The following is a 69,126-nucleotide window of genomic DNA, read 5'->3' on the forward strand; positions in this document are numbered from 1 at the left end:
TTTGCTTCCCAGCCCCACCTGCCACCTTATGCCAGAAAGGACTTGGAGCAACCTGCAAGATGCACACGGTACACCAGGGCGAGACGAGTCACAGCCAGGAACAGGCTGGGGGGCAGAGAAGGCAGGGAGGGGAGGGGACGTGGAGCGTAGTGGGGTGCAAGCTGCGGCGGGCAACCGGTGACGTCCAGCACGCGGCCGGGGAGCTGCAGACGTGGCGGTCGTCGGGAAAGGACAACGCGATCTGTCACGGCGGTTGAGAGGAGAAAAAGACACAGAGATAAACCAAAGTGTTATTTCTAACACTAACACCAAAGAGAAATTCTCGCCCAAAGTCCTCACGGAGAGCACGTGGTGTAGGCCGTGGACACCCTCCCCGGGGTCTTACTGTGGCCACAGCCTGCTGCTCCCTCTTGCCAAGGTGGGCGGGGGCTGGGCAGGAGAGAAGGAGCCGCTGCGAGTGGTCCATGTGTCGGGCTCTCTGCTGTCTGCAGGGCAGATCAGACGTGGTGGAGAGCTGGAGGTTTTGCACAGCTCCCGGCAGTCCTCAACCCCCGCCCCGTCCCCCCGTGCTGTCAGTGGCATTCTGCCAGGTGTACCTAGTCCCGAGGCAGGTCCCCTGACACCTCCCCTTGCTGACACCTCAGTCTGTACTCGTAGGTGAAACTCATCTGGCCTTAAACGCATCAGCTGTGAAGAGAAGTGACAGGTGCTTTTCTGGCAGGAACCAGGGGAAGACGACTCTTGAGGGCCTCCAACGCCATGTCCCCAGACGCCAAGCAGCCATTGACTGGTTGGGGCAGATCTGTGTGTCACACCCCAGGTACAGCCGCAGGGGCAAAGCACGGGTCCCAAACACTGAGCCATGTCACTTTAGAGGGACTCTGTCTAGCACATTCTCCAGTTTGGGACCACGGTACCTTTGCATTTGCTGCCGGGGCCACTCCCCTGGTTACCCCCGAGACCTCAGGGATGCGCTGGGCCAGTTCCCGGCAGCCCCTCCCCCACACAATCAGGGGCAGTGCACCAGAGCTCCCTATTATGGTGAACTCTGTATTTTATTTTCTCTGAGTTCCTACTTGGCTAGAGTGAAAGAAATGAGTTTTCTTGACAGCCCAGATTCATGAGGTTTCATTTTTCTTCGCAGAAAAGCCACCATTCGTAGTGTCCTGGAACAGATAAAGAAGAGTTGGATAGAGACCCTAAACGTGGCTTATCCGACAGGTGAATTTCCCGGGGACAAACCCTGTCATAGCTGCGTTTGCCAGCAGAGGGCGAAACATGGCCACCTGGAGGGACAGAGCTGGCGCCGCCTCCAGGGTTCTTTCCTCGGACCAGCCGGTGACAGTCCCAGCTCCCAGCTCAACTGGCTTTCCCTAATGTACCCGCAACCCCTGAAGACACGGCCCTACCTGAGGAGGCAGGAAAGGCTGTTCTGGGGGCCTCAGACATGGAGTGTCCCCATCCCCTGGAGAGCCAGCCCAGCCTGCAGGTGTCCCCTGGAAGACTCCAGAAAATATGCTCCAGAGAAACTCCAGGGAATGAGACAGAGCCAGGAAGACACCCCTACCCGCCTCCCACCCTGTCCCAACATCCCGAAGGCCTCCCTGCAGCATTCCGGACCCTCCACGGGGTCTTGCAGTAGAGTTGCCAGAGGAAATACAAGATGCCCAACTACATTTGGATTTGAGATAAAGAACTTTCTTTTTTGAGCATGTCTGCACCAAATATTGCATGCTTATATTTTTAAAAAGCATTTTTGTTTATTTGAAAATTCAAATTTAACTGGATATCTTGTATTTTTTATTTACTAAGTCTGTACCATCCAGTTCTAGAATATTCGAGCCCAGTGCAGACCGAAAGCAGGGTTCCTTCTCCCTTCCCCCAGCCCCTTCTCCCCAGGCGTGGGGTGTGGCGGCCATGGGAGGCCTGCTCCAAGCTGAATCCCTCCCTTCAGAAAGGGCGAGAAATCGCGGCTGCTCTGGGCCTCTGCCACCCAGCGGCCCTAACGCGCTCCCTGTCGTCTGGAAGGGCGGTCCACAGAACATTTTCCTTTCCTCCTCTACGGTCCTTTCGGTAAAGCAGGCAGCCTGTGCTTAGCAGAGAAGGAACAGACATGGAGGTTCCACCTGGGGCAGGGCTCCCACCAACGGACAGACCCGGAGGCATGGCGGGCACCTCCCGATGTCACAGCTGGAAAGTGGGGGGCCTGGGCCCAGAGTTTCCTGCCCCCACCCAAGCACTGAGACCAGGATACCCTCAGAGAGCACGGCCGTGTGCGGGTACTCCACCAGCCCTCAAAGGAGACGGCCGGACAGGCCTGCAGAGCAGCCCCCGCCGGCGGGACACCTGGGCCGGTCGGCGCAGCCCGGGCGACAGCCTCAGCGGCAGCCTCGCTTTCCTGTGCAGCCGCTGCAGCGTGTAGGATGCTGATAACGGGAACAATGCGGCAGAGGAAAAGTGGCAGGAGCGGGACAATGAGCCGGTGGCGGGGACTCTCCCAGGCCGGCGGGGGTGAGGAAGGATCTGCAGGTCCCAAGGGCCAGGCTGGAGCCGCGCTGCAGAGGGTGGTTGGGGGCCCCGTGCTCCACTCCCTGCCCCTCCTCGGGCGGCGTCCTCTCTGCGGGGGGGGGGGGGCAGGTGCAGACGGGGAGCCGTGCACCCAAGAAGGGCCCTTCCAGCCTCCCGTGCACGGGAGGGCAAGGGTCACATGTCAGAGCAAGGAGCCTGCAGCTCCAGGACAGCCAAGCCCTGAGCCCAGGGGGCCGAGGGACGTCGACCTCTGCCGCCCCCCTGTCCCGCCAACGCCCCCAGGAGGATTCTTCACCCCCAGCCTGTGAGAACAGCTGTGTCGCCGCCCAACACCCAGGTGGGCTTAGCAGTCACTCAAGTAGGCTGGCCGTTGCAGGAAGCAGGGTACAAAATACCTCAGGGTGTGGCCCAACGCTAGACCAAGTTGTCCCAAGGGCTGAGTGCCCTGCAGGCGCCACCAAAGTGGCCCCCTAGAGACTCTGCCTCTGCCCCAGCCGGCCGCTGGCTTAGCTGGTGGGAGTGCTGGGCCATTTCCTCTCCGGCTCACAGCAGCAGCAGGGATGGCATAGACGTGTGGGCACAGACACAGAGGGGCAGCCCGGGGCAGGACCACGAGCCTGGAGGGAAGATTCGCCTCCTTCGTCTGTGACACGCAAATCGCCGGCGCTGAGACGACGTCTGTCGATTTGCTTCCCAGCCCCACCTGCCACCTTATGCCAGAAAGGACTTGGAGCAACCTGCAAGATGCACACGGTACACAGGGTGAGACGAGTCACAGCCAGGAACAGGCTGGGGGGCAGAGAAGGCAGGGAGGGGAGGGGACGTGGAGCGGAGTGGGGTGCAAGCTGCGGCGGGCAACCGGTGACGTCCAGCATGCGGCCGGGGAGCTGCAGACGTGGCGGTCGTCGGGAAAGGACAACGCGATCTGTCACGGCGGTTGAGAGGAGAAAAAGACACAGAGATAAACCAAAGTGTTATTTCTAACACTAACACCAAAGAGAAATTCTCGCCCAAAGTCCTCACGGAGAGCACGTGGTGTAGGCCGTGGACACCCTCCCCGGGGTCTTACTGTGGCCACAGCCTGCTGCTCCCTCTTGCCAAGGTGGGCGGGGGCTGGGCAGGAGAGAAGGAGCCGCTGCGAGTGGTCCATGTGTCGGGCTCTCTGCTGTCTGCAGGGCAGATCAGACGTGGTGGAGAGCTGGAGGTTTTGCACAGCTCCCGGCAGTCCTCAACCCCCGCCCCGTCCCCCCGTGCTGTCAGTGGCATTCTGCCAGGTGTACCTAGTCCCGAGGCAGGTCCCCTGACACCTCCCCTTGCTGACACCTCAGTCTGTACTCGTAGGTGAAACTCATCTGGCCTTAAACGCATCAGCTGTGAAGAGAAGTGACAGGTGCTTTTCTGGCAGGAACCAGGGGAAGACGACTCTTGAGGGCCTCCAACGCCATGTCCCCAGACGCCAAGCAGCCATTGACTGGTTGGGGCAGATCTGTGTGTCACACCCCAGGTACAGCCGCAGGGGCAAAGCACGGGTCCCAAACACTGAGCCATGTCACTTTAGAGGGACTCTGTCTAGCACATTCTCCAGTTTGGGACCACGGTACCTTTGCATTTGCTGCCGGGGCCACTCCCCTGGTTACCCCCGAGACCTCAGGGATGCGCTGGGCCAGTTCCCAGCAGCCCCTCCCCCACACAATCAGGGGCAGTGCACCAGAGCTCCCTATTATGGGCTGTTTTGTCAGCACTTGGCAAGCAATCAACAGAGGTGACACCAATTACTTGTGTCACAGCTTCTGGCGAAGACGGAGATGTATGAAGTCCAGCTTGGGAGCCATCCATCAGGGCCCGAGAGGGGGTCGAGGGTCCGTCGCGGTGACGGGGAATTGAGGGAAGCTGGAGTATCTCGGGACAGCGGGCTGGCCAAGTGTTTTGTACCATCAGAACTGACGCTGCAGCAGGGCTGTGGCCCAGCGTGGGGCAGCCGGGCACAGGCCACAGTGCTAGCCCGGCCACCACGCCTGGGCGCCGGGACCCTTCTGGTCTCCCAGACCTCTGTGCCGCGGACAAGCTGCTCCCCACCCCGGAATCCCCCAGCCCGGCTCCCACCTCCTCCTGCCAAAGCCCTCCTGGTTCTTCGAGGTCTCGAGCACACCTCATCTCTTCCCAAAACGCTCCACCCGACCGAATGCGAATCCTCACCCCACCCCCGGCTGAACTCCAGCAGCAGCTGATACCTCTGAAGCCAAGTAATCTTCAACTGTCACAATAACTAACTTATTGCATATTTACGATGCCGTGTACCCATCACACCATCGAATTCCCACGACCACTTAGGTGGGTGGGGGCCCAATGGGCGCACTGTGAACTGAGTGGCAGAGACATTGGTATCTCGCCCAGACCACACTGCTGGGCAGCAGAGCGTGGCAGGAGGCACTGTAGGTACAGAAGGGGGCATGGCAGCGGGGCCACCAGCTGGGCCGTCAAGACTGCTGATGTGCCGTTGGGGACCCTGGTCCAGATAGAGGCTCGCTGCAGGAAATGGAGTGCCTGGATGATCCATCCGGTCCTGGAAGTGCCACCAGCCTCAGGAGGATGCTGGGCTTTCAGGGGCACCTGCTGGGGAGAGAGACGCTCTCAGAACCGCCCGTCCCGCCTCTGCTGTTGGCTCTCATGACACGGTCCTCCTCAGCTTCTCTCTGCAAGGGGCCTTTCCCTGCAGGATTTCCCCACTCCTCCCTCCATCCTTCCATTCCAGTCTCCTCGTCCAACACATGGGCACGGCAGGCCTGTCTTGCCTCCTCCCTGGTCACTGAGGGCCGCAGGAGACCAGGCTGGGCTTTGTGAAACGTGCGGAAGCTCACACGTGAGGTGCGGTCCGGTGGACGCGTGACCCGTCTTTGCGGAGTCGGAGACGGGGAGGGGAACAGAGCCCTGAGCCGTGGGGAGGTCCATGCCTTAGCCAAGGCTGGAAAAGGCCGGGGCTGAGGGATTCCAGGCTCCAAGCCAAGACTGCCCGGGGGGCGTCCCAGACCCCCAGCCCGCGGCTCTGGCTCTGCTCCGGCGAGTACAGTGGGAACTTCAGGGGTGACTCAGCCCCACATTTCAGAGGCGGAGGGACTTTAGGAATGTCGTAGATAAGGAAACAGGCCCAGAAGAGTGAAGGAGCTGGTTGCAGGCCATCCAGCTTATTGCAAAAGAGCCGACACGAGAACCCCCCTCCCCAGGCAGCCGGGAGAGCCTCCCTAGAGTGGTCCCCTAAGGGGTCTCCGCGGAAGGCAAGGATTAGCGAGCACAGAATTCTTATTCTGCCTTCGCCTGGATCCCTCACCCAAGAACCCTCTTATTGCAGCGATGTTAGAAGCGGTTCAAAGCGCACGTGCTTTAAAGAGTTAGTTCATGAAGCACGGCGTGGGACCGCTGCAAAGGGCCGCAGAGGGTTGCAAAGGACTGTGCTTCGCAGCTGAGAAAGTCACGGCCAAGTGGGTGTGACTCGGTCAAAGTCTCACCCCCTGTGCTGGAGAGGAGACTCCTGTGCAACCCGCTGGTTCTCCTCTTGCCTTGTCACTGTGTCCTCATGCTGCCCCCGTCACAGGCCGAGTCACCTGCACACAGGTCTGCCGGCCAGCCCGGCCCATGCTCTGACAGCCGTCTCCCCGATTCTCCCTCCTCTTCCTCCGGCCCTTCATTCGCCTGACACCGCAGGTTCCCTCACTGCTAAAGCACACCCGGTGCCCCCAGATCTGGGGAGCCAGGCCCCGGGCTCCTGCTGGCACCTGCTGTCCCCCGGACTGAGGGCGCGCCAGGTGGGGATTGGAAAACGCAGCAATCAGCACTTATCTTATTTAATGTGACCCTGTTGCGTTAATTAATTAAACCTCCTTGGTCACAGAGAGAGAGGCCACAGAGTTATTCCTCCTTAGAGCCGGGGCAAGGGGACGTGGCTGTCAGCTCCATCCCATCCGTGGGAAGGAAAAGTGGAAGCAGAGCCGGAGTCCCAGGAAAGGGAGCGGGCGCCTCCCCTCCCCGTCCCTCGGCTGCCGCCACCACCTGGACAAGCCCCGCCGGGAAACCTGAAAGGGCTTCCGTCCCCATCCTCCCCAGCTCAGCACCTGCGGGGAGGGGCTTCGGAGCTGCAGCAGAACACTCTAGAAAGGGGGAGAAGAAAGAGCAGCTGAGAAAATGCGAACAGCTCAGGCAGCGGCGTAACGGGAAGATTTCAGCGTGATGTATGGTGCCGGGAACGTTATTAATGGTTTGCTGATTTTTACCTTTAAAACCTCTGGGCAGATTATTTATTATGTCGTTGGCGTGCCTATGATCTATGGAGGGGCACTAATCTCCGAGCACAGCCCCCCCACACCCGTGTCCCTGCGCCGCGACAGCGTCTAATTAGGCCGGGACGCTGCCCTCCCTGCCCAGGCTCCATGTCCACCCCCGAGCGGGGACGCGGCCGGGATCTGAGGCTTGTGCGCTCCGACCCGTGGAGCCTGTGAATCAGGGAACCCATTCCTAGGCCTGGCTCTGCGTGGACTGCTGTGTGACCGTGGGCAGGGACACAACCTCTCTGGGCCTCTGCCCTCTTATCTCTCAAATAAGGGTGCTGGACTACATAAGCTCCAATAACTCAGAGATAAAACAGGCTAGAGCTAAGGTGTAGCAGGTGTGTGGCCCTCCTGGTGTGACAGTCCTGTGCGCCTGTGACACGGAGAATCAGGATATGGCAGCAGGGCCCAGGGGCTCACTGTTACCAGCCCTAGAAGCCGAGTGTTTGGTGTGAGGGAGGATGTCCTCCTTTCTCACCTGGTTCCTGTGTCATGCCTGCCAGGCACAGGGTGGGCCTCTCGAGTCCCTGGCCCCAGAGCCGGGGAGGGGAGGCTGAGTCCTCCAAGGACGTGGGCTCCCTGGGTCACTGCGGAGAAGCCAGGTATAGTGAGGAAGGCCATCCTAGCTGGCAGCTACAAGGCCTCAGGCAGAAACCTCTGGAAGAAAGAAGCCCACACCCCTCGTGGTGGCCTGGACTCCCTCCCCCAGAACCCAGTGACCCCGACAGTCCTGCTCCCTGCCTCCCATGGCCACTTCCCTGCAAGAAACAAGCCCGGCCCTGCCGCACCCCCACCTCTCCCAGGTTCTCAGCTTCCTCTTTCTGGGTCTGTGTTTTGGGGACCCTGGTCTTCAAGCCAGGGACAAGCCTTGAGCTGCTGCTGGGCTGGCTGGAGCCCCGTCCTCCCCGAGGACACAGGCAGGACTCTCGCAGGCCTGCCCCCTCGTCAGCCAAAGCTCTTGCCTTCCAAAGAGCGCGTCTCTCGGGTCTCCAGCCTAAGGGGTGTCGAAACCCTTCCTCAACCAGGCAGCACTGCTGCGACTCTCAGCTCCCCATGGAGCCACCTGTCCCCCATGCATGCAGACACGCATGCATACACGGACACACACATGTGCACACACGTGCTTGCCGTATGACCTGTCCGCAGTTTCCCCAAATTGGGGTCACCCCATCCTACCCCAGCCTCCGCTCGTGACCCAGCCTGGCTCTAGCCCGCAGCTCCTGGAGACGCCACACACCACCACTGCCACTGCTCCAAAGACCCACAAGCCCCGTCCCTTTTGTGGTTGGGGGTTGCTGTGGAGGCCACTTCCACTGCACCTCTCTGTTTTCTCGGCCACCACCTGGTTTTCTGCTCTCACCGTTGCAGAAATGGTGCCCAGAGCAGGACCTCTGTTCCTTTTTTATTCTACTTTTCTGTCGGAGGGTTGCACCTCTGACCACTGAGCCCTGAAGGAGTGGAGGCCACACACAAGCATATGTACAGGGGACCTCAGGGACAGTGTTTTTCTCTGTATCCCCAGCTGTGGCACATGGCCAGGCACAGAACAGCTGCTCAGACCAGGATGAACTGGACACGTCTAGCTTCATAGTGGGGGAGAGTGTTTGACCCAGGAGGGAATAGACTCATTTATCCCAGTTTTCTCTCCTCACCCTCAGCCCTTAAATTCGGAACTTCTAGTGGGTTTGACTCTGACGTGCATTTGGGGAGCTCAGGTGTGTTTTGGAGTACGAAAGGGGAGACGGCTCATTGCTACATTTTTTTTTTTTTTTTTTTGAGACAGAGTCTCACTCTGTTGCCTGGGCTAGCGTGCCATGACGTCAGCCTAGCTCACGGAAACCTCAAATTCTCAGGCTCAAGCGATCCTCCTGCCTCAGCCTCCCAAGTAGCTAGGACTATAGGCGTGCACCACCGTGCCCGTCTAATTTTTAAATTTTTTGTAGAGATGGGAGGCTGGTCTTGAACTCCTGAGCTCAAGTTATCCTCCTGCCTCAGCCTCCCAGAGTGCTAGGATTACAGGTGTGAGCCACCAGGACAGGCCGCCTAATTGCTACTTAATGGCAGAACACAAGAGTTGCAAAGCACTCTCTTTACCCTGGGTCCCCCAAATCTTTCTCAGCTGCCCGTCCTGCTGTGGCCTGCCTCTCACAGAGAGAGGACGCACTCCCGTGCTGGGCAGAACGAGATGGAATGCGGGGCTCAGCCTTTTCCAAGAAAATTAGTCACTTCCAACTCTCACCCCTCCCACCTTTGCACTGGTTATACCCGCGGGCGTCCGTCCCTGGGTCTGCCCTTTCCCGAAACTGCCAGGATCGAGAGAGCCGGGAGAAGTCACCCAGCTCATCCCTTCGCCTCGAGGCAGGGTGCTCCCAAGCCAGCCTGGAATGTCGGGAAGCGACCCTGTTCTTTCTGAGACACAGCTGGAAGTCAGAGGTCAGGAGAGGGGCCCCGCATCAGACGGGGCTTCTGGAGACAGAACCTGGGCCTCGGGGGGAGACTCAGAGGCAGGGCGGTGGGTGACGAGCTAGGGGCGTGCGGGAGACCTGGCCGGGATGACGGGGGCAGATTCGCGGCGTGCTGCATTTGTCTGCGGGGCCTCTCCTAGCCCTGGGGCGGGGTATTGAGTGGGTATAGAAAAAGGCCCCTTACACGGCTGTGGGATTTAGGCGGGTGACCTTTTCAGGAGGCTGTGAGACTAAATCGGTGATCTGCCACCTCGACTGAACGTGACATGCGCCGGGAGCGCAGGGTGGGAGCCCTCGCCCAGACCAGTGAGGTCGGGGTCTCTGGACACGGGCCTTTGGTTCTCAGCCACTAACAGGTGCTCCTTTTCCGCTGGAATCTCTGATCCCCTCCAGCTGGACGGCAGGGAGAGGCGAGAAGGGATTGGTTCGTTTTCCCCACCATTCGAGGAGAATCCCCATGGGTTTCAGTGCTTTTGCATCACTGCTGACACCATGAGCTCTTTGGCTGCCTTCTGAGCAATGGCGGCTCAGTGTGGATTCCAAGACAGGAGGAGGCTCCGGCAGGGCCAGAGATGCTGCACGATGGCCGCAGAGAAAAGAGCGGGGAGGAGGCAGAAAATCCCCACCTTAGCGGCTGGCCCTGAAAGACTTCATCTCCAAGTCAGAAGAAAACATAGAGTTGTCCATCAACAGCAAAGTTTTTTCAACATAAGCAGCAGGACGATTTGGGGGCTGAAAGCAGGTGAGTTTGTAACTAGGAGGAGAATCCCGTGGACAGAGAACTTTCAGCTGAGCCCTTGGCTTTACAAACCCAGCTGGTCTCCCACTCCTGATGTCTGCACAGAAGTAGAACGTTGCTAGGGCAGAATGGAATCAGCTGGGCAAAAAATCTCATCTAAGTCACTTTCCTAAGTCTTGACTCTTCTGTAGTAAATTCATTCCACAAGGTGTTACCCACCTTTAGCTAAGTTATTTATTTGCAGGGCCTGAATCAAAATGAAAAAAAATCTGGACGTAGACTTTAGGGTCTGAAATATCCGCGTTTATATCCTGGCTTTGCCTCCCTGGCTGTGTGCGCCTGGGCAGGTTTGTTTGTGTCTCTCTTCTAAGCCTCATTTGTGGAAATAACGACACCTGCTTGCTCACTTCACAGACATGCGGGGAACGTGGAACAGGATGATTTACGTAAAGAATCTGGCATGGTACCCGATTCATTGCAGACGTTGAACACATAGCGGTTATGATTAAAATATCGAGATAGCCCCAGCAAATGCGTAAAGAAGTTTCAGATGTTCTCTGTTTCTCAACAATACAGTGAGGAAAACATTATTAGCCCGTTTCTCAGATGCTGAAACCGAGGTGCTATCCCTGGGACTTGGGCCCAGGTCCCCCAGCTCCAGGCCCTGTGCTCTTTCCATTGCAAGCTCTGGGCTAGAGAGACGATGCCATTTTGCAGTAACAAGGTGTCAGCTCAGCAGGTGGCGGGGAGGCAGCAGGGAGTGAAACAAAGGGGTTGCGGCATATCTGAGGGGTGACTGGGGACCTGCAATCACAGAACAGGTGCCTACAGGATGCTTCGTGTCAACCAGTGGGGACAAGTGCTGTTCAACCCTGCACGTCACCATATCCAGGCCAGCCCACAGTGCGGTCTGTGCCACTGGGGGCTTCCGGCTAAGATGCCAGACCTTCACTCTACTAATGGGGCTACGCGTGGACAGCCTCCACCAGCCCTTCAGCCAACACCAGCAACACTCATCCCCCCAAATATTAATATGTAAAAGTTTATATATGTATATTTATGCTTTTATTATAAAAACTTTGAAGAATCACCTCTGCAGACATTTTACAAACATGTCAAATTTTATTAAGAACATCTCCTCCCTCTGTAGAATGGATTCCTGTAGATACCAGACACAGCATACGCCCAACTTTTGCTTCGTGCAAACAGTGAACAACACCTGTTCTTGTAGCATAGACTTCCATTTCAATAAATCTGGATACCACGAAATACCCCTGAACGAACAGGAAATCGGTGAGAACCTGTCCAAGACATCCTGCCCCATCCAGGAGCTCCTATCTGAACAGAGCCCAGTCCAAGTACTGCTTTAGAACAAGGTAGAGAGAGGGCATTTTTAAAATCTCACAAATGGTACGTAGAAATTTTTTAATTATAAAGGGTGCATGCAAATCAATTCATTAAACAAAAAAGCTGAAATCTCAGTAGAAAAATGTGTAAAAGGCATACACACATAATTCACATGCAAATAGTTTTTTAAAACTCTAGACAAAACTTTAATCTCTTTAATAATCAAATAGACCTGAAATAGCACCACATTAAAATGTGGTACTGTTTTTTGCCCATCCAATTAGCAAATGATTTCTCAGTTTTAATGACAATACCAAACACTGATGACCAGGTGGTAGGCCAGTGATGTAAATCTGTACAGACCTTTGTAAAAACAATTTGGATATCAAAAGCCTTAAAAAGGTGGATATCCTTGAACCCAGTAATTCCATGCCTGGGAATCTATCCTAAGGAAATAATTAGACGTTCAGGGAAAAATGTTTTAAGAACAAATTAATGGAAATCATCTAACTGGTCAAGAGTAGGAAAACAGTAAAATATCTTATATTCTCATAATGGAACATTATTCAGATATTAAAAGATAGGTTTATGATGATTTTGAGATAAGTGGGGAAAATTCTTACATTGTTAACTTTAAAAAAATATGTAAAGAGGAATCTCAACTATAAAATGGTTAAAAGTGATGGGAAGGAAATACATCAAACTAACAGAAGTTATCTCTGAGTGATGGGATTGTGGATGACTTCTTTTCCTTCTTGCTGCTTTTTTACATTTTCCAATTTTTCCCTTACAAAAAAAAATATGAATGAAGGAAAAACATTTGGACTTTGGGGCTGAGAACAAACTTTATCAAATGACCCTGAAGTTATCTGCTTTTCCCAAGGATTCACCTCTGCAGAGTCACCAGATATGTTCAGAACAAAAGCACCTCAAAGTCAAACGAGGTGAGGACTAAGAGAGGCCAAGGAGAAAAACAGCAGGAGATCAATAGGGAAGAGTAGGAGAGGAACACTCGCTAGCAGAAAACAAACACACAAACAAAAACCCTCCTGGAACCGCTCCAATCAGTTCCATCATCTTGAGCTCCGCAGACCAACGCACGGGAGCTGCTGAGCTGATACAGGTTGTATCTGTAGATCACCTTCCTCACCCCTCTCATATGGGACGGGCCCTGGGGCTCTCGGAAGCTTCTGGATTTAGGACCCAGGGACAGCATGGTTGGGCCATGTCGTTGGCAAGTCCTTGGTCTTTTTCCACGTGCTTTGCATGTCTGCGGTGGACTGAGCCTCACTCAGGTTCGTAGACAGATGTTAATAAACACAGAGCGCCTAGGCAGCCTTGCAGCCTGGTCATGTCTAGAAATCTAAGTCGTCTTGGCCGAAGCCATCCGCCCTGCCCGCCGCCCCAGTGGAGGGGCGGCTTGTAGCGGCCTTCTCATCTTGTAGGTGAGAACCTTTGCCTGCCCCCTGCTCTGGAGTCCGTGGGCGGGAAGGGGCCTCTTCTTGCTCAGAAGTAGAACTTTCTGGATACATCCTGGTGACTTTTCTCTCTGCACAACGGACCCCCTCGGACTCAGCTTCAGTGTTTCTCATGTCTCCACTGCCACCGTCTTCTGAGCCTTTCTGAGAGCAGCTGCCCGGGCAGAGTGGGCTGGAGCAGGAAGGGCCCGTTTGGGGGTCTGGGCTTTGGCGGGGGGTGTCCTCACCTGGGGCGGGAGGTGACGCGGGCCTGCCCTCTTGGTCCGGGCTGCCGTTTTCAGAAGCGTCCTCTGACTGGCCCTGCTGTGGGCTGACCAGAGGGCTCCCTCCTCTCTCCCCTTGAGTCCCCCCTCCTGACCCAGGCCGCCCCTCCCCGTCAGCTTCCTGGGCCCCCACACCTTCCGCGCCTTCACTCTGTCCTCCTGGATCTTGGTCACCTACTGCTGAGGGTTCACGCTCCAAACTGTCCGAACCCCCGGAGCCCTGGTCCCTGGCTTCCTCCCCCTGCACCCCAGGCCCCAGCCCCAGCCCATCATCAGCCCCCCAGGAGGGCCGGGGGCTTGAGGGGTCCTCCTGAAGCTGCTCTGCCCCTGTCTTCTCAGGGGCCCCCTCGGCTGCGTCCCCGCTGGAACACCCTCCTCTCCTCTTCTGCAGGATTTGCTGCAGGTCGAAGGCCTCTTTGATAGGTGCCCTGCTTGTCCCCACGGTGTCCTTTGGGGACACAGGGCTCACTTTCTTCCTCACGCAGGCCTCACAGGGACAGAACTCCTCCCCCTCGGCCACCCCATCCTGCTGGGTCCCCAGGGCTGCGCTGTCCTCCAGGGAGAGGGACCCCAGGCCTCCGGTACGCTCCGAGAAGGCCGAGAGGTTGCGCAGGCCCCGGAGGCAGCGCCTGCGCTGCTCCGTCTGCGAGGACGGCTCCCGGCTGAGGGCCTCCCCGGGCGGCCCCGGGGCCCTGCGCCCCGCCCGGCTCAGCATCTTCTGGAGCTCTCTCTGGGTGCTGTCTTGCAGCCGCCGGCCCACGTCCTGCTGCAGCTCGGCCGCCATCTGGTCCAGCAGAGGGTGGTCCTGCAGGCTCCAGTGGGCCCGGAGCTGTGCCACGGCGCCGGCAAGGTGGGCCATGAAGGCCTTCTCCATCTTCTTCAGCATCGTGGACGCCCAGACAGGGTCCGGATCCAGAGACACTCTGCCAGCCGCGGGCGCGCTCTCCTCGCCAGCCCCCCGCAGGGGCGAGGCTGCTCCAGGCAGATCTTCCAAACCAGGCTCGAATTGGGGGCCGCTTTGATCCTCACCGGCATGTGGGTCCCCCTCGCCGAGCTGACCGGGGGGCTCCGTGGGTTCCTCTCTCCTTGCTGCTGGGGCAGAGGCTCTTCCCGCTCCCTCCTCCTGCCCGCCCTCATCCCCACCCGGACAGCCCACCCTGCCCTCTTCTGAAAGCCTTTCCTCTTCCGCAGACTCTTGCAGTTCTTCTCTTTCCATTCCCTCTCTGGTCTCCTCTAACTGGGCCCCTTCTTCCTGCATTGCTTGTCCAACCGCGTGCCCCGGGGGGCTGCCCAGCCCCAGCTCTCCGCCGTCTCCCCCTGCCCGGCCCTCACCGGGGGCTTGCGAGTGGGGGGAGGCCGGGCAACAGCTTGGCCGTGGGTTTCCCAGATCCTCCGCGTTCTCTGAGCCTCTGGAATCAGGCCTCTGGTGGGAGGTTTTCTGGGGCAGCTCCACCCTCTCCGGGCCCAGGGCACAGTCCGCGGCACAGGGCACGCTGCCCTCCCCCGAGCCCCCCGAGCCACTGCTGAGGTCCACGCCAGAGGAGGACGTTGGCGTGAGGTCCTCGGTCATGGCGTGGGACCCGAGGCCTGGCAGAGCCTGGCTCCACGTGAGCTCCTGGAGGCTGGAGTCTGGCTGGCCTTGGCCAAGGTCACAGCCTGGCCACAGGGCCCGGGAGAGGCTGAGCAGCTCCTGGTACCGAGGGGAGTCTGCGAAGCTTGCTTTGCCATTAGGAGACCCCAGATCTTCATCGAAGAAGTGCAGCCGGGCCAGGCAGGTGATGAGCGCCCCGGCTGAGCGGCTGAGCCTCCGGGCCGCCGGGCCGGACACTTCGGGCAGGCTGCTGGGCCGGCCCTGCCTGAAGCCCGCCAGTGCCTTCATGATCTGCGCGGAGGCCCACACCCTGGCGGGAAGCACCCCCTGGGGCACCCCACAGCCCACGGCCGCCTCTCCGCCCACTCTGGCCTCCGCAAAGGCTTTGGGATTTCCGCCCGGAGCTGCCCCTTGGGGAGGACCCTCTCCAGGTGAGGGACCGGCACTGCCAGTCCCCGGGAGGGCCCTGTCTGGCTCTAGGTTCTCGCTGGCGTCCCCTTCAGGGGGCCGTGGCCTGGCCTGAGCTAGCCCCCCTGGGCCTTCTGGAGAACGGCCGTCCTCAGGGTCCTCCTTGGGGCTTTCTGGGCCGTCCCCGGCCGCATTTGCGGCCTCATCCACCATCTCGTATTTCAAGAGCACAGGCTCCTCTGGGATGTTGCCCAGCCATTCTCGGACCACGGCGTCTGGCGAGGCGTGGGGCAGAGCGCCTGGGGACACGCCGCCACGCTCCTCCTGCTCCTCGGGGCCTTCCCTGCCTGCAGCGGTCTTCCCCTGGGATCCCCCCGTGGGGTCTGGGGACAGCACGCACCCCACGGCAGGCGATTCCCCCCACTGCCGGCTCCCACCTGGCCCCCGGGCAGCACCATGGCAGCGGCCACTGCTCCCACAGCTGGAAGGGCGCCTCTCGGCACAGGGCCGCCGCCTGGGCGGGGTGGGGCAGTACCTGCTGCACACCCAGGCGGCCTCAGAGGATGGTACCCACAGCGCCTGTGCATTGCCACCAGGGCCTCCTTGGACTGGGGATGCTCCGATCTGCAAGCCGCAGTGGCCTCGGTGGCCTCCTGCCTCCCCTGGGTCAGGCCGTCCCACCTGCAGGGCCAAGGGCGAGGAAGGCTCGGGGATGCCCCCCGCCTCTGGGCCCTGGCCACCAGCCCTAGCCTGAGAGCAGAAGTGGGGTGTGTGGGGAGGAGCAGGAGCCGGGGAGCCCGCCCTGGACCCCACGTCCCCTGCCCACCCGGCAGAGGGAGCTTCGCAGTGGAAGGAACCAGAAGCGCAGTCCAAGTTGCCTGCAGGAGAGATGGTGGCACTGCTGGCCGCGGGCAGGTCCTGGGAATGCAGCGAGCCCGAGGAGGGGGCTCTCCGGTCCCCGGAGGCCTGTGTCTGGGTGCTCGAGGAGCTTTCGGAAAGTCGTGCAGCTGGGCCCTCCGGGCAGGCCCCTCCTCGGTCGGGAGGCCTTGGCGCTGGCTGGGCTGCAGGTAAGTCCGGCAGGCAGTGGGTGTCCCTGCAGTGGTGACACTCCCCAGCATGGCCTCTCCGAGCCACTCGGCCAAGGCCAGGAGAGCTGGGTGGGGACACGGCACTAGTGCGGGTCCTCTGCTTCCTTGTCCCCCTCTGGGCTGAGGCACAGGCGGGAGGTGGGGGAGAACCTCCATCTGTGTCCCAGGAGCCAGAATGGCCTGGGGCCAGGGGCAGCCTCGTCACAGACCCCCACCTGGCCTGGTGGCACCCAGTGCCCTGCCCACATGTCTCTGCCTGCAGGTCCTCGTTCCTTAAAGCTGAGGGACTCAGGGTGGGAGAACTGGGGTCACCTCCCTGGGTGACCTCCTGCTGGGAAGTCTCAGGCCTTGCCTCGTCCAAGCAGCCCCAGTGCTGCCCACCCCACTCGCCGGCCGACGTGTCAAAAGGAGCCCCTTTGGCACCCTGGCTGCCTGGCCCCGCTGTCTCTGGGCATGGGCCAGCTTCCCGCTTGGCTCTGCTCTGGGCAGAGAGGCCACCACTGCCTGCACCGCCCTCTGGGGTCCTGGGGCAGCAGGAGGAGTCTGGCTCCGAGCCCTCGGGGTGGCTGGAGCTGGAGGCTGAGCTGATACTGTCCCAGCGTCTCTCCCTGAGGGTGGCCCCTTGGCCCCGGGGGCCCCGGCCGTGGGGGTGCTGGGCCAGCCCCGACCTCCTCCGAGAAGTCAGCCCCTCTCCCCGGGCTGCGTGCAGGGGGTTCGTCCAGATCTCGTATCTGGGTCCTGACGGCCCGCCTCGGCCACAGGCGTCCTCGCGCTCCACCCCGCAGGACCTCGGCCCCCACGCCCCCGCCACCGAGCCGCCCCCAGGGTGGCCCTCCCACACGCAGCAGAGGGGGTCCACCTCCCCGAGGTCGGGGCCCTCCCCGCAGGCCCTCCCCATCCTCCGGGACCACAGGAGCGTGTCCTCGCCGAGCAGGTGGAAGCGGACCTTCATCTCCACGTCCAGGCTGCCGTCCTCGTTCACGCGCACCTTCTTCTTCACGCCGTCGCTGGCCACCAAGGGGCCAGGCCGGGCCGGCGTGTCCAGAGGGTGCCCGTCGGGGGCACAGCCCACCCAGGCTCGTTGCAGGGACTCTGGGGGGTCACTGAGCCCAGACCTCTCTGACAGCAAGGAAGACCGCCGCGGCCTGCTGCCCGACCTGGGCCTCGCGTGGATCACGCTCTGCTTGGCCTTGGGCCCCCAGCTCCCTGGCACCGGGGAAGGGCGAGAGAAAAGAGGGGAAGGTAGTGAGGGCAGAAGAGCAAAGAGGCCGTGAGCCTTCCACCCCGGGACAGCGCCGCTGCCTCCCAACTGCGCGGCAAGGGCGGAGCCGGTCCAGAACGACCGTCTGCGCACCTGCGTAGCAGGATGAACTTGAGTCTGAATTCCATCTCGCCCGCCACATGCCGGCCAGGTGGCTTTGGGCAGAGCCTGTTTTCTAAGCCGTAAAGTAAATGTAATCATACAGATTTGGTAGGTTTGTACTGATGCACGGCCATGTCTATGACGTCCTGCGTAGTTGCTGGCACAGAGAAGGTTCTCGAGAGACGGCAGAGCCGGCGGGCAGAGCGGCAGTGCCCAGAGCTCACCCCGGCCCTTCTCATGCCCACTCCAGCATGGGAGGCGAGACCAGCAGGCTGCCGCCTACAAACCTGACTGTAAACTGCGACGTGCGTGGCGATTATCAGTGGTGATTTATCACCCCAACGCTCACCATGCTCTTGGGCTGATAAATGATCGCAAGGAAGGACCCGGAGCTCAGTATCAGGCCCTGCTAGTGGCACCTCCCCCAGCCGTGAAGGAGAGAAAAAAAGGCCAGTAGGGACAGAAAGACGGGGCCGTAAGTGCTTTCGAATTTCATCTCCTGAACTAACGTGTGCAAGAGGCAGGGCCAGGGAAGGCTGAGCCCGTGGAGCACATCTGGGCAGAAGGTGGCTTTGCCGTGTCCTGCCCTCCACGAGCACCAGAGGAGACTGGGGCTCCCCCAGGGAGGGGGCTCAGGCTGAGACATCTCCATACATCGGCACCTGGCACGCAGCCATCTCCAGACCGTTGTTGGTGTTCTCTTAGCTTTTCACAAGGGACAGTACTTTGTTTACTCCCCAGATTTCCCAACTGTTCTTCCAATAATTTTGCTTAAACTTTTATTCTGCATTTTATTAATTCTGCTTCTTAAAATAATGCTGTTGTTTTTTTTTAAAGCAATCATAGCCTAAACTGATGCAGTGTAGGCATTTGGGCTGGACACATGGGTGGATGGTGGATGATCAAGGGTCACGGTTAGTTCTTGTCCTTCTGACCCCTCTGTGGGGCACCACTGTTGCCTAAGATAGTTGTGACCCTCAAAAGAGGCAAATGCCACATGGGTGTGGCCATGGCCTCTATGCTGTCATGCCCACTGTGGTTCTTAATAGCAGTTATTGTAGAGCCTAGAGACTTTGGATTCAAGATCTCCTGCTCCCTGCTCCCTTTAAATACCAGACTCCGCTGTCTCATGCCCCTGTCAAATGTTCGGTCCAGTTAAGGCTGATGGTGTTGAGAAGGGAAGGAAAGGGCAAGAGAGACCCCAAAATGACTGGGATCCCTGGGAATTGGGGCCGAATGCAGATTTCCTGAATATTCTGGAAGGGCTACCTGCTCAGCCCCTGCTGAACCACCATCCAGCCAGTGCAAGTCGGATTGGGGAGACCCAAAAACCAACTCACCGTTTTTGTTCCTTGAAGCCAGCCCAGCTGAAGTTTCAGTCCTGTTTCTTCTGGCATCTTCCATGGCCAGAGGTCTGAAGGCCTCGTGGCCGGCACACACCAGCACGGGCGGCAGGCTCTGCAGGGAGTCCAGCTGCAGGAGAAGGGCCCCGCGTCAGCCCCGGCTGCAGAGAGCCCTCTGCCTGAAGGCCCAGGGGAGGAGGAGCCTGTCTCTCCAGCCCTCTCCTGACTTCTGCACATCTCACCCCAGATTCCTGATCCCAGGATCCCACCCACTCCCCACAGCCGGGGGCTGAGGTCCTGCCACAGCCATCTCCCTCTCTCCCGGCACCCCCCGCACCAGGACATCTCGGGTGGAAAAGACTTCAGAGCCTTCAGGCTGTTTCTCTGCCTGCCCGTCCACCCTCTGCAAAATGTGTTCCCTAAAGCAGCCAGAGCAGAAAGCCCTCCAGCGCCCATGCGGGGACCCGATTCACGTCCCACCCTTTTCCCAAACGGAGGGTCCTCTCTGGCCTCTGCTCCGTGTTTTGCAGTAGGATCTGGGCCCATCGCCTCTGCCTCGCCCGAGGGCCACTCGGGGCAGTGGGGAAGGAAGGCCCAGGGGACAGTGTAATTTGGCTGTGTATTTTTCATGGAAGGAGCAGTGGCGAGAGGTTCTATAGCAATTTGTGGGCAGCGGAGAGCAGTTCAACCCGACAGCCAGGGACTCGGCAGGACAGGACGGGGCCGGGCCCTGGTGTCAGGCACGTCTGGAGGTTCTGGGAATGGGTCTCTCAGAATTGGCCCAGCGGGTGAGAGCATTTGTGTCTCGTGTGAACGTGCACCAAGGTGATACCCGTGTGCGCAAACTGGCCTGCTCCCTGGGCGACACTCATCCCATTTCTCCGGCCTCCCCAGGGCGTGCAGACAAGCAACGTGGCAGAGGAGTGTGAGCTAGCAACAGAAACCCCAACTCTTTCATGCAAATGTGGCCACCACCTCTGCTCAGGGCCTGACCTGCCAAGAGCAGAGACCAATGCTTGAGCTTCGTGTCATACCGTGAGGGGCCCGGCTCACTCTCCAGCTTCCCAAGGACTGGGAAGCCCCTCAATGCCCTTTATTAAATATCTTTCTGCTTGAGGGACCTGGAGTACTTTCTGTTTCCTGCACTGAACTCTCACGGAAACAGGTTGTTGAGAGGACTGAGTAAGAAGATGACGAGAAGGTACAAGGCACTGTGCCTGGCACGTACTAAGTGCTCACTAAACGGTAGCTAAAAATGTGAATAACAATTGTTTGTGGATTAATCGACTTGACCGAATGCCTCTACCCTATTCATCTTTAATTAGTAGCAGGGCGATCGAGTCCCTCTTTTCAAGGAATAACTTCCCCATTCCATCTAAGGGTTATATTTTGACCCGAGGTCCAGAGAACTTTTTCAAGGAACTATCCAGGCCTAACAGCCCACCTTTTTCCCGCTGATTGTGTACACGTGCTTCACAGGAAAGCGCAGAATGTCTGAGGCTTTGCTGAGAAAGGCCGTCAGGTCCCGAGTGTCTCTGTGACTGAGAACCACCGTCTGCTGGAGTCTAGGGTCCCCGTTCTTCACCAGCAAGACCCTCCTTGGGGCTTTGGGACCCTTCCAGGAGGAGGACGTTCCAGGCGTCTCCCGCTGGCCTTCAAAATCCCGCGATTGCTGAGCAGAGGGGCCTCTCCCCTGCGGCCGGCCTGGCCCGCCGGGCATCTTGGGGGGGTTCTTATCGGAGCAGAAGTAGCAGCCGCCATCTTCCAGCTGCTCCAGGGCGCTGAGGCCATGCAGGCCGCGGGGCGTGGTGACGGAGCGCACCCCGAAGGAGAGAGGCACGCGCCGGGAGAGCTCGTCCATGAGGGCGCTGAAGGTCTTGAAGGCGCGCTGGTGAACAGCCAGGCGGACCCCGACAAAGCGGGGATCCCCTCGCTTGAGGAAGGTTATCTTCTTGGCTGGTGCGACCTGGGTGACAGACGGGGTGCGAGCCACAGAGGGCAGAAGGCGCTCGTGGTGGCTCGGGGCCTGGGCTTCCCTCGGGGAGCGGCTCATGGTGCGGCGGCCTGGGGGGCTGTAACAGGTCAGAGGAAGAAGGCGGTCAGCGCAGCTTACGGGGTTTGCTCTTCCCGTCTCTCCCCTTCTTTGCAGAGGGGCCTCCTGCTCACCGCCCTGTGCGGAGGCAGGCCGATCCATTTGGACAGGCCAGGAGGAAGGCCAAGGGTTTGGCATCAGACGGCTCTGAGTTCAAACCCCAGCCTCACCACGTGCTCCCCGTGGGGCGCTGCAGGCGAATGATGCGATCTGGGTGTCACGGGCTCCATTTGTAACACGCGGCTGCAGTCCCCGTGCACGGTGGCTGTGCCAATGCAGGGGTTTCACAGAGATAGCACCTGGCACAGAGCAAGTGTCCACCAGTCTCTACGCCCTTCCTTCCTCCTGCTGCCCCTCTTACCCTCGCCCACCAACCTTGAACCCCCTCGAATAGCATTTTAGTGTCACAGTTTCCCTCCTAAGGAGGAGGGTAGGAGAGGACCTTGAAACCCAGAGGGGAGAGCGCCAGGCAGGGGCCCAGGTGGCCTGGCAGCGTGCCCCCCTCTCCTGGGGTCTCCCTGTGTGACCCCAGGGGACTCCCACCTCTCTGGACTCGCTCCTTCCCGCTGTCGGGTGAGAGGGCTGGAGCAGAAGGCGTGGGTCCCCAACCCCTCAGGGACAGGGTGCAGACAAGGAGACTTGGAGCTCTGTGTCTGTGACCTGCCACCTCTGATGCTGTGTGTTTTCGTCATTATATATTGATGTTTGCTTCAATATAATAATGGTGTTGCCTCTCACACTGCCCCGAAGACTTTGCAAGGTGCTTGATGACGGTTGGCTATCGCGGCTCGCTGCTGCCAGCTGGGGAGATGGGGTGCAGACCCGCCCCCCCGCCTTCTCCTATTCCCACTGCCCACCGCGTGGAGCCCATGGCCTCGCCCAGGACTCCGCACAAGCCTCCCTGTGCTCTTCCTGGCCCAGGGGGCCACGCCCTGTCCTGTGCACCTGCGGCCCGGTTGTCCTAAATCCCGGCTTTCACCCAAACATCTCCTGTGCTCCAAAACCTTTAAGACGTTCCCAGTGTCTGCAGCAAAGCCCAGGCGCTTTACCTACAGTTCAAGGGCTTCTCCCACTTGTCCCAGCCGCCCCCTCGAGCCTCCCCTCCTGCTTCTTTCCTGCATGAAAATGCCCCTCCAATCGGGCCGCCTGGCTCCGAGGTGCTGCCATCAAGGTGGCCCCTGTCCTATGGCAGCCGCCCTGGCTTTCCTCCTCTGTGGAGCCTCCCCTGGTTGTCCGAGCCCGGGCAGCCCCCATTGCAGTGAAGCTTCCCCGACAGGTCCTTCCTCCTGGCCTGCCCCACCCTGGCCCGGGAGGCAGGACTTATCTTCCCCAGGGCGCCAGCCTGGCACAGCGCAGGGCTCCGGAAATACACTCTGACTAGCAACGCTGGTATTTCACAGGGGCTCGAACCCGGGCCAGGCCCAGCAAAAGCGGGGGGCTGAGCAGTGACATCAGGTGAGGCGTCACCCCAGCTCACAGGGGCTTCAGAACCGTAAGGGACCCTCGTTGACACGCACCCACAGGTAACGGCGTCTTCCCTGGTGCTGCCCTTGTGCCCGGTGGGGGTTCTCGTCTTCTTTTCCCTCCTTCCTCTCCGTTTGCCCCCGTTTGTCCAAAGGGAACGAACGATTGTCTCATTTTCAAGATTGTGCTGCACAAAAAGACCTTGTAATCCTCTCTCGTCTCTGGCACCAGTTTTATAATTAGCTGTTCAACCTCCTCCCTCCCAGCTAATCCCCTGAAGCTGCTCTTCTAGACCTCAGCTGACGTCCCTGCAGGGCCAGAAGCCATTTGTCCCCAGAGTGCCCTGGGGGCCAGCCCTTCCTCCACCTCAGTTTTCATTTTCACTTGCAGCTGTGAGCATCCATGTGGCCCTCCCTGAGGGCCTGAGAAGGAAGGAAGCACCACCTTGTCCCAGGTGTCACTGTGTCCCCAGCATGACTGTGTCCCTGGCAACTCCACGTCCCTAGCATCACCGTGTCCCCAGCGTCACCATGTCCCCAGCAAACCCACTGCCTCCCAGGGCTTCTGCCCCCTGCAGCCCCTCCTGTGCAGGGGGTCCCTCTCGGGTGCCTGAGACCGCAGCTCCGAGGACACTGTGGGGCAGGCAGGAGCCGCCTGGTGTGAAGGCAAAGCCGTCCGTGCCCCCAGGCCCAGGCCGGAGCGGGACATCACGACACACACCCTGCTGGCTGGAGGCCCCTTTTCCTTGACATTCTTCTAGAATATTATCTCTGGCTGAACTGGAATTCCTCTGCAACTGGACTTCTGAAATAAAAGGGGCACGTGACCGGAGGGACCTTGAGTGCCAAAGACCGGGCCGATAGCGGGGGCTCCACAGTGGGACCCAGCACGCAGCCCTCGGGGGAGCTGGTGGCAATCTCGGTCATCCCTCCGATAAATGTGCCCGCACTCACGTGACGGATAAGGTTCTGCAGATAATGTCGGGGGATCGCGCGCACCCTCGTGCACAAACACACTTAGAAAGAATTTAGGACCCACGAGAAGGGGCTGAGGGATGGCCCGGCCCTGGGCCCGTGAGGGCATCTAGGGACAGACACCACACTGCTCTGCACGGCCCTCCAGCCTCCCCTCCTCAGACAGTCGCGAGCAAGTGCGACCTTCTCTTGCAGCCACGGGAAAGGGAGACACACACAGGAATGATTTTCTTCTTTGAAGAGGCTTCAACTTCCAGTCTCCCACTTTCAAAATAACTCAGCCCCATCAGGCTATTCATTCATTCAACGGCTCATTCTTTCACTTGTTCACGGATCCAGCAAAGATTTCTGAGCGTCTATTGTGTGTCAGGCTCTACACTGGGTCCGGGGAGCACAAAGATTAATAAGACGTAGCACCCACCTTCAGAAACTTCATGTTCTAGGGTGACAAGTAGGCACACTAATACATACCATAAATATGTGTGTGTGTGCGCACATGTGTGTATCTATAATATACACAAGGTGTGGCAGAAAACAGAGAGGGGACTAGATAGTCAGGGAAGACTTCCTGGAGGAGGTGACCTGAAGACTCTTGAGCTGGACCCTGAAGGACGGTTTAGAGATCAGCCCAAGGAGAGAGGAGTTAGGACGGGCCTGGCAATAGATATGACTGTGGTGCCCACTCTGCCCAGTGAGGTGGGTTTGGAGGGATGGGGGAGAAGGTTCCAGACATCCCATGTGCTGCCATCAGCTGCCACTGAGTCAGGGTGGAGCAGGGCCGTTCTTGGCGCCAGACACTTGCCATCCCTGCATTGGGGCGTTCAAAACCCAAACTGGAAAACTGGACTTGTCAGTCCCATGAGTCAACTCCTGAGCTTACTGGGCCGGAGCCGGGGTGTCTGTCGTGTGACCCGAGCAGAGCTGAGACGTGGCCCCCGGGGAGTCAGGAAGGCGCTGGGTGGGGGTGGGAGCTGAGGCTGCTGCCGGGTCTCTCCAGCTTGTCCAGTGGACGGCAGGGGACACCTGCCCCATCCCCGCCCCCAGACAGGACTTCAGAAGCTGCGCAAAGAATTAACACTCAGCCGACACATCAGGTTACGTACGTCGTTTTTTCCCTCTGTTTTCCTCCTTTAAAAGTCATGCGGTTTCTCTCTCCAAGCAGGAGCGGGAGAAGGCTAGACCCTTTTAACAAGACAAGCAAGGTGGACACCAGGCCTGGCCCAGAGAGAGGGCGGCCAGGACCCCCGGAGCTCCCCAACCACGTCATGGGCCAGGCGGGCCGCCTGATGGCGGAAGCCCCCTCCCTGTAGGGAGGTGACAGGTCCTGCCCGCTGCTCGCCTGGGGCACGAGGCCAGCAGGGAGGGTGTGAGGCAGGGGAGGAGGCTGACCCAAGGCGCCAGGGACTGTTGGAGAGAGGGAAGAGAAGGGAGCAGAGCTGCAGGGCACTGGCCGCCCCCCGCTGGGCACAGGGGGCCGGAGGAGCATCTAGACAAGGAGTGAGGGAGGGCAGAGGGCCTTTGCCCAGCCAAGCCCCGTCCTGAGCTGCAAAGCAGCCCCCAACCCGGCTCCCCCTCGGGGCGGGGCCTCGGCAGGCCTGCCATGGAGAAGGGGCAGAGGAGGCCCCGGCATTGGCGTTTAGCTTCCTGAGCCACCTGGGAGCTCCCGGGGTCCGGCTAGGAAGCGGTGGTGGGCATCTTGGTGAGCACAGAGACCGGGGCCCCACCGCTGGCCCCGGATGGGCCCCAGCAAGCGCGGCGAACCCCAGGGCCACGGTTGTCAGAGCCTGTCAGAGCCGGGGCAGCTGAGTCCTCAGCGGGCGGTGGGGTGGCTGGGAGGGGAGGATGTGGGGATTTCGGGAGGAAGCCTTCCCGCTGAGTGGGGGTGGGGCGCGGAGCAGGGAAAACAGATTAAGGGGCAAAGGGAGAAAAAATAGAAGTCACAGGAAATGCTCCAAAAAGGTGACAGCCCCGTGGAGGAATCGGCAGGGCGGGCCTGAGGGGCGGAAGCAGTTCAGTCACAGACCTGGAAGTGGGCAGGCCGGGGAGGGGCGGGTTCAGGAAGACGAATGGGGGGGCCAGGCTGGGCTTGCAGGAGGGAAGAGAGTGAGAGGCAGTGGCACCAAAGCCAGCCCTGACAGGGACGGACAGGCGGGGAGCAGCGCTGGTCAGCGTTCCGAGGGCACAGCCGAAAGATGCCACCTGCCTGCAGGGCAGAGTCCCCTCGGGCATGTGGCCTCCAGAGAGAATCAGAGCCGCTGGGGTCCGAGGGTCCCCCTGAGGGGTCTACACAGGCAGTGTGGGGTGAGGCAGCCGTTTTCAACACCACCTCCCAGCGACTCAAATTTGCCTTGGGTTGTAAGAGCACCAATATTTTATGAACCAGTAAGAAAGACAAAAACGGTGACAGACTAAGACAAAGACACACCATTAACTGCAAGATGCATCTCGATTTCAAGGATATTAAAACATTAGAAAAAGCCCCAGACCCGCGTGTGTGAAAGTCAGCGAAGACAGCACGACAAAAAGCCAACACACGTCACACACATTCGTGGTAAAGCCACGGCGTTTCATCAAGCGTGACTGCGATTGATTTTGGCGCCAGCAGCGCCGGGAAGCCAGAGAGCTCCAGCCCGACGGTCGGGTCCGGCCAAGCGGGTCGGGGAATGTGACTCGGGGTGGGGTGGGCGGCAAGGAGGGGCCGTGACGAGATGCCACTTTGCACCCATCGGAACGGCTCCTATAAGAACTGAAAGCAGAAAACGAGTGTTGGCGCGGATGAGGAGGGATGGGAACGCGGCCGGTGGGTGTGACGTCACATAGCCGCTGCGCAAGACGGCACGGCGGGTCCTCAGAAAGAAGCCACAGAACTGCCACGTGCCCCAGCAACCCCGCTTCCGGTGTCTCTCCCGAGGAACCGAAGGCAGGGGCTCGAGGCCGCGTCTGCACGCCCAGTCCACGGCAGCATTGCTCGCAGCAGCCAGAGGGCGGAAGCAAGCCACGCGCCCGTCCGCGATGGCGGACAAACCAAATGGAATCAACACAAACAGTGGAATATTACTCTGCCTGGAAAAGGGGCACATTCTACACTCAGTACAACACGGATGAACCTTGAGGACGCCGTGCTCAGTGAAATAGGCCAGTCACAAACAGTCAAAGGCTGAGTGAGTCCCCTTCTACGAGGCGTCTAGACTGGTCAAGCTCAGAGACCGAAAGCAGAATTGTGGGGATGGGGACGTAGCGCTTAACGGGCGCAGAGTTTCACCTCGGGGAGACGGCAAGGTTCTAGAGACGGATGGTCACGGAACAACGTGGGTGTGCTTAATGCCACAGAACTGTGCGCTGAAAAATGGTTAGGATGGTGAATCGTATGTTATATGTATTTTACCAAAATTAAAAATGCAAAACAATATAAAAATTTAGAAGAAGGGGGTGGGATGATTTGCCTTTTCAGAAAGGCAGTTTGGTGGAGGAAGTCTTCCCTAAGGCAGTGGCTGCACGGGTGAGGTTTAGGGACACGTCACACTGTTCCACACGGAGGACAGGGTGCGCTCTGCTGCTGAGGGTGGGTTTGGGTAGAGACTGGCAGAATGGGTGGGGAAAGAGGGTTTAACGAGAGTAGCACTTTTCATTAACAGGCAGAAAGCAATCTAGCAGCAAATGTCAATCACCTGCTCCGTGCCAGCTAGATGCTTATTTGGACGCAGAGAATGAGGCACGCGTGGTGGTCTGGCTCATGCCTCACGGAATTTATAATCCAGAAAGAAGACAGAACTTCTGAGCCTGAGTCCTCACCCTTCAGCACATGAGTGCCCCGGCTGCTTCTGGCTCGGCCAGTAACTAGCTGGTGGCTTTGGGCACGTGTCTTGACTTCTCTGTGCTTCTGCTACCTTAACCATAAAACAAAGGTGTTAAACCACAGGCTGCTGAGGTTGCACTTGGAGTTTGTAGGAAAACATAGCACGTGAAGCTTTGCTATCAATGATTACCCTTGAATCGGGGAGACCTCTTGAGAAATTATCAAAGACATTCATTCATTCTTGAAATTTTCCAATACTCCCCTCCCTTTCAAAATTACAGTGAAAACCATGAATAACGCCAACGCCCCTCCTGAAAAACGAGCACACTCCCATATGCACTGAATACTGCACACGATTTCTGGGGACAAGAGCCTCTGCAGCTCATCCACAGAGGCCTCCCCCGCGATCCATGGAGCCCAAGTTAAGAACCTTCGATCTAATCCTTGGAGATGAGGACGCGGGGGTGAGGAGGACAGATAATAGAGAGGGTGACAGTGGACCTCTGGGCTGGCCGTGGGGCCCTGAGGGTGCGACCGAGAGAGAAGAAAAGAAATCGTGTCTGTGAACACACAATCTCTCGTCCGTCCTGTAGTCACGGGCAACGGTTTTCCCAATGACGGTTCCTGTTCTGTCCGGTAATGAAGGAAGGACACATCTGTGACAAGTCAGGAAAACGGACTTGGGACTGGAAGAAACCTGATACTGACACAGGAAGTAGAATCCTTGGAAACTGTCAAAAAACAAAACAAAAGCCAGTGCTAGAGTATGTTCCTGCCCCCCAGCGCGCGCGTGCGCACACAGACACACGCACGCACGCGCGCTACTGTTCTCTACACAGCTTATCAGCAAGGGAAGTAGGTTAACGAGATGGCCGGGATTCACAGGCTTACGTTGCAAAGCGGGATGTGCCGCCTTGTCCAAGCGCCCTGAAGGCAGGAAGTGGGTCTGTTGGTCTCTGCCCCTTGTGCTTGGCACGTTGTCAGTGCTCGACACACGTTTGCGCAATAACCCACGACGCTTGGGGAACCATGCGACGGTAAGAATGGGGTGAGAAGTAAAGTCAGCAAGGAGCAGGATGCTATTATAATAAAACAGGGCAAGGGCAGAACGCACTCTTGCCCAACCACGGGCCGAGTGCACGGAGGAAGCAGGTGAACGGCTGACCAGGGGCTGGGACGTGCACGGACAGGCCATGCACCTCGGGCTGCCTGTGGCCCTGAGCAGCTAAGAAAGCTACTAAGGGGGCCTGGGGTCCAACAAACAAACAATCGCAGGTGGGTGGAGCCAAGGACGTCAGATGCAAAAGCAAACAGGCAGGAACCAGGGAGAAGCCGGAGAGGAGGAAGGGACCAGATTTCTCTGGGGTGGCCCCGGAGGCAGAGCTGGGAGTTAGGAATGGCTAGGGCCTTCCTAGGACACTGAGGCAGATCTTGGCTTGACTCTAGACAACTGGAGTTGTCCCAAGCTGTCTTGCACTGTTACATCATAAATTGAATCTGGTTGCCAGCAACAGATACCCTTCTAGCCAAATGACTTAACCCAGGCAGAGGGTTATTTTCCTCCCACATAGAAGTCTAGGGATAGATGCTCCTACGCTGGTGTGGAAGCTCCGTGCCCCTGGCTCCCTCTGTCTCTGTGCCCTGTGTCCTTCTCGCTCATTCCCTCCCCAGATTCCTCACAGTCACAAGATGGCTGCCATGGGTCCTGCAGTTTGACTGACATCCCATTCCGCCTGGCATTAGTGTTCTACCCCTAATCTCTGTGCTCACCAAAAGCAGCTACCCTCCACTCCTGTGTGGTCCTGTCCACACCGCATGGGCATCAAGGTGGCTCAGGAAATGTCAGAGTCTCCTCCAACCCATTCTGTCTTAATATACCTTGATGAGGCCCCACGTGGAGGAGGAGGCTGGTTGGTGATGGCGGGGTCTTCTTTAGAGCTCAGTCGTGGGGCTTGCCTAGGGAAAAGCCCCTGCCCTTGGAGAGTGTCTCACTTACGTAGAGGTCCCCTAGTGCTCCCCACCTGGCCCCCAGCTGGGAGTGGAGTGGAGCTGCCTCCTCCAGCTCTGTGCCTTTCTTCTCTCTGCCACCCGTCCCCATTCCAGGCGGGAGGGAGAGGAGGGCAAAGGCTGGCTGAGTTGGCCCCCTTTGAAGCTGACCTGACCCCTCCGTCTAACAACTCCTGCCTCTGCCCCACTGCAGACCTCGGTTCCAGGACCATCCCTACCTGCACAGGATGCCGGGACGGGAGGGACGGCAGGGGTGGCCCCTTTTGGCCATTGTTGGCATTCAAGTGGGGAGAAGAGAAACCGGTGTAAAGTTTGAGAGCTATAAAGGACAGACTGGGGAAAACACCAAGACCAATTTTGGGGAACGGAGGGCGTTGCTTTTGCGTTCTGATTCCCAGTGGAGAAAGCCGGGTCGCAGGGCAGCAGGGGGCAGGGAAGGGAGCTCTGACCACCTGACCACCGGGCAGGCAGCTCCGCCACCGGCTCCGCCTTGCTGTGTGACCTCGGGCAAAGCGCTCGCCGATTCTGGGCCTTGGGTTCCTGTTAGGAAAATGACTTCTAAGATCACTTCTCGGAAAAAAAATGTATCATGCAATGTTTTAGTATATCAAGTATTTTTCAAATTCCTTTTTATTTAAAGCTCCCCGAGTAATTCTCAGCCAGCATTGGAACCCACTGAGCTAGAACAGGACACAGTTGGATGGCGACGGCACGCTAGCCCGCACGACATGAAGCCTCCGTCCGCGGAGGTTCGTGAAAGGGACTGGTCATCGCAGCTGCGGAACTTGCACGAGACTTCCCAGCGGGCATATGGGGCTCGGGGAAGGTGCGCCTGGACAGAGTGGGCTGAGGTCAGAGTGGGCTGAGGACAGCCCCTCTGCAAGCGGGGCCTTGCTCGCGCAGAGCGAATGGCTGGCCCTCGGGAGCAGTGGCGTCGCCGGGCTCTACAGAGCAGCTGCCACAGCTGGGAACCCCGGTAGACTTCAGAGCAGGGCAGTGCTGTGAAAGTGATCACCCAAGATCAACCCATAGGGTGTTTCCGAGGCCTGTGGGGAGGAACACCCAGGCGGGGTTGTTGTCATGGCAACATCACCTAACCCCCCCCATACACACACATGGGGGAAGGGCACTTCTTTACAATACATAATGACACGTGCAAAGCTCTTTCCCATTTGCAAAGCGATTATGTACACACATAAACATTATCTCAACTGGCCGCACAATTGCCTAGAGGACAGGGGGCCAGGAAACCCCACCGAACAAAGGAGCAATCCCGGCTTGGCACGGCTCCAGGGTCTGCCCCTGTCACCCTGCCTCCCCTTCCCAGATGGCAGGGGCGAGGCTGGAGCGGCTTGCAGACTGACGCGGGGGTCTCTCCCCCAGCGCTGCCTCGATGCCGCCTGGAGCGGAGGGCGGGTCGAAGGCAGGAGGGAAGCAGCCCATTCCCAATGGGAGGAAAGCCAGGGACAATGGCCCTTGAAGGTTCTGCCCCTCGCAGGAGACGCAGCCAGGGCAAGTGCTGGACTCAAAAACAGGAAGGGGGAAGCGAGCCCAGCGCAGATCTGGGACCGTTCCAGGGGAGCGGAGGGAATAACTCCCGGACCGTTTCTCCGACACTCACGGTGGCCCTGGGAGCAGAGCCCCCGGCAGAGCCAGCATTTCCTTGAGAATGTTTTTGCCATTTGGTCATCGCGCTGCACACCGCGGCGGTGGCGGGGGAGGGAGCCTGCGCGGGGCCACCGGAGGACAGGTCCGCTGAGGAAGGACAGAGCACAGAGGGGGTGGAGGCAGGGATGTCGCGTTCTCACAGTCCTGTCTCTGGTCCCAACAACCGTCCTCGTCGTCAGGCAACCTGGAGGGACCACGGGGTGCAGGGACCGTGGGAGAGCCCTATTTTCCTGGCTCAGATTTAGTTACGACTGGGTAACCCTCGACGCTGTGGCCCTCACTGGGACGGAGAAAGAGTCTTCTAGGATGTTCTGCTTCACCCTTTCCTCCTCCCGAAGGAGGATGGAAGCAGTTGGTCTGGGATGACGGAGAGGAAGAACGTTCGCGCAGTAGGACATCGACAAAGACCGACTCTCTCTTCCAGTTTAACTCGTGGGCGAAGAGTCGGCTGCTGCCCGTACAGTCCAACGTGTTGATTTATGCAGCTTTCTCCCCCTAAGATTCGGGGGGCTGCCCCATCTCATCCTGATTTCCTCTTCCGCCCGAACACCTGCAGCTCTGTGCCTCTGCCCCCCTCATCCTCACGCCAACTCACAGCCCGCACGGGTGTCGGTGAGCACACAGCGCATTTCTCCTACGGGACCAGGAGACAGCCCAGGGTGGGGACTAGCCACTTAGCTGGGGCTCGCCAGTACATAGCACACTGCGCCTTGCAGGTGCTCAGGAAATGTTTGTTGAGCGACTGAATGAGCGAATGGATGCACATTCATTGGACACAATGGTCATCTGGTTCTCACTCTGAGGTTGACGGGACGGAGGGTCGATGAGGACAGGGAAAGGAGTTTAAAGCCGTTGGGGACCCCTTGACAGCCCTGACATTATTGGAAGCCAGGAACGACCTACCCTTTTGAGACGGCTCAGCCCACCAATCAGAGTCGCCAATTTCTACTCGCCCCTCCCTGGGCTGAGGCCGTGACGTGCTTCTGTGCCCTGCTGGGCTGGGGCCCCCCGAGGCTGGAGGTGCCTCAATGCCTGGAAGGGTCACTGAGAGCGAAAGCCAGCATCAGAGAGTTAACTGAAGGGAGTTTATGGAAGACACCTGGGCACACCCTGTGTCCGACACTCTGTGTCATCCGGCAAGGGCCGGTGATGCACCCAGGAGACGGCAACGGTGCGAAGCTGTCACCATGTCTGTGCCTGGGGGGAGGGGCAGCAGCTGCGGAGCAGCCACCCGGTGACCTTGAGCAGAGGAGGGCTGGCACCACCACAGCTGTGGCCTGCTGGGGACAGGGAAGCAAAGACGCCGACCCCGCTCTCCTCCTGCCCTCGGATCTCCTCCTGGTGGCTCCATTGGCCAAACCCAACCAGAAACCAGAGGGCAAGGGTGCAGGTGAGGCAGTACGGAGGTCAAACTCCCAGGTCAAAGGACAAAGAACAGACCTGGAGGGGCAGGTGGAGACTGAACAAGCCGCACACCCCAGATCGCATCAGCCCCGCCAGAGGAAGCCCTCGGCGGGCACGGGTGACACCCCTGCGGACCTGGCGTGCACTTCAGCTGCGTGAACCCCTCCCTGCCCCGGCAGGTGCCAGGGACCAGGAGGCCCAGGGGGCCGTGAGCCTGCCCAAAGGCGCACCGTCCTGGGAGAGGCGAAAGGGTGGGCGCCCTGCGGGCGTCTTCTCGAGTCTGGCTCTACCCAGAGCACCGGGAGAGGCTCCCGACCTCCAGGGTGCGACCCGCGCTACCCCGGAGCGTTCTCCAGACCCGCTCTCAGATCACATGGACTTCAGTAGCCGCTGCGTCGCGGTGGGTGGCTGCTCACGGGCACTTTCACTCGTTGTGTCTAATCCCACACAGTCCTGTGAGGATGCAGGGACGACATCCCTCTCCGTCCTCCTCGAGTTTTTCCAGATGAGAAAACCTGTTGCCTACTGTGAGGGAAACTCAGGCTTCATGGCTCTAGAGACCCTGTCCCCTCCCTCTCTGCCTGTGGAGAAGGGTGGCTGAGGGCCTGACCAGGTGCCCAAATTCACCAGCTCCATAGCCGCTGGGCAGGGTGCAGAGGGTCAGGCTGGACCACACCACAGCTGTCTGAGCAGGCAGAGAAGTGATGGGCCACAAGGCCAGTGGCGTCCTCACACCATGCAGCGCCTGCTGGTAGAAGAAGAGTCCCCTGGCTCCTCTCTGACACCCCTACTCACTCGCACGGGCTCAACCACACGTCTACCACTCTCTTCTGCAAACTGGTCCACACACCTGCTCTCCCAGGGTCCGAGCAGGAGCAGCCGCCAGGGCCGTGGGCAAGGCTCTCTGAAGCACAGGAGCTGACCTTCCGTGCCGTGCCGAGTTGGGAAGATCAACACAAAGATGGCGAAACGGCCAGAGCGTAGCAGGTGGGGGTTGGGCCTGGCATTGCTGCCAGGTAAGAACTGAGCTGCCAAGGCCATCCCCGGCTGCCCCCAGCGTTACCGGCCTTGCTGGGGTGCCGCTTGCTGGGGCTGCAGGAGGCTCTGGGCTTGGCAGGGCAGCTGGCAGGAGAGAGCCGGTTTTTCAGGCTCCTGCTGGATTAGGAGGCCATCCAAAGGGCTGGGGCACAACCCCGCTGGAACTGAGTCTACAAGCACAGTGACAGCTGCTGCCGTTGCTGCTACACTAGCATTGCTGGAGCCGCCACGCAGAACCCACGGGGCCAGGGACCCCAGCCCACCTGTGGGCAGAGGACACCCATCCCCAGGCATTATGGCTCTTCCACCAACCCCAACTGGGATCTCCTCTCCTCGAGGGACACCACGAGTCATGGCCTCTCCAGTGTCCAGTGTCCAGCAGACCCTCTTCACCAGCACTCAGAGCCCCATCTACCCCAGAAACGCACCCGCCACGACCCTCCGAGACTGCTGGGCCTTCCTGGTCACCTTCCCTGCAATGCCACTCGTGCAAGAGCGTGGAGGGTGAGCCCTTGCCTCCCCTTGCTACGGTCACTTGAGCTGATAATAACAAACATACAAAGGGACGAACAGGGGACAAGCAAAGGTCGGGAGACCAAGTCGTCCTCCAATCCTGCCACCGGCCAGTGCACGTCCTTGAGAAAGTCACTTCACCTCCCTGGGACCAGGGTCCCCACCCAAAAAGTGGAGGAGGACATGGAGGCTCCGAGCGACCCGTTAGCCTCAGTGGCCCGGGACTGTTGCCTCCCCCAAGAGGGACCCCCCCCGAGTTAATCTCTGGTCTTCCTCACTCTGCCACATCTGGTGACCCCAACCCACGCGACAGCCAACGCGGCATGAACGTCCTGTCCTCTCTCGGGTGCCCCGGAAGAACGTAGCCAGTGAAACCCACGTTCCGGTGTGAGATTGGCTCATTCCTTCATCCCACAAACACCTCCAGGGAACTCGGGACAGAGAAGTGCTTTATCGTTTCACTCTCAGGCGACTATGCAACCGGGAGGGGAGAAACCTTCGATCTACACAACGCCAGGAGCGGCGGTACCCTCTGCTCTCTTCCTTCCTCCCCTCCTGGCACAGAGCTGTTGGCGTCCAAGGACGCCGGAGGTAAGAGTGACGGGGCGCTTGTGCAGATGGCGGACAACGCGCCACGACTCTGTGCCGTTCTCGCGACTCTTCGATAGGTTTGGAATTACTTCGAAGTAAACGTTAGTTACTAAAGGAGCAGGGGAGTGCGGACTCAGGGTCAGCTGGAGACCCCAGGGCGGGATGGCAGAGTCGGCAGGTGCTGGAGGACCCCCAGGGTTGGGCCCAGCACTGGCCTGTGGCCAGAGCCACCCCCACCGAAGAGGCTGGCGCAGGCCGGAGGGCACCAGCTGCTGAGGGTGCTGGGAGACGGCGCTGGGACTCCCGCCACTCATTCCCTCGCGTATTCAACAACTCTGTGACAGCTGGCCTTCTGCAAGGTACTGCCATGCTATTCTGGTGTGGATGGGTTGCTTCATCTCTCTGGCCTCAGTTTCCACGTTTATAAAACAAATAATTTAGATTCAGCAATGCTCCTGGGTCCTGCCGTTGCTCACGCTTCCTGACTCTACAATGAGGGCTCCCGGGCGCCCCCTGTCTTGGTCTTGAAGAAGGGTGCTGGGGGCACCCGGGCAGGTGAGCCTTGCCCTGTCCAGCAGGAAGACGTCAACCTGGCACGAGAAGCAGATTTGGAAGCAGCCGGCCCCTCTGTGGGCCTGTGGCCGCTGTGAGACCTTGGAGAAATGAATCCACCTCTCTGAGCCTGGTTACCATCCTCTGCAGGATGGAGACGTCGCACCTGCCCGCGGGCTGTGGTGGGATCACCGAGCCGTCCTGTGCTGGATGCCCCACCTCCTTCCTGCCCCCTGAACGGCGTCTCAGGCCGGCCCAGAGGTGCTGCCTCCCCGCAGCCTCCTCGGATGAAAGGCGCGGGCGGCAGGAAGGACTGTTGTTGTAACCGCTGTCAGCTTCCTCCCTTTGTCTCGGGCATTATAAACAAGGCTATTCCCCAAAGCCACATCTGATAATCCAGCTGCAGGTCAGCGGTCAGGCAATCAGACGTGCTCTCGGCCGGGACTGGGTCATGCCCAGCCGGGCCTCACGCCTGCAGCGGGTCGGAAACACCAACCCTCCCTGGCCGGCACCGGGGCCGCCTGGGCTCTGACGCCCCCGGGAAGCTGCCTGTCACCCGGTGGAGCTACAGCGACCAGGACGAGGGTCTGCCTGTCCACGCAGCTGCCTGTGACAGCTCCTGGGTCCGGCCCGGCCTCTGGGCCTTCACCAAGCTGAGGCCATGACAGCGGGGCCCTGTGTGGGACGCTCTCTGCAGTGTACAGAGCACCCTTGCCTGCCGTCCCAGTGGCCCGCGCAGCACCCCCACGAGGGAAAGAGACAGGTAGAGCATTCAGAGGAAAGAGCAGAAGGCCTGCAGAGCAGGTGAGGAGAGCTGAGCCCTCCTGGTCACACTGGGTGTCCCCTTGCCTCAGAGTAGAGCACGTGACCTTCTCAGCATTGACCTCACACACCCAAATTAAGCCAATTAGGCAAAAAATGTAATGAGCGCCCACTGTGTGTGACATTATGCAGAGGCCAGAAAACTCCTCTAAGCCTTTTCTGGCACTAAATGAAGGAATAAACGTAGCAATAAAAATTATAGTTAAAAGCCGGACGTGGTGGTGCAGACCTGTAGGTCTCAGCTACTGGGGAGGCTGGGGCGGGAGGATTGCTTGAGCCCAGCGGGACAATAAGCAAGACCCTGTCTCTAAAAAAAAAAAATAAATAAATAAATAAAATTTAAAATATATATATTTAAAAGAACTCCCCATTTACAGTCAATCTGCTAGACATACACTGGATGCTCTAGTTAATTATAGCTCAGCTGAGCTTTCCTGCAAAGAAAGAGTTAATGTGGCTGTTATTGGTGGTAACTTATCTTCCACATAGGAGTTTACGTCCCTAGGTTGGCTGAGTCAGGAGGGGAAAGAGACGGGGGAAGTAGGAAGAGAGAGAGGAAAATGGATTAATTTCAAGATCAAAAGATGCTCAGAGATCAGAAAGGAAACACAAACCCCGGGGGAGGGGGCACGTTCAGGACTCTGTATCCTCCTGATAGGGAGCCAGTTCTTGGGTTGCCGCTGCCCTCCTTCCCGCAGCCCCAGGGCTGGGTCCCCTCTGCAAGGAGAGCGGGCGAGGGGACACGCCCGGGAGCTGGGGGCCTGCGAGGCCAGGGCAGCTTGGGAGGGACAGTCACCGTCTGGGGAAGCGTGCCCTGGGTCCAGGCAGGAAGGGGCAAGTGGAAAACACCTGCTTTGTCTACACCTTGTCAGGCTCATCTCAGTGTTTGATTGGTCTCAGGGACGATCTGTGCGGACTACACATGTGAACACAGAAACGTCGGCTCGGTTTGCCCGTGCAAACCCAACACCTGCAAACACGCTTCCACACGCCTTGCTATTCCCACCGATTCTAGTCATATAGTAAACCAGGTTGGTCAGCCCTTGATGGCCAAAGTATAAACAGAAGCACGGAATAGCAGCTTCCGTGGATGCCAGGGACCCAGGCAGTTTCACATGGGGGGAAAGGATTAAAGGAAGAATTGCAATAATTCATTCCCTCGATTCTTTTCCACTCACAACATTAAATAAACATTTCTGCTCATATTGATCGAGGGTTAGAATCGTTGGGACAGAGCGGAGGACCATCAAGGGGGCACGCCAGACAGAAGGGCTCAGGTAGAGCCTATTAGCTGCTCGGCGGATTAACGGAGAGGCTGCAGCTGTGTGGCGCGGCGGGAACCTCCGCCCAGGACCTTTGCTCGCCTCCGTCCTGGTCCTCCCAACCCCGTCGTGAGCGGGAAAGGCTCGTGCATCAGAAAGAGGAGACAGGACACAGAGGTGTGTATAACCCAGGAGTGAGGGGCATGGGATCTACCCTAAGCGTGTTAACTGTCCCAACTCCTTCCCTTCCGTTCTAGCTGGGTTTAAAAAGAACTTTTTTTTAGTATAAGAATGGTGTCTCTTTGATCCTAACAGCAGGCTGAGCTGTGCCACCAGGCAGCTCAGCTTTATTTGGGTGACACACGGATTGTTTTTGCACCCAGGGGCCCCAGGATAGATGCTCAGTTACTTCAGTGGAAGAGAGGAAAGGGGGCTTCTGTAGACATAAGCCTTGCTCTGACAACACTGTGATCAACTTTTTTTAAAAGTACAAAAAATAAAAGGAATCTTAAGGGCCAGGTCAAAGAGGTTTTCTCTTTATTTATTTATGTAATTTTTAAGAGACAGGGTCTCACTCTGATGCCCATGCTCAAGTGCAGTGGCATGATCGAAGCTCACTGCAGCCTCGAACCCTGGGCTCAAGCGATCCTCCTACCTCAGCCTCCCGAGTAGCTGGGACTACAGGTGCGTGCCACCATGCCCAATTTTTTTTCTCCTTATTTGAATGCAGAGCTTCAAACAAGGCACAATGAAGCTTAGAGTCACCCAAGCTTAGGACAGATTTGGGGTTTTTTTCCACTTACTAGTTATGTAATTTTAGGTAAATTAACTAGGAACCTAAGCCTCAGTTTCTTCATCTAAAAAAGAAAATAACAACAACATCCCAAGTTCTATCACAGGATGTGTATTAGAAAATACCAGGTACACGGTGGGCACTCAAGGTTGGGTCCTCCCCTCTTGTGGTCACTCCTAACCCAGCGTCTTCCCGGGACAGCCGATCTGCACCAGCTGCCTACAGGCTTGGGGGTCGGGGAGGAGAGGTACGTGCTCATCTTCCCAGAAAGGAGGGAAACGCAGTTACGGCAACGTCCCTGGGCGAAAAGAAAGAAAGAAGGCTGTCTTCCCGTCTGTCTCTTTTGCCAGGCACAAGGAGTCTGGGAAGAGCTGGAATGTGGTCTTTCCTGCCTGCGAGATGAAGCCAGTCCCCGCACCGGGGAAGAGAAGATCCTGGCGCAGCCACGGGCTCACGTGGGCCCTGGACGGACGCTCCTTCCCTGCCGGGGGCGCACTGCTGCCTCTCACCTGGGCAGGTGTCCGTGTGGCTCAGCCTCCCGTCCCAGAAGCATGTTGACAGAGCCACGGAAACCCAGAGTGGGAGGAACCGGAATGTCACAGGAGACTGATTATGAGACGGTAAAACTGGGCGCCCCTCCCCCTCCAGCTTTCAGCTCACTGGGTCACCCCCCCTGGACCTCAGCTTTTTTATCCTTTTCCACCAGTGAAACAAGAACAAAACCCGCGGCCTCTCTCAGTCTTTCCCTGGGGATGCCACGAAGCCGGTGCCCAGCAGCGGCGGCCGCCACGCTGGCCGCACGTGGGCACCCACCCGGGCTGCCCTGAGAGGGTCCCACGTAACTCCCCTCTAACCTCGTCCCAGTGCCCCCGTGGCTGCAACGACACCTCCGTACAGCCCCGCGCGGCTGCAGGGCCTGTGGTTGCCGGTGAAGGTGAGCCATTCAGCCAAGGAGCTATTCAGCTTCTGACGCTAACACCCAGCTCGTCAGATGTCTGTACGAACGCCCATGTATTTCGACATGACTCTGCACAACTGGAGTGACCCACTCGCTGACCTCCCAAATTTCTATAATGCTTCAAATTCTTTGGAAAATGAGGAAATCAATAGGGAAAAAATAAGCATTCAAAACAACGTCTACGAGTCCTCTAGAGCAGTGGCTGCCAAACTTCAGTCTTCAACACCTACTAGATACTAATCACCGCGCATTTGGTGAACAGCACAGATGCTCCAAACACCACTCCACGAACAGGGCGGCTGTCAGCGGCCACCCAGGTGATCCGGAGCCCCGCCAGGCTGGACAGTCCCGACCTGGGCACCGCCTGCCAGGAAGAAGCCCCTGGGAGGGGAAGGAGTCTGCTGTGGGGAAGCACTTTTCCCCCTTGTAGACCTTCCAGATGTCCACTGAGCAATGGGACGCCTGTGAGTGACAGCGCTGGTGCCAGGGGGCCCAGCCCCCGAGTGTCACCCAGGCCGGGGGAAGGACGTGCTTGTACATCAGCCATCGGGCACCTCTGGGCCACACACCAGGTTGCCCAGGATGGGACACAGCCTGGCCCCGGATGGCAGCCATATTGTGTTGTATGGTTTACAAAGTGCTATAAAATAATTCGTCTAATTACTACTACCTTTAGATTTAGTCTGTAAGGTCAATGCTGATGGATAAGGAGGTGGCCTCGGGAGGGTCACCTAACTTGGTTGGGCTCCACGGAACTCCAGGGCTGCTCTTCCTACATCAGCAGTCCTCACTGCGGGGGCCTCGCCCTGCTGCCGCAGCGTCACCTGGGAACTTTTTGGAGATGAAAGTTATCGGGTCCCCCCCAGACTCGCTGAATCAGAAACTCCGGGGGTGGATTCCAGCAATCTGTGTTTTACTAAAATCCCCGGGCGACTCTGATGCACACTCAGGTTTGCGAAGCCCCGCAGTGCACCCTAGCCGTCTTCTCTGTGACTTGTCTGAAATCACTTTGCAGCTTAACCCCCGGGTCTTGGGCAAGGACCACGCGCTCTTTCTAGTACAGCAAATGGTGCTAAACTAAAAAAATAACACGAACCCCAACCACAAGGATAAAAGCTAAGCTCACAGCTGTTGATCTAAGAGTGTAAATCACAAGGCGTACGACACACAGTCCTGCACGGGGCAGCGATGTTTCTGTGAATGACGCACCACGTATAGGACGATGGTTCCGTAGGAGTATAATGGAGACGCTGCCTATACAGACGTGCCATTTCTTATCTTTTATGCTGTATTTTTACTGCACCTTTTCTATGTTTACATACACAAATCCCTACCATTGCGTTGCAACTGCCTGCGGTATTCAGCGCAGTGACATGCTGTACAGGGTGTGGCCCGGGAGCACCAGGCTGGCCCATCTAGCCCAGGTGTGCAGCGGACGGCGCCGGCCAGGTCTGCGCAGGCGCACTTCATGTTGTTCACACAGTCGTGCATTTCTCAGGACGGGTCCCCGTCATAAGCGACGCAGGACTCTACTATAAGTAAGACTGTCCTTCAAGGTTGAGGGACATGATTTTAGGATCGATAAGCGCGGACGGTAACCTTGTACACATCACGCAGTAGACGCACAGCGCTCAGAAGCCCAGCTGATGCTCCGGCTGACCGTGCACCTCCACACAGAAGAGTCGGGGGCCTCTTCGGAAACCGATCCGTGACACGTTGTGCACGGAGATCACACACGTGGATTCCCTGCGCTGCGCCAGACATTTCGTGCATGTGATGTCATCCAAGTTTGAATAATCCTTCCTGCTGGGTGCGACCATCCCCGCGTTATCCTGAAGAATCAGGGCTCAGAAAGATTAGATGCCTCGCCCGAGGTTCACGCAGTTAATGAGTGGTGAAATCAGTTGTCAAATAGAGGTCCGGTTTTCCCCAAATTTGGAACTCTTTCAGCTACCTCACTTTATGATTGATCCCGATGTGTCAGAGGAAAAAACCTTTCAAAGCAGCCCGCATCCTAACACCAAGGTCACACCTGCTGTGGTGAGGTTGGCCAGGTCCCCACTCAGGACCCGCTTACCCCCGCCCCCCACTGCCGCGACCCCCTACTCATCCTCCTCGACTTCCTGTTCCCGCCCTAGAGTCAGGAACAGCTCACTGTGCCTAGTGGAGCTCTGGACAAGAGCAGGTGCCCCGCTAATGTCTACTCAAAGCATTTGCAGACATTCGTGCTGGGGAAGGCCCCGGTCTTTTGAGATTAGTGTCATGAAAAGGAACAACGTCCTCCCAGCATGTCCCTAGTGCCCCAGACCACTGCTGGACAAATGAACCCTTGGTCTGAGGCAGCGTGAAAACTCTTTTTGTTCCCGTGTGGCTGGTTTGTATCAGCCCAGCACCTCCAGCAAGCCGCAGAGCGGTTGCTCAAGAGATATTGTTGACAGACTGATTTACTGACTAATTTATACGACATACTTATCCAATGACACAGGTCTCTTGGAGGGAGTTCAGAGGAAAGCAACCAGGATGATTAAAGGACTGGAAAATGTGTTTTACAGGGGAAGGTTACAGGGACTGGGGTTATTTAACTTGGAGCTGAGAAGCTGCGTGCACAGGCTATCGGGCTGGAAAGAACCGAAGGCTTGTTTAGTCCAACTGCCTCGATTTCCACCTGGGAAACTAAGGCCCAGGCGCCTCCCAGCCGGCCAGAGCAGGTCTGGGTTTGTGACTGCCGGTCCTGGGGTCTGTCCAAGGCACTGGGTCTCCCCCCCTCATACGCAAACACACACCAACACATGCACACACACGCACACACACACCCAAACACCCACGCACGTGCAACCCGCGCATACGTCCACACGCCCTCGTTTAAGCGCTAAGCTGCGGAAAATGGCGACCAGCTCTTCTGTTCCCCCCTGGGTTAGAAGGGGGAGCAGTCCTTCTGAGGTCACCACGATTTGTAAGAGGATTTCTAGATGTTACGGAACTAAGAGGGTAAATGAAGAATGACGTGGGCTGCATCTCTCTGGGGGTGCTCTCACTGGGAGACGCATTTCTGGGCTGTGCCCCTTCCGCAGGGGAGGGGTCCTGCTGCTGCCCAGGCCTCCCCCGCAGCTACCCGGAGAGGCAGCGGCTCTGCCCCCTTCCTGGTCACTGTGCAGCGGCTGGGGTTGGGAGCTTCCTCCTCCGTGGAGGGAGCCGGGGGACCAGTTGGTAGCAAGGCGTAGCCCCATGGGAAAGTACAGAGCCAAGGCGCGGGGACAGTTCGCCGCAGCCGCGCGGACCTGGTCAGAGGAACCTAGAGCCTGCCGCGGATCTACGCTCTGTGGCCACGTGACCTTCCGAGAACCACGCAACTCCCCCAGGCCCCAGTTTCTTCCTCAGTAAACCCGGGACAGGAGGCGGGCACCTGCCCAGCTCACCTGGGGAAGGTCACAGCTGTAAAAAGAGCAGACCCCCGTTTGATTTTGTGGCCCTTCCATAACTTAATCTCCCCGGGCCTCCGTTTCTGCTTCTGTAGACATAGGCATGGGATGCTGACCTTGAGGCCGGGCAGAGAAAATTCGGCGAGGTCATTTACAGGGACCCCAAGCCCCCTTGGCTCTTCAGAAGTTTCTGTGAGAAGTCTGGGCCCTCTCCAGAAGGCACTCCGCCCCAGCCGTCCCCACCCTGTGGGAGTCACCCCTCCCTCCACTGCAAGAGCCCGAGGAGGGTGCTCGGGAGGGACGGACGCCTCCTCCCTGGCTGCAGAGGCCGCCTGCTCACCCTCCAGGTCCAGGTGGGAGAGCCAGACGGGCCATCACAGCAACATCCTATAAATCAGCGAGCAGGAACCCAAGCTCAGCAGCTCCGTGTCTGAACACGACCTGCCCCCAGCGGCCCGGTAGGCTGCGGGGAAGAGACCCGGCCTTGCATCACCGCAAGCATCCCGTTTGGGTCGCCCCTCCCAGGCTCTCAGGCTGAAACGCCTCCCGCTCTGCTGTGGCTTCCCAGAGCCAAAACGCTCTGCCCCTCCGGCGACTCACCCCGAGGGACACGGGCAGCTGCTGACTCACCGTCCTCCAGGGAGCACAAGGGCATGGCGCAGCTCCCCTGAGCCCCTGGCCGCAGGGGGACGTCCAGCGGGGAAAAGTCAGGCCGGTGCGGACGCCACCTCTCTCCCTGCGGCGGGTTCGGCTCCCGCTGGGCTGCAGAGCTGGCCAACCTCCTCTGGCCTGTCCTCGGGGCTGCTCGCCTTGGGTTGGGAACCCCGAGCCCAAGTCTGTCGGGCGGGAGCTGAGTCTCCTGGGCTCAAGCAGATGGCCTGTCTGCACGGAGACCTGCCGCCCCGGCAGCTCTCCCCAGAAGAGAGCTGGATTAGGACCGACCCAGGAGATTAGTGGGGGACGCCATCTGCAGAGACGATAATTGGCTCAGTGGGGTTACACAGATAGCTCCTGGCCCTCTGCCCAAGGGTACACTCACCAAGGCTGTTAACACGGCCGGGGGCTGCAGGGAACCCTCCCAGGGGCTCCCACCCTGTTCCAGCCTGCACTGGAGGGGGAGTGCCCCGCCCGTTCTGAGCGCCAGGCAGGAGCCCCAAGTCCTGGGTGGGGGACAGCAGGGAAGCGGGGCTGCCTGCTGGCCATCTCCCGCAAGAGAGCAGAAAAGGAAACACGAAGACACCGCGTCAGACAGGAGTCAGGTGCTCGAGTCCCTCCATCCCTCGGCTGTTCTCTCTGCCGAGGCTGAATAACCAGGCTCCCCGGGGAGGGCTCTTCTTACCCGTTTCGGACTAAACTGATCTTTTTGGTTTTATGTCGGCAACACCGATTGGGAACTATCGGAGCCTGAAATTATCAAACCTACTCTCCGAAGGCTGAAAGCTTTTTATTTTTTTAGAATATCCGTGTTTAGGTGCAGGGCTGCCAGGAGGCAGGGGATGAACTCTGACCTCTTGCTTGGCAGTTTCCTCACTGGAAATCATTAATCAGGTGAAAGAGCCCCGGGGAAATTACTGGGAGAGAGGGTGTGTGGCCACCAAGAAGCACAGGCTTAGTTTGTGTGTGTTCAGCATCAAGCCGATCGGTGCGCAAACGCAGGCACTCGAGGCTTCGTTCGGCAGGTGGGTCGGAGCGGCCACGTGAGCGAGGGCGTGGGCTGTGGGCGGAGCCACGCTGCGGGTGAAAGCTGGGCTTGCCCGAGTGATTGTAGTAAGTCAGAGCAAACATTGTCGAGCCCAATAGTCGTCAGCGGAAGTCCAAATTCTTCACGTAGAGCCCAAGGATGCGGGCAGCACAAAGACGTTTCGGATGCGTGGATTCGGGTCACAGCTATCGAGTGCGCTTCACAGGTGACCAGCATTCACTGGTGTTTAATACTTGCTGCTCCGTCTGGCTACATGAATACGCACACACGGGCAATAAACACTTTCACTCACTTTTTTTCCCCAGGGGAATGCAGGGAAACATTGCAAGCAAAGGGAAAATATAATTTGCTCAGGGTCCACATTTACGAAATAAAGGAAGTGGATTCAGTGGCCTCTCAGTGGGGTGGTCACGTATTTTATCAGCCAAACCAAGTCACTTCAGGGAGGGAAGCAGGACACTATCTAGTACATTGGGGCTGCCCCAAGCAGCCCGGCTTCGGGACGCACGGCTGCCCTTCCTCTAAGAATGGCTGTGTGTACACATCCGTGATCCCACGGGTTTCTTGGTCAAATAGTCTTTGTCCTATGGAGAACCTACTTCAACTATTCAAAGCTCTAAAAAGACGACCAGAACTTTTCAACCTGAGCCTTGGAGGCCTTTGTATCCATCAGTACGAGATGCATGACTCAGTGTTTCTGAGACACCTACCATACTCCCCCCGCCGCCTTAGCCAGTACTAAAGATGCAAAGAAATCCCGGAGAAGCTGACGTCGCGTAGCTACGAGAGAAAAGCCAGTAAACGTTAAATCTCACCTGGCCCCAGGGGCCCCTGCGTGTCTGAGGATTTGCACTATCAGCAGCCCCTGCTTTTCGGGGAGGGGCTGCAGCACCCAGCACACCCGGCTGGGCAGATGGACGACCTCCACCGCGTCCACATGGGAGTCGCTTGCGATGGACGGATCTTGGGACTGGATAAAGTCATTCAAGAGTGTGTGGCCAGGAAGGGCAGCAAGAGCCCGAGAGAGCGTCACCAGAAGGAAGAGGAAGGCGGGCCGGGGAGTGAGCCTTGGTGGGTCGTGTGGCTCGGGGAGGACCGTGGCTCAGCGTGGCTGAGGTGGCACAGCCGGGGCCTCTCCCAACCCCGCCCCGGGGGAAGCACTGTGACCTGGGGAGCCGGGGCCGAGAGGCCGTCCGCCAGGCCCGGCCCGTGTGCCCAGGCTTCCTCGCCGCGGCTCCAGTGAGCAGCGCAGAGCAGGACTCCCGCCAGGTGACGGGGGCGCCGGGGGCTTCCGGGACAGAGAAGGGCAAAACCAGCCTGGAGAGGGAGACCGACCCCTCCTAATGGTGGCATAGAGGGGCTGGGGCACTTGGGGACACCTCACTCCGTAAATACAGAGGATGGATGCCACTGGCCAGTGAAGAAGCGGGGTGCAGGCCAGATCCTAACAGGGTGAGGCGGGGGGCAGGACATGTAGGATGAGGAGGCAGCGTGCACGTGTGTGCGTGTGTGTGCTCGTGTGTCTGGGGAAGCATGGGACCATCCCTTCCTGAAGGGGGGCAGGTTTTCAGGGAGAGGAAGGGGGTGGCGGTCCCTGGGCAGGGGTGGGCAGTGAGGCCCAGAGCCACACGGGGAGGAGGGGCCGGCAGGAAAGAAGCCCGGGAAAGTCCTCGAGAAGCAGGCCTGGTGACCTAACAAAGCAGGCCTGGCCACCCCCAGGGTTCCGGAAACTCTGAGTCATTCCTGGCCGGGTCTCCTGGCAACCGGATGCAGGGGCCATGGCACTCTTAACACCCCAGGGAGTGAAGGAAGTCTTCCAATCTCAGGTGAGGAAAGAGAAACACGGCTTTTAAAAGGAAGGTGTGTGGGGCTGGGGCGGGGGGGTGCGCTCGAAGCGGCTCCGGGTGGGGCTTGCTCAGGTGACCCTACGGTGGCCGCCGTGTCCCAGTACACAGCTTCCGAGCTGTGACCGGTGCGTGGGCCTGAGCTCCAGGCCGGTGGGCCAGCCCCGCACGGTGGGGACCCAGGGCAGCGGAGCCCGCCTGGAGGGACGGAGGGGCTGAGTCTGCCTCCCAGGAGCCCTGCGGAAGGGCGCCGCGGTGTGGGGGTGGGGGCTTCTGTTGCTTTGAGAAGGCGCTGCAGGAAAGGGCTGCCTGGGTCGGGCAGCAGAGTGGCAGCAGTGAAGGGGGAGTCCCCGGGGCCCCCCTCTGTCACCAAGTCCCCCAGGGTCCCCCCAGCCAGAGCCTCCCCTCGCTCTGGGGGAGCAACACCCTTACATGCAGTCGGTCTCCACGTCACCCCACACCTTTTCTTATCCCTTCTTTTGAGTGGCAACTACTTCTTCTACATCTGTGGGTAACCTATAAGAATCTTTCTAGAAGGGCCAGCCACACTCTCAAGGAAAATGGGTTCTTACCTCTAGGTACGGAAAACAGATACCCTGAACAGTATTTCCCTCCTGGCCTGCAAATGGGCCTGAATTTTCACCAAACAGGACTCATACCTGCTGCTAAAGCATCACCTCACCAAGCCTCTTCTCCATCAGTCATGTACACTTTAGTATGAATTTCATTATCAGATCGATACCTCTGGGGCAGCTAGCTGAGAGTAGACTCCGAGGGAAGTCAAACCGTGTTTTAGGGAAGAGGAAAAAGGAACTGTATTTGAGAACTTGAGGCCTGCCTGTGGCTAGTATGAGAACTCACAGAGGAAGGTCAGTGTTAGCAAGGAGAGAAAGTCCCCTTCCTGGGGAAGCTGCCTGGAAATCAAAGTGTGAGTCCACCCGGGTGCACCCGCATTCCCACTTACTCATCAGGGTCTGGCGTGCCGGCCTGGGGCCCCCAGTGGTGTTTTGCCCAGCAAGGATGGCATTTGACCCCGCGACGCCCTCCCACACCACCCCCTGCAGAAGTCACAAGGTCGGGAGCACCTGCGGAGACTCCTGAACTGGGAGGAGCTCGACGAGCTGCGGGACTCCCGCAGGAGCATCCTGCTGGACACACTCTACGACAGCATCGTCTTCGCCGTGGGCAAAGGCTTCCCGTGGGCGGAGGTGGCCCAGGTGGTCAAGTTCACAGAAGAGCTGCTGAGGGAAACCAAAGGTACGGGGTGTCCGGGAAGGAGAGGGCGGAGAGGGGGCGCACAGGCCTCCCCTGCGGTCCAGCCCCAGGAGCCCTCAGGGCGGCCAAGGCCCTTCCCGCCTTTCCCAGCGTCGCGCCTCCCCACGCGCCGGCAGGTGAGGTCCCCGCCCAGGCTCCCCGAGCTCCCTCCTCGCTGGTCTCCATGGTCTTCCCAGCTGCAACGCGCGGCACCCCAAGCTCTTCCTAGCAGCTGGGTGTTCGCTTTTGTTTCATTTTTGCTTAACATAAACTAAAGGTGTCCCTCCCCTGCTTGAAACCCCTCTTGGACCCTGAGAGACTGCATATTGCTCCCAATTCGTGTCAGGTACGACCCTGCCGCACGTCCCGGGGGGGCACTTTGCAGGTGAGTCTGCTGGCGCAGGAATGGGGGGGTACGGTCAGGTGAGTGTGTGGAGACAGCATGTCTCCCACCCAAAAGAGACCCTGTGGCACGAGGGGACGTGGTCGGTCTGTCCGCCCCTTGGGCTGTGAAATTCGGATTCATTCATTAGGCAAATACACGGGCGGCCCCTCTGTGGCTGATACGATGGCGACATTAGCTCAGCCGAGGTCATCGCCAGTGGGAGATCGCCGACGGGAAGTGAGACATTTATGGGCTTCCTGAGAACGTCCCCCACGACACCCCTACTGGTGACAACAGGGAAAAGAATACTTTTACGGCGAAGAAGCCAACAGACACCTCCTTAATCCACCGGTCCACGTGGACTTCGTCAGTAAGAGGCCACACTGAGAATCCCGTGCCAACCGGGCAGAAGGCCACGAGAAGAAGCTGGCATCCTTCTGGGATGGTGCAGCAAAGAGTTGAAATCAGCATCCAACCAGGAGAAAACATCCAAGCAGGAGCGTTGCCCAAAGTGGCTCTCCCGTAAGCTCCAACGTTGTAAGGCCACGAGAGCAAGGAAATGCTGGGAAATATTCCCCAACTTAAAGAGGCTAAGGAGACGTGGCCACTCAACGTGGCGTGTGGCCTGTTGGGGTCTTTTTGCTGTGGAGAGGGTTATCGGGAGGACTGCTGAAACCAGAGTGGTGTGTCCAGGCGGAGCGCCCAGATCTGATTTGTGGTCGAGGTCAGGCATGTCGGTGCGCCGGGAGGTGTACAGGAGAGGCTGGCACCCTCCAAGGGACAGGGAGCTCCCTCCTCTTCAGGTCACGCCTCTGTAGGACCACTCTCATTATTAGGAAGTTCTTCCTTGTGTCTGCCTTGTGCACCTATCCAAAGTCCGTCTTCTAGAGGCAGAGGGCAGGCCCTGAACAGTGAGCGCCCTTTATCATTCTTAATATGGCATCGTTCCCGTAGACCCTCCCTCGCCTCCCCTCCTCTGCCCACTTTCTGGCCGCCCTCCTCCAGGCAGACTCATGTTTGTCAATGTTGTTTTTAAAACACGACATCCGGATCCAAATACAACACAGCCTGTGATTTGATCAGTGAAGAGGTCTGGGATTTATCACCTCCCCTGTGCTGGTCGTGATGCTCCTGTTTATATAACCTCTGAGTTCATTGGCCTTAATCAGTGTCAGGTACATTGTTTGCATCGAATTTCTCCATCCTGCCCTTGTGCAATGGTGATTCTAAGCGTACACACAAGACCTCCCCATCACCCCACTAATGCCGTCGTGTTCCTGTTGGCCCGTCTGTCTACCTCCTCAAATCTTTTCAGTCTTGATCTCGGGCCATCCAGCTTACGAGTTCCTCCTCTCACCTTCACAGCACCTGAACACGTGTGAAGTTTGGTTGATAAACAAACATGGAATAGCAGCAAGCTCTTGGGGGGTGGTCCCCATACCCGAAATTCAACGGGCAGAAAATGGAACCCATGGGCAGGCTCGGGGCCAGAGGGAACTCGAATCCCACCTCGGCCCTTTGCTGGCTGTGCGGTCTGGGGGAAGTGGCATCCCCTCCGAGCCTCTGTTTACACAGAGCCCCTCCGGAGCCAGGCCTCCTGCCCCTCAGCACCTCGGCCCGCTGCGGTGCCACTCAGGGTGACACCCCCTGCTCCTGGGGATGGGAGGCTGGTCCAGGTGGCGTTGTCGTCAGCAGCCATGTCCTCGTTGCCCGGCACGGTCACTTGTGAGAGCCTGAACAAGCCAGCACCCCCCCAGGGTGGAGGGCAGGATTCCGGCGGGCAGCTCCCCTCCAAATTCCAACATCTTTCTCTGCAGCCCACTCCAGACTCGGGCTGAGCCCTGACGCTCCTGGAGCCCTGGTTCTGTCACTTCCTAGCTGCGCGATGCTGGCACGTCCCTCAGCCTCACCCCTCTGCAAAATGGGGAGGGGCAGGCACCCGCTTCACGGTGGCTGTGTGCATCTGGGGAGAGCACTGTCGGTGCAGAGCTCTGGGCGCAAGCCCTGCCGTCGGCCGCTATTGTCACACCTGCTCCCGCAGTGTCAGGCGCTCTGGTGGGCTCGGCTGCCCACCCAGAGCTTTAGGCCCCGTCTGACCCGCCCGGACAGCTGTGCTGGCGCCAGCCCCTCAGCACCGCCCGCGGACGCCGCCTGGCTTTGCGACCCTCCGCTCTGCTCGGTTGTCTCCGCCCAAGCCCAGCCCTGCCCTTGTTCTCTTTCCCTCCCCCGTGGTGGCGTGGGGACAGCACTACCCGAGTTTGCACCGTAGTCTCCGAGTCATTGGCCGTGTCCACCCTCTGCCCCTTCCTGTGCCCCCCGGCCCCGGCAAACTCCCCCAAACAGCCCCCTCCTGGTTTCTGGGCGTCACCACCCGGAGCTGGTCTTGACCCTCCGGTGTCAGGCCTCGTGGGTTCAGCTCTCCCCAGGCCACGGCCCCTCACACCTGGTCCACAGCCGCGTCCCCTCCCGGCCTCTCATGTGCCTGCGTCTGGCCCCTTCCCGTGATGACGGCCTCGTCCTCCCTCCTCACACCCGTTTCCGCCCCGCCAGCCGCCCTTTCTGTTCCGAATAAACTCCCTCCCCGAGGCCCCGCCTGGACAGCGGGGAGGCCGGGCCTGGGGAGGCTTGAGCTCCGGCAGGGGTCCCGTGCCCTGTGCCTCTCTGTCCCCTCTGTCTCCCTGTGCCAGGCGATGCATGTGGCACACAGTGGGTGTAAATGGACAAACCGACAAGTCGATGAGGAGATCTCGATGCCGCGGAGACAGAGGAGGCGGGGCCGCCTCGCCCACACTGCTCCTTCCACGCCGGCCTGTGCGCCTGCCGTCCGAGGCAGCGGCAGGGTGAGGAGCCCTCGGTTCAAATCCCACCCCCGTCATTCGCAAACGTCTGTGACCTCTCTGCCTCCACTGCCTCATCTGTCACTTGAAGGCAACGAGAGGTCCCACCCGCAGGGAGGTCGGGAGGATGGAATGGAATCAGACCAGCGCATAGAAAGTGCTCGACGAATGCTCCCCACCATGAGCCTGCAGTGGGCCAGGACGGACAGCAGACGCCCACGGCCCAGGACAAGAAGGAGCTGGACACTGGCCCTCAGGCCATTTCTCGTGTCCCGGCGTCCTGCAGAAGGGGTGGAGGCAGGGCCGGCACGACGGAGGCCCAGACAACCGCTGGCTGGACTCTAACCAGCTGCCCTACGCCCAGGCCGCGCCCAGGCACGCAGGGGAACAAGCCTCGCCGCCCGCTGGTGGAAGAGAGAAGGATACTGCTCACCGCCCCGGTGAGGCGACCCTGCGGTAAGGAGCAGGGACAGCTGGCAAAGACAGCAGGCCGGGTCCCCAGCGTGCGCCAGCCCTTCCCATCTCGAAGCCGCCCTGCCCCCTGCGGGGCACCGTCCCACCTACCGCAGGGCGTGGGTGCAGGGTGCAGACAGCCGGCCGGGCCCGCTCACGCTCAGTTGTCTGTTCCGCCAAACCCATGCTGGCTGTCACTCTTGCTGGAAGGTGGCTTCTCCAGGGATATTTTGGCTGTCGTTAGTCTGGGCTGAGGATGGCTGAGCTGTGTGTGCATAGATAGCGAAGCTGGCAGCGCATCGCAGGCGGGGCATGTTTGCGCAGCAGTGACTCAGCGCCTGCCAGGACGGCCGCCAGCTCCGCTATCTCCCGGCCCGATCGGGCCTCGGTGCAGGGAGGGAAAGGGGGGCCTGTATTCCAAAGTACAGGCTGATTCTGTCCTGGCAAATGGCTCCCGGGATGTTCTGGTCTCAACTCCAGGCCAGGAGAATGAGTACTTTCCTCAGCGCCGCCTCCGTCAGTCTCCAGGAAGCCCCGGGCAGGTCACCCCCAGCCGCCTCCTGGGGGCCAAGGGTGAAGTCGGCGGCCAGGGCATCAGGCACGGGAGTCTTCCAGCCTGGGGCGTCCTGGTGGGAGGAAATGGCAGGAAGGGGGCAGAATTTGCCTACCTTACCTAGGCCCGGGAGGCTCAGGAGAGGGGTTAGGGTGCCAGGAGGGGCTGCACGGGAGGGGTGAAGGGGAATAGCCTCCCCTGCCCGGGCTTCCCTGGGGGTGTGCGGTCCCTGACCAGCTGCCCACCTGCAGGATCCGCCCGGCCCACCACACTCGACCGCTGTGCGCTCACTCGTCACTGTCATCGTGTCTGGCAGGCCCTGGCCTCTCCCAGGTGCTCTACCTGGACAGCCGGGTAGGAAGAGCCCGCTTCCTGCTGGCTTGGCCCCCAAGTCCTAGGGCCAGAGGAGGAAGTGGGCCTTGATAACCCGCCAGCGGAGGCACAAGGCAGCCCGGCAAGTGCCCGGGGATGAGAGTCATGGCCCTGGCATCTGCAGTTCCACCCACGGCCACTCCTGATTCTCCAGGAAATGTCCCCCAGGCAGCGTAGGAGGGAACGGCAGCTGCCTGCCCACTCCCGGCAGCCCCGGGCGGGCAGGAAGCAGTTACTCTCCCAAGCCCCTTGCAAGACTGTTCGTCCCAGGGCACATGCGGCTATGCCCGGGGTCTGCCAAGCAACCCCCAGGGGCCCCACCTCACACCAGGGAGCCTGCAGCACCTCAGGACCAGCCCCCACAGAGACCAGGTGCCTCCGCCTGCAGCCTGGGACAGGCCTCCGAGGACCCTCCGTCCCAGCCAGAGCCCAACGCCCCCTGGACGGGACCTGGAGAGGCCTTTGGGCGGGGCGTCTTTGCTGATGATGGCGGACGTTTCCACGGAGGCCACAGACTGGGATCTTGGGAGAGCCCTTCTTGGGACAGACGGGAAACTGCCATCTCAGAGTGTCTTAGTTTGCCAGGGCTGCCGCCACAAAGTGCCACAGGCTGCGTAGCTTCAGCGGCAGACATTTCAGACATTTACTGCTCACAGCTCTGGAGGCGGGAAGTCCACGACGAGGTGTCACAGGGCTGTCACGGCCACCTTCTCCCGGTGTCCTCACAGGGACACTCCTCTGCCCGTGCCCCTGGCGTCTCTCTGAGTGTCCACATTTCCTCCTCTCTGGTGACACCAGTCGTGTTATTGGACTGGGGACCCACCCTCATGACCTCAATTAACCCTAATAACCCCGTTAAAGACCCCGTCTCCAAATACAGTCATATTCTGAGGTCCTGGGGGTTCGGACCTCAACGTATAGTTGGGGCGTGTGTGCATAATTCGGCCCATCACACGGAGCGAGGCCACAGCTCACCAGGTGACAGAGGGTCAATACGTAGGCAAGAAATCAAGGCCGCGCCACAGAAAGCTTCCCCTGCCTCCCACGAGAGGCCATCCGCCCCGCAGAGAGGCCTTCCGCGTGGCATCGCGATCTCCCCTGCCGCATCGGAGGCGTTATCCTACAGGTGACGGCGCTGAGGTCTGCAGAGCTTAAGTAACTTGCCCAGGGCAGCACCCGTGGCGGTATCGGGATTCGAACCCGGGTCCGTGTGACGGCAGCACACACCCCGCCCTGCAATCTCCCATCTCGACCGTGGGGACCTGCCGGGGGTGCATGAAGGACCGAGAAGCAGGAGGGCCGGGAGAGCCCCCACGGCGCGCGGGCTGAGGCTGCCTGAGAGCGCCCGGAAGACCAGGGCACCACCTGGGTGCTGGGCCACTAACTGGGCCCCCTGGGTTACTCGCAGGGATCCCTCCCCAGCAGGAAGGCTCCCAGGTGGCCGGTGGCCTTGGCCCAGCTGCGAGGGTGAGCTGCGCCCGTCCGCTGAGGTGCTCTGGTCTGGGGGTGACAGCCGAGCGTGGGCAGGAGGTACACGTTCCCTCGAGACCGGAGCTCAGGCCCTCAGGAGTGACCCGCCCACCTGCAACTTCCCACATCCGTCCCGGGCTCGGAGCGTGTAGCACCAGAAGGGACAGGTGTGAGCATGAAGGAGCCCAGTCCCGGGCTCGGAATGGCGCCATGTCCCCAGGACGGTGGGACTGCTTGGTCGTTTTCACCTCGAGGATGATGACAGTGAGGATGACAAGGGTCCAGACTTCGGGCTCCCCTTCCCGAGCTCGAGGCAGCTGCAGAGCTGGCCCAGGGGCACCCGCAGCACCGCGGCTGCGGCTCTGGGGGGCTGCGAGCTGCCCGGAAATCCCCGCGGCTGAGAGAAACCCCAGCGGTCACCTGGTCCAAGCCCCCTCCCAACACACACACGCGAGAATCCTCTCTCCGCGCCTGGGGCACGCGGCCGGCAGGCCTCTGGGGAACGTCCCCTCACTCCTCAAGAGAAGACCTACTCCACGAGGGAGTGGCTCTTGCTTCTGGAACGTTCTTCCTACTGCTGAACTGAAGCATGTCTCTCTGAGGCTGGCGGCCCCTTTCTGGCCCACCCCCAGCAAGCGCTGGCAGAGCACTGTGCCAGGGCGTGGGGCAGAGTGAGTCAAAACCCCTGCGAGCGAAGTGCCGCCGTTCCGTGGGGCTGTGCAGGAAGCTACCGCAGCAGAGCAGGAGCTCCACGCCGCCGAGAGGACCAGGGAAGGTGACCACGGTAATAATCTCAGCGAAGCAAACAGCAAACATCTACTCAGCAGTCACAATACACGAAGTTCTCTGCATGTGTCATCCCATGTAATCCCCGCAGCAATCGTGGGTGGACGGGCGCCGTTGTCCCCATTTCGCTATGAGGTTCAGAGAGGTTAGGTGACTTGCCAATCGTCACACAGCAAAGGGCAGGACCAGTATAAACCTTGAGACTTTCTGGCTCTGGACCCTATCCTTTCTGCCACAGTTCTTTCACATTCATCATGCCAACTTCGTGAGAAACGGGAGTGAGGGGCAAGTTTGCAAAGTGGACCAGGTAGGGAGGCCACTGTGGACAAAGAGAAGGGTTTGGGCAAAAGTCCATGATAGTCTTTAAGATAGGTGGTCTTTGGCCGGGCATGCTGGCTCACGCCCATAATCACAACACTTTGAGAGGCCAAGGTGGAGGAACAGTGAGGCCAGGACTTTGAGACCAGCCTGGGCAACATAGGAAGACCCCTTCTCTCCAAAGGAATTTTTAAAAATTAGCCAGGCACAGTGGCTCGCACCTGTAGTCCCAGCCACTCAGGAGGCCGACATAAGAGGATCGCTTGAGCCCAAGAGTTGGAGGCTGCAGTGAGCTACGATGATGCCACTGCACTGCAGCCTGGGCGACAGGATGTCTCTTTAACAACAACAAAAAGGCAAAGAGAATGAAGGAAGGAATGACAGCTTCTCTTCGGCATATTCGAATTGCCAGCATCACTGCTCTCACACTGTGGGGCCCTCGTTAAGTAAAAGAAGGGTGACTTAACACAAGCACTGCGATACAGTGACAGTCTGATCCACGTCCCTGGCGGGACCAAGCAGCACAGAACAGGGTGGCTTGGGACGGCACGAGATTTCATCACACTGCTCAGAACAGCACGACATTTTAAAACTCACGAATTATTTATTTCCGCTTAATGTTTTCGGGCTTCATTTGGCTGAGGGTCACTGAAACCAAGGAAAGCGAGACCACAGACGACGGAGGACGACTGTATCTCAAAAACAAAATAAAAAGACCTAGTGGACGAGAAAACAGTACGGTGGTTCCTCAGAAGATGACCCATGGAATGATCATATGATCCAGCAATTACGCTGCTGGGTACACACCAAAGAGAACTGACAGTGGGGACTTGCCAGTCGTCACACAGACCGTTTGTGTACATGCTCACAGCAGCATTATTTATAATAACCAAAAAGTGGAAGCAACCCGAGAGTCCCTCGAGGGACCAACAGGTAAACAAAACGGGGTCTGTACATACGACGGCACGGAATGTTATTCAGCCTTAGAAAGGACGGGCACTCTGACCCACGCTACGACACGGATGAGCCTTGGTGACATTAAATGGAAGAAGCCAGCCACAAGAGGACAAATGCTGTTTGATTCCGTTTATAGGAGGTCCCTGGAGGAGTCAAATTCACAAAGACAGGAAGTAGAATGGGACTGCCAGGGGCTGGGGGAGCGGGAGGGGGACTCCGTGTTTATTGGGGACAAAGTTGCAGTTTGGGAAGATGGAAAAGTTCTGGAGAGGGACGGTGGTGGTGGTCACACAGCAGTGTGAACCTACTTAATGCCACTGAGCTGTACACTTAAAACTGATTAAGATGCTAAATTCTATGTCATGTATATTTACAATTGAAAGACTAAATTTAAATTTTAAAAATGCTAGTGTGCACACTGCAGCACTGTGTATTTCACGCATCTTCCATTCACTCCTGACGAGTACTTTCCTAGCTGTCCTGCACGCATCCTGGAGTCGGGGCATCCGGTTTGAGACCTGATTTTGCTACTAACTAACAACAGGCAGCGGCATAGACTCCCCAAACCTCAGCTCCTTCGTCTGTTACATGGTGGCAAATGCCTGTTTCATAGATTGGTTGGGATAATTACATAAGTTGACAGATAACTCAAATGCTTTACAACTGTGAAGTACCACACCAGTGTATTAGTTCCTGAGTTTAGCACCGGGCAGCAGCCACATGTCCAGAGCTTTCTGGGAAGATCCTAATTCGTCATTATCTGCCCCGTTGTCCCCATAAGAACACCCACACGCTTGTCGGTACAAGAGTCTAGATTTGGATCTACCACCCCGGACACACCTGGTCTCATCTGATCTCAGATCAGGGTCGGGCCTGGTTGGTACTCGGATGGGAGAACTTCTGGGAATACCAGGTGCTGGAGGCTTATAAATTAATTAATTAAGTAAAATAATGTTAAAAAAAAAAAGAATCTAGAGTTGGGTGTGGGAAATCTGGTCCATCCAGCGCTCTCGGTCGTGGGGAGACAAGTGGGTACGGCACAATGGATTGCCCTTTCCCCTCCTCACCCCGTAAATGGGGACCAGCTGGCTCACAGCCATCCTGGCCCCGCTCCCGGCATCCCAACCCCCCTCCCACCAGGGCAGGCAGAGCCACCGGGTCACCACCACCGAGGGACTGGACAGAAGAAATCGGGGCTGCAGGATTCACCTACCCAGGGCCACGCTCCACCCTGCGCAAAGCCAGGTTGATTCCAGAACACCACACGACGGCAATGACAGCGACATTATTTATTGAGTGCTTACTGTGTACCAGCCCTGCAGGAAGCACTGTCTACGCCGGCTCTTGTCTAACCCTGTGAGGTAGATAAGAGGCGCCGATCTCCCGTGCAGTCAAACATCCACGTATAATTTTCGACTCTGCAAAGACGTAGCTGCTGATAGCTCCTGTGGACCAGAAGCCCCGCCGGTAACACGAACGGTTGAAGCGCACACGTGCGGCGTATTGTATGTGTCGTGTACTGTACTCCTGCCATAGAGTCAGCTAGAGAGAAGAAAACGTTATTCAGAAAATCCTAAGGAAGAGAAAACATATTTACTATTCATTAAGGAAAGTGGATCTTCATGAAGGTCTTCATCTTGGTCTTCACGTTGAGCAGGCTGAGGAGGAGGAGGGGGAGGGGGAGGAGGAGGAAGAGCGGGTCTTGCTGTCGCAGGGGCAGAGGAGGAAGAAAACCCATGATACGTGGACCCACGCAGCTCTGACCCGTGTTGTTCGAGGTCAGCTGACCTACCTACTGCAGAACGCCCTTAGGAAAACCGTGACCAACAGGGCTGGAAGCCCCGTCCAGCGCCCGCCTCCAAGCGTCGACAGAAAGAGCCTTGAAGCCTCTTGGAGCTGGATGGCGGGGGGCTCGAATTCTGGCTCTGCTACTTAGCGGCTGTGTGCCCCTGGGCAAATCCCTCAGCCTGAGCCTCAGTTTCCCTCTCGGGTAAAGAGGGGATGGGGTCTACACCAGCCTCACTGAGCTGGGAGGGGCTGGGAGGCCGCGTGACCAGGGCGTGCGTGGCACAGTGCAGCGGGAGCACCCTAACCAAGAGGAGCGCCGCTGAGCGTCACAGTCTCTGGCACCCTGGAGTGACGGAGTTTAGTGGCCTTCCCAAGAGCAGAAGGGGGTGGGGGCGGCACGGGGGCCACAGGGTGGGCCCAGGTGGAGGTGGTGGGCCCTGTGCTTTCGCCTGCTTCCCACTGTCCCAGGTGGGCCTGGTGGGCGCTCAGGTGTTGGAAAAGCTTTGCCGGGCCAGGCTGCAGCCCGAGCTGGTTCCTCCCTTGGGAGCCAAGATGGGGACAGCCAAACTGGTTTGTCGGGGGCACCTGGGTCCTGCCGCTCAGGCCCACCCGGAAGGAGCATCCCTTCTCCACTGTTTCCAACCCCCTGGGGACGTGGCGCGGCTCCCTGCCTCTCCCCAGCCCGGCCCTGGGTGTGGGGGCCGTGGAAGGCGCCCAGAGCTCCCCGTCCCAGCCCAGAGCCTCTTTGCCCTGATCCTGGGGCGCCTGGCGCCGTCCTCTGCCGGCCTCCCCCGCTCTTCCCCTCCTCGTTCCTCTCCTCCTCCACTCTGGTGGCCCGTCCCCTCGCAGGTGCTGGCCTCCGGGGGCTTGGGGACCGTCTTCAGGAAGTTCCCAGCAGCCAATGCAAATGAGGGCCACTCCCTGTTATTGAAGAGCGACTTGCAGGCACAGATCTGTCCGCTGGCAGCCAGAGCCTTCTCCCCGAGACTAATCCCTCTGCTCTCTGAGTCACCGGGAACTTCTCAACCTGGGGCCCACGGAGCGTGGTCTGACGCCAAGAAAGCGCGTCTCATGCGCCAGCCTTGGATGAGCTTTGCCCAGCGCTGGCCAAGACAGCGTCTCGGGGCTGGGAGTTAGAATCCAGCCAGGGACTCTTCCTCATCGACCCAGGACCAGGTCCGCACTCGGCTTCATCCCCTCTCAGGCTCGGGCCACAGCCCACGCCCACAGTAGGGCATCCGCCAGGTGACAAGCCACCTGGAACACTGCGCTCGTCCACTGAGAGCGTCGCCCCGTGGGGCTCAACAGGCGTCTCCATTCAGACCCAGGCTCCGTGCGCGGCTGCTGGGGGCTGAACAGAGACGCCCCAGGGCGGCCCAGCAACAGAGCAGACACGGCCACCCACGTCTGCAGGACTCAGGCGACCCTGCCTCGTGCACGGCCAGGCCAGGAGGACCAGGGTACCTTCCGGCAAGTTCAGCTCTGAGGAGCCCAGAGAAGGTGGATGAGTCACCTCGTGAAGTTCACACAGTCGCCTCTGGACAGGCCTGGAGTCCAGCTTCGACCGTCAGAGCTGGTGACTGCACACCCGCCCACCCTCCGGGCACCCTCTACTGGCCGCCCCTGCTGTCCTCGCGGCCACCGCCCACCCTCGTGTCCCGCCTCAGCACCTCTCTGCCACGGCTCTTAACCTGCAGGAATTCGATGGCTCTCTCTGTGCACACTCAACCCGGGAAACAAGGGCATGCAAAATTCTAGAAGTAATTCCCGGGGAACCAGCCAGGCCTGAAGCCCATCCTGGGAAGTCCTGGGGTTCCAGGATGAAGACGGCCCTTCCACGGGGCACACGGGGCCTTCGTGAGGGTCGCTGCCCCGTCCCCAGAACCGAGCTTTGCTTCCAGACAATCGGAGCTGGGTGTGGACCTGAGCACACGGCCGCGCTGCGCTCTGCTCACCTCTGGCCTTCATTCATCTGTCCCTCCGCCTGGGGTGGCCCCAGGCTGGCGCCCCCCACGGGCTGGGCTGGGGCCTGTGGATCCTGTGCTTCCCGATCGCCTCCCTCTCCCCCACGCTCCCTGCGGGGAAGCTCTCGCCAACCGTCGGCAGTCCCCGTGGTAGAGACGTCCCGCGCACACGGGCACCTAGCTCTGAGTGTGGAACGGGACAGGACAGGACCTCAGGGCACTGGGAGCCAGGGGGACTTCGCCATCCGGAGGGCGGCAGCAGCCAAGAGCTTCAGTCGCTGAGGACGGACCAGGCCCTGCTCTCGGCTGATCCTGCCCGGGCCGCGGCCCTTCCTCCTCTGCCAGGACCGGCTCCCTGGAACCTGGCTCCGCTCCCCCCACCTGCTGGAAACCCACTCCACGTCCGGGGGGTGCCTGGCCTTTGGGCCGCTCTGCTCGCTCAGCGGTCTCCATGGAGAGGGCCTTGGTGACAAGCCACGTCCCCCACGCCTGGTACCTGGGGGTGTTCCTGAAACAGCTGCTCCTTGAATGAAGCCCCCCATGCCTCCCACCCCCTTAAGACATGCAGTGGCTGCCCATTTGCTCGTGTTCGTCCAACAAGCCCACGGAGGTCTCCTGCCAGCCAGGCGTTCCCACCCGTGGCCCTGGTAGTGAAGGGAAAAGACGAAGCTCCTCACTCCCTCGGAGCTGAGGTCTAGCAGGAGGACCATGGCCAGGAGCAGAGCACAGACGTGAAATACAGATGTGAGACGTCGTATGTGCTCTGGAGAGTGGGGTGGGGCAGTGGGGAGGACGTCTGAGAGACAGAGGCCCCCTCAGTGTGGCTGGTGCAGGGCGGAGCATCCTGGGGCATCTGTGGCCAGGTGTCCCGTCTCCCACAGACCTCCAGCCTGCTCACCACCTCCCCCCACCCACCTTCCAGTCCCTCACTCGGCACATTTCCTTCCACCACAGGGCCTTTGCACAAGCCATCCCCACCTGCCCCGCTCTGCTCCGTCTCTTTGCCCAGTGCACTCCTCTGACACAGGTCGTCTCGGCTCTCTAGTGTCTCCTCAGGGAACCCCTCCGGGACCCCCTGGCACTTCTTCCCAGCGTGCGCCCCCCGGCCCCACACAGCCCTGTGCAGTCACACCTTTAGGAGCCAATGAAAGCAAACCCCACCTCACCGCACCCAGGCCAGGCTGCCTCTCGCTCCTCTGCCCTCGCTCAGCTGGGCGGCGAAGGGCCCACCCCAGGGCACAGCTCAGCCTCGCTCAGCCTGTGCGTCCAGAACTGAGCACTCTTCACCCCGCTCTGTTCCTTTTACTCAAGCTCCCTAAGTGCCTGCTCCCGGCTCTCTCCTCCCAGAGCTTTGAGGGCAGAGCACAGCAGTTAATAGGCAGCAACGGCTTCCAGGCTCAGTTTGACAAGTCAGTCGTGGGTGGATGGACAGAAGGATGAACACAGAGATGAAGGAGGGAAGGGGGAGAGAGGAGGGAGGAGGGAGGGAGGAGGAGGGCCAGGGGAGATGTCTCACAAAGGTAGAAACCAACTCTTCTTTTCCTACAGCACGTACTGATTACTGCCTTGTAGTAGGCACAGTGCAGGGCATCTTATCCCACTTGACCCAAGGAGCCTCTGAATTCTATATAATTATCCTACACTTTGCATTTGAGAGGAAAAGGCCCAAGTGTCACAGCTAGGAAGGGACAGAGTGTCTCAGCCTCCAAAGCCAGTGCTAGGAGCATGACTCCCTTCTTTCCCCCAGGAGACAGCAGCCTGCAGGAGTCCACGTGACACCCCCAGCGCATCCTAGCGAGGCTCCGAGGGGAGCGGCGCCGCTTCTACTAGCGTTTTTCTAACATATCCCCCACTCTCAGGACCCGGGGAGTTTTAAGGCAGAGCCAAGGCCGCCTCGGCGAGGGGCACAAGGGGAGCGAGAGTTGGGGTGAGAGGACTTAAAAACAACCGCGCGTGCAAGGCTCAGACCGTCCCTCCCCAGGGGCACGGAGCACTCCAACTGGCGGGGAGACCCCCAGGGCCCCACAGGGGCTCACACAGAGGAGAAGAGGAGGGAAGAGGAAGGGTCTGCAGACAGGCCAGGCCCCCTGCGTCCAGCACGCCATGTCCACTGTCCCAGAGGGAACCGTGGGATTCCCAAAAGCTTGTGGCTTGGTGGGCGCCGGCCCGAGAGGGGGACGCTGAGTCGGGGGCAGGAGAGGCCTGCCCAGCTCCCCGCGCGCTTCCTCGCCCCGGGCTCTCTCCCGATGTCTGCTCAGCAGGGCAGGCGCACAGCTCAGCCCTGACCCTCCACGAACCAGCCCCCTGTCGTATGTCAAGTCGTGGTCACACAGTGGGGAGAGCCCTGCCTCCGACTGCTGCGCTGAGCGCCTGAAGAAGCCGTGAGCAGGAGGGAGTGGGGGAGGACAGGAGAGCAGGGGGAAGGTGGGAGAAGGTGGGTCCCCGTCTGAGCTTTGCCCAATTGCTGCCCTCAGAGCTGATCTTTTGCGTGGGATAAACAAAATTTGCCCAACTCTGTGGCACACGCCACAAGCCTAGACATCCCTCCAATCGCCTCCCGCTCCACTCATATCAGAATCCCTTTTTTAATCCTCATCTCCTCCCTAAAAGGTGGGGACAATATAAAGCACAGCTAAAGGAAGTCTTTAAAACAGGAGTTTAAAAGACAAAACACAGGTGACGAGTGGGATGCTTATATAAGAAAATACTCATACTCAGAAAAAAATGGGATAAGTGTAAGTTACTGAACAAAATTCCTGGAGCTTCCTGGAAGCCAAGGTAAAAAGGGAAATATGACACACTCCATGACTCTCAAGAGCTAATGAATGGTCATGCAGAATCATAGCTAGGACGTGGGCTCTGGGCTCAGAATGTCTAGTTCAGAGCCTTTATTGATTGGCATCTGTGCAGCTTTGCCCCATTCACTCTGCACCCTTTGTGCCCGCAGGCTGCTCCATCACTGAGGCTGTGACGATCCTGGGGAACAAGCTCAGGAATTACCAGAGGCGGTTCAACACCGCGCACCTGGTGGCCCTCTGCGACTACTGCCACAACACCTTTATCCGCCACTACAAACTCTACCAGTATGTCCTGGGCCAGGACCGGGACGTCAACCTGAGGGTCAGCCACCTGGAGGTGTGTGTGCCGCCCCAGCCCCTCCCGCTGGCCGAGGGCGTGGACAGGAACGTCTGGAGGCACGAGCAGCAGGTGGCCGAGCTGGGGAGGGCCGAGGCGCAGAAGCGCACCGACATGCTGCTGCTGCAGGAGACGCTGCGCCTGGAGCAGGAGCACCTGCTGCAGAAGGCCTTCCAGGACACGCCCGCCACGCCCCGCCAGGCCCTGCGGAGACAGGTGAGGCTCTGCTCACCTGCCGTCGGGGAGCGTCTGGGCCTCCCGGGACAACGGCCCAGGCCACGGCCACGGCAGACGGGACCTCGTCGTCTGCACACAGGGGAGGGGGTGGAAGGGCGGGTTTTGCGTGCACATTGTCACACAACGTCCCTGCAAGGCAGAAATCCATGTCCCCGTTTTAGTTATGAGACAACCGAGGCAAAGAGAACTCATGCAGTCCGGCCAAGGTCGCCAAGCGGGCACCTGGGAGAGCGAACACTGGACTGAGGCCGGGCTGGCCCTGAAGTCCAAGCTCTTTCTACTGCGTCATCGACTGGTGAGATTTCACCAAAGGAGGCAGGAAAAGACGCCAGGCTCCGGACTGCCGCAGAGTCTCCCGATGCCCCTCCTCTGCCCGCAGAGCCAGCACCCGTCGAGGCCCGCGGGGAGAGGGTGGAGGAGGCAGGGACACAAGGGCAGGTCAAGGAGGGACACGGCCAGGGGAGGTGAGGGGTGGAGCTGGTGGCCCGGGAGAGGAACCTAGAAGAGTCTGGGGTGTGGCTCTAAGAAATCAGGCTGCTCTCTTCAGGGTCTTAGAGACCCCTGGGGCCCAGCGGCCAGCATCTCCCACAGCCAGCCCTTCGGTAACGGTGACGGGCAGGGCGCCAGGGCAGCCGACTGCTCAAGTGCCCGACCGAGTCTAAGTCATCATCGTTGCATCATCTTTGAAGACAGAGACATGTATGTGCATGTATGTGCGTGTGTCCGTGTGCACGTGGGGGTGGGGAGTCGCAGGGCCTGTGTGTTCCAAAAGGGTTTTGGTTTCTGAAGCATCAGCCAAACAGCAAACGATCCTCAGAAGTGAGCACTGCTTTGAAGCTATGTATGTGCACACGCATGCACACATGCACACGCGCACACGCACACACCAGAATGGATGATGCCCATGTGACGTCAAGTCTCCGGATGAATTGCACATGGGGAGGTCGTGTAATCTTGGTGCCTTAAGACACCCACTGGGGACCCATCAAAACCCAAGCAACGGTCTGTCTCCGCCCCCCAGGGGACCTTGCTCCAGCTCCCGTGGGCCTGGCCACAGTAGGAGGGGCTGTCTCACGTCACCCTGCTGCCCCGTGCGTCCCCCTGGCAGGGCTCGTGGGCCCAAGCCCCCCGCACTGTGTGCCCTGACAGTGCACATCCCCTTGGAGCACAGTCTTCCCAAAGATTTAAGGGAAGAACATTATTTTTATATAAAAACAACCAAGGGGATATTCTGGGGCAAATGTACAATTTTACATGGATTTTAAGTTAAAATATGTGATCTCAAAGAAGTGTATTACGGGCACCTGGATACTCCATACGTGCACCCCCCACAGAGACTCCCCTCCGCTGTTTGGCTGCTCGAGCAGGGAACTCGGAGCAACCCAGCGTCACGCACGCTCCGGGTCTCGGGGCTCCGTGTGCCACGACTGTGGCGGAGCTAGCGAGAGGGTCTCCTGTTTGCCGTGGTGGACAGTGGCGGAGTTCGTGTTCTTCCCACAACTGGCTGGCTGGGCACATGCCCACTCCCTGAAGCAGGTTCTCCCGTCCCCGCCCACGAAGCTGGCCACCCGAACTTCGAGAAGTGAGGGTGCACATGACATGGTGGTATCCAGATGGGGCTTGTAGATCTCTACCAGAAAGTAGAGATCACAGGGAATATGGGACCAGCCTGGGGGCCCAGAACAAGGTTAGGAACAAATGACACACCCAAACAGGGTGACTGTCACCCTAGGCCTGAAGAGGAAAGGAGAAGAAATGACCACTGGATCCCAAAGAGAGAGATGCAGCTGCAGGAGAGGGCTGGGGACAGGCAGTGTGGCCACAGGCAGAGGACCACAGCTGTGGCCCACCCGCAGCAGGGCAGGAGGAAGGTGGGGGCCTCCCTTGTCCCCCCGGCCCTCCTGCTGAGACCCCTGTTGGCTGGACTCAACCAGGAGCCAGAGGTCAAGGCAGCCGGTGGACGTGGCCATTTCCAGCCGGCCCCCCAGGGCCTGGGGCGGGGGCAGAGAGTGCACGTGGGTCCTCGCACGCCGAGCCAGGGCCCAGGTGAGAACTGGGCAGGCTCTGCCTGCAGACGTCGCCGAGCCCTGGTCGCCAGCCCTGTTCCGTCCCCGCAGGACCTGGAGCACCTGATCCGCGAGGCCGTCCACGTCCAGATTGAGTGCCTGAAGGAGCTGCTGCAGCAGGAGATCCAGGTCACCTTCGACATCCTGGACCTGAAGCTGCAGAGGAAGACGCTACATCTCCACGCACCCAACCCCTTCCCGCCCTCCACCGCGGGCCAGCCCAGCCGGGATGAGGCTCTGAAGCCCCACAAAGCAAACAAAGGAAAGAAAGCGAAGGCAAAGAAGTAGACGTTCCCACGGCGTCACCTGAAGGTCAGCGGGGGACGAGCCCCATGACTGAGCAGTGTGATGCGCTAAGCCCAGTGCTCAGTAGGTAAAGACTTCTAGCGATTGAAATAAACAAACCAATACCCACCCTCCGTCTCTGTCTTGGAAACCACCTTCTGCTACCTGAAAATCCCATCCAAATGGATTTCCCCTAATGACGGGCAACGGCCGTGCCCCTCTGTGAGCACAGAGCTCTGCTCTCGGGGGAGTGGGACCTCACTTGCCAATGAGCCTGAGTTCCGCTGAAGGCAGGTGGACGCAGGTAAGGGTGAGGGCGCCCAGGTAACAGTGGTTCTGTTACGGGAGCGCGTCCTGGGATTCCTCCTGACATCTTTACACAGGCTCGACTACGTGCATCCTGCCGGTGTCCCTGCTGGAGGACGCAGAGCCGTGTGTCCTCCAGAAACCTCTCCTTCCACCAGAATCTATACCGTCAAGACTGAGGCAGGGAACAAGCCCTGTTCCAGAGGTGGGAGACCCGGCTGTGAGCCCAGCTCTGCCGCTGATCTGCTGTGCGACTTTGCCCATGTCCCGTCTGCCTCTGGGCACCAGTTCTCTCTCCTGTCAAGGGGGGGCCGTGGGGTGGTGTCTAAGGTCCCTCTGTCACCATAACATCCTAGAAGAGAGAAGAGGCTATTCTCCTGTGTCGAGGGTTTCAGCGTCCAGGGAGGTCCGGTCCCTGTTCAAAGGCACACAGCAAGGGGGCAAATGAACTGGCACCAGCACCCAGGCCCCCGGACTCTCGTTTCTGTGCTCTTTCAGGACAGTGGGGGGCATTGTGCCTCTCGTGCACACAGCCGCACAGGTCCTGCAGCTGTTGGTTTGACCAGTGGCTGTGACCCAGGAATCAGGGCAGTTAGGAGGTTACTACAAGGCAGCCGGGGGACTCAGCCCTTTCCAGATGGCCCTCCAGGGCCTGGGGTGGGGCAGAAGCGGGTAGAGAGTGCATGCATGTGGGTCCTCGCACCCGAGTCAGAAGGCTGCTTATAGCACTTTTTAGGTGGGGCTGAGTTGCATTTATGAAGTGGGAAGAGAGTAGATCTTAGCACCTTCGTGAAAGCACCAGACAAACCTAAGAGCAGAAATGTGCTTAGAATTGGTTGTTGGACACTCGTAAGTCACAACGGCCCCCGGAGGAGTGGAAAGTAGAAATGAAGACAGAAGAGGGACGCAGGAGGTGACGGGGAACTTGAAATAACAGGGGCGGACTCCATCCGTGAAAACACCCTGCTGCAGTCGCTGCCCTAAAGGAGGACACAGTCTGGTGGTCGGGATGGGAGCGCACAGCCACGGTGCCTCCTTCCTGGTGAGCACATGCCCCAAGTAGACCAATCAGAGTGCTCCATTGCCCTGGGCCACACTGATTGGACCAGGCATGGCCACATGACCCAAACTGGACCAATCAAAGTACCCCATCCTCACCCACCCACCACACCCGCAGCCATGATGAATGATTCTGGGATTTTTCTGCCTGAGGCTCCCAAGGTTCTCTCCCTCTTGCTTTGGAGGCTGTGGGATTCCAGGAGGCCAGAGCAGCCTGCAGCTGTGCCGCCAGCCTGAGAGAAGCAGGCGAGAGTGAGAGAAGAGACTGAGAGATTGCCTCCTTCATGCAGTCACCCTGGGGCAGCCCCGCCCCGCCGTCCAGGGCTTACATGAGCCAACGTGCGCACGCCCATTACTTGACTGAGGTCAGCGAGACAGGCAGGGCGGGGGACGCTTCGACCATGACAGATGAGGAAACTGAGGCTCAGCCAGGTGGAATAATCGATTGCTCAAGGTCACTTGGCTAATAGGAAGTGAAGCCATGACAGAAGCAGCAAACCTCCCGCCTCCCGATGAGAGCTCGGGTCCCACCCTCTGCCTCCAAGGACGTGCCCCTGCAGCCAAGGTCGCACCCTGCCCACAGGTGTGGTCGTCCCTGGGGATAAGCCACCCTCTTGTTCCGGACTCCGAGAGAGACCACAGCCTCTACTCTTAGATGGCAGATCTCAAGCCCAGGGGCAGGACCTCTCCCCTGGGAACCTGCACACACAAAGCCAGAGGAGTGAACAGAGCAAAACAAAACAGAATCTACCCATCGTCATAGGGCTCTCTTCGGAAAATGTCATCTCCTTCTCACTGAGTGGGGCATCGATTGTAAAACACAGAGTCCAACCTTAGATCCACCATCAACATTACATCACTAGAGCACCTCATAGTGCTACTTGTGGATTGTCCCCCAAAGAACCCAAAGGGCTTTCTGGTACTTTCTGTAAAGTTCTTTTATGCCTACTGGAAAGGTCGCAGGAACAGAGGCCATTTCCAGGGCCCACATTTTTGAACTGAGGAGCAAGGTAGCCCTGTGTCCTTTCTAAGGCCCCTTCCTGCTCCAACATTCTAAGAACATGGCTCCCAGCTGAGGTTCCAAGGCACCTGGGCCAGAGTGGGAACCGGGACATAGGTTTTCTAAACCTGATCCAGGCCTCTGATGCAATGAGACCATGTCATCCAGGCCCCGTCATTCCAAGAATGTTTCTCAAGAGGTCAGCCTTCCTATGGGTTTCAGATTTCCTGTAGAATCTGGAAATGCCACCTACATTGAGCCTCAAAGCAGAGGAAGTGGCACAGTTTGAAATTTCCCAGAGCCTCCCATGTAAACCAGCTTCAGTGTTTTGTCCTGAGGACTCCAAATGCCTCCAACGTTTCTGTGAATGGGTTTAGGCCCGACAGGAAGACAGAGATTTTGGAACTTTTCTAGAGAAAGAATAGAGCTGTGGGTAAAAGTTGGGCAGCACTGCCCAAGACTTTTACAAGAAGTGCTCACTCAGGCCAGTAGCTACTGTCTCGAGGACAGTACCAGTTGGACACCTTAGGTGTCTTGAAGAGACTCACTTTCAAACTCTGAATGAGGAGGTTGCCTGTAGGGGTTGCTCGAGCCCAGAAGGAACCTCTGTCTTCAGATGCAGCCAGTTACAGCCGACAGCTTCACGGAATAGCCACTGCCCATGTGCTGAGAAGGGGCATGAGACTGTGAGCTCTTCAAAGGTTCCTGTCATCCCGGGTACCTCTCGTGGGACACCGCCTAGCCTCTTGGCCTCACCCCTGATTCCAGCCAAGGCTACAGAAAACCGTTCCACATAGTTTCCGTCCCACCTCACACGGATGGCACTTCATACCAAATGCATGCCAAATGTCCACTCCTTCCTGTCCCGGTTTTGGAGTTTGGGCAGGGTCCGCGTGGACAGTTTATCTGTGTCCCACATGGCAACAGCGGAAACAGCTCCAATGGGGCTGAAGTCTCCACCTCCCAGACGGCTGGCCTCCGTGGCTGGCAAGCTGCGGTTGTTCCTGGGACGGTTGACCTTGATTCTCCTCCACGTGGGCCTCTCCGCGTGGCGGCTGGGGCTTCCTCACAGCATGGTGACAGGGCTCCCAGAAGGAAACCGCGGAAGCTGACAGTTCTCTTAAAAGGGTGACAACAGGCAGAGCATCACTTCCAAGGTATCCTAGTCATTAAAGCAGCGGCAGGCCCGGCCCAGAGTCGGGGGTGTGGGAAATAGACAAGCCCCTCGGTGCGGGGAGGGACGAAGCATTTGCAGCCGTCTTCAACCCGCCGCAGGAGCACAGAACACTAGATAAATGCAGAGTCGAACAAACAGTTAAGTCATCAAATCGATTAGTTAATGCTACAGCCATTACTCAGCAGTGACCTTCCCCCGCCCACACAGCCTCTACCACTCTACCTGAATTTTTAGAATAAAATATTAATTTGATAATTTATGTGAGACTGGAAGGTTTTTTGACCTCAGAATCATAAAATATTAGAGCCGAAGGGACCGTAGAGGTGACCCACATTAGCCGCCTCCTAGTACCGCTGAGGCGGAGGAACAGGGCAAGGAAGAGATTTGTCCAAAGTCACCAACACGGTCGTCGGCAGGGCAGACCCTAACCTATGGCCCAGATGCCCAGCCTGGGTCCCTGCAGCGGGGCTGAGGCTGGTGGAAGGCCGTGAGGTTGGTGGCCTTTCCCACAGGAAACCCCACCTGCAGGGTCCCCTGTGAATCTGTACCCCCAGAAACCCACACTTCCAACTGATGTGAGTAGTTAGTGCAAACTGGGATGCGCAAGGCACGGAGGAGAATCAAAAACAATGCGGTAAAGTGACTTCTAACCCATACCGAGTGAGTGCCTGTCACGCCCCGGGCTCTATTGCAGCATCCTCATTTCATGCATGAGGAAACTGGGGTTCAGGGGGGTTCGGTTACTTCCCCATTGTTCCCTAGCCGACAGGTCACCTGCTGGGATTCAGACTCAGGCGTCTTTGATCTAACTGTCCACTCCTTTCCCTGAATCGGCCGCCACGCTGACCTGGGTCCTCCCGCTCTGGGAGATCCGATCTAGACGAGAGGCCAC

At 58.8% G+C, this 69,126-nt stretch overlaps 2 protein-coding genes across 2 annotated transcripts; one reads left to right on the forward strand and one right to left on the reverse strand.

Moving 5' to 3' along the window:
* Nucleotides 1-2,256: 2,256 nt before the first annotated feature.
* RP1L1 (retinitis pigmentosa 1-like 1) lies at nucleotides 2,257-21,001 on the reverse strand. Its single transcript, XM_012654929.1, has 4 exons — nucleotides 20,378-21,001; nucleotides 18,931-19,063; nucleotides 13,105-17,433; nucleotides 2,257-2,426 (listed from the first exon to the last, which is right to left on the reverse strand). Exons 1-4 carry the CDS (start codon nucleotides 20,984-20,986, stop codon nucleotides 2,257-2,259), a joined length of 5,241 nt encoding a protein of 1,746 aa, XP_012510383.1. The 5' UTR covers nucleotides 20,987-21,001.
* Nucleotides 21,002-45,745: 24,744 nt separating this feature from the next.
* LOC105818822 (chromosome unknown open reading frame, human C8orf74) lies at nucleotides 45,746-64,695 on the forward strand. Its single transcript, XM_012654938.1, has 4 exons — nucleotides 45,746-45,814; nucleotides 46,897-47,089; nucleotides 61,917-62,320; nucleotides 64,459-64,695. The coding sequence occupies exons 1-4, from the start codon at nucleotides 45,767-45,769 to the stop codon at nucleotides 64,693-64,695; spliced, it is 882 nt and encodes a 293-aa protein (XP_012510392.1). The 5' UTR covers nucleotides 45,746-45,766.
* Nucleotides 64,696-69,126: the final 4,431 nt, after the last annotated feature.

Source organism: Propithecus coquereli, unplaced genomic scaffold, assembly GCF_000956105.1.
Source record: "Propithecus coquereli isolate 6110/MARCELLA unplaced genomic scaffold, Pcoq_1.0 Scaffold451, whole genome shotgun sequence".
Lineage (NCBI taxonomy): Eukaryota > Metazoa > Chordata > Mammalia > Primates > Indriidae > Propithecus > Propithecus coquereli.

What these genes read in the sequence shown, in the direction of transcription:
- LOC105818822 (XM_012654938.1), top strand. Translation starts at nt 45,767, where the DNA reads ATGGCACTCTTAACACCCCAGGGAGTGAAGGAAGTCTTCCAATCTCAG. An exon ending in AGGAAGTCTTCCAATCTCAG is followed by an intron (nt 45,815 to 46,896) that starts GTGAGGAAAGAG and finishes CACCCCCTGCAG; the next exon opens with AAGTCACAAGGTCGGGAGCA. An exon ending in GCTGCTGAGGGAAACCAAAG is followed by an intron (nt 47,090 to 61,916) that starts GTACGGGGTGTC and finishes TTGTGCCCGCAG; the next exon opens with GCTGCTCCATCACTGAGGCT.
- RP1L1 (XM_012654929.1), bottom strand. Translation starts at nt 20,986, where the DNA reads ATGAGCCGCTCCCCGAGGGAAGCCCAGGCCCCGAGCCACCACGAGCGC. An exon ending in ACACAATCAGCGGGAAAAAG is followed by an intron (nt 19,064 to 20,377) that starts GTGGGCTGTTAG and finishes CTTCTCCTGCAG; the next exon opens with CTGGACTCCCTGCAGAGCCT. An exon ending in CGCGTCACCTCCCGCCCCAG is followed by an intron (nt 2,427 to 13,104) that starts GTGAGGACACCC and finishes TCCCGTTATCAG; the next exon opens with CATCCTACACGCTGCAGCGG.